The following is a 72,089-nucleotide window of genomic DNA, read 5'->3' on the forward strand; positions in this document are numbered from 1 at the left end:
TACAATTGGTCTAACTACTAAAGCATATAAAGTACAAATAAATAGTAAGGATTCATAGCCATTTCACAGAATAGTTCATAAGCCTAACCATGTTCATTTGTTTGTATACATGTCATGCTTCATTTCCAAATTCCATACATACTTCACATCCATTGTGTAATGACCCAAATTTTAAGGTCATTGGAAAAGTGAGTTTTTGGGGCTTCGATTCTGAAAATTAGATTCGTAAATATTTATTAAAAATATTTACGAAGTTAAGTGAGAGGTTAATTAGATTTTAATTAAGTAAATTTAGCTTAATTAGGGTTAATTAAGTATATGGACTAAATTGAATAAAGTGTGAAGGTGTAATTATTAACTATAAAAAAATCAAAGGACTAAATTAGCAAATAAGCCTTATGTGACAAGTGTGTGGTAAGTATAAATACATTTGTATTAGTATAATTGGTACAAATGTATGTAAATAGATGTATTTACTTATTATTTAAGAAATTAATAATTATAATAATATAATAGTTAATAATCTAATAAAAGAAATAATAAAATAATAAAGAAATAAAATAAAGAAAAAGGAAAGAAAGAAGGATGAAATAGAACAGGGAAAGAAAGAAAGAAAAAAGAAAAGAAAAAGAAAGGAAAAATAGGGTTTTAAGATTTCAAGCTTGATTGGTAAGTCAATTTAATCCCTTTTCTTGTAATTTTGGTGTCTATAGAATCTTAGGAAGAAATACTATTTGAGTTATGTTGAAATTTAGAAAGTTATTGAATTTTTAGGTGTTGATTAAGTTGAGGGAATGGAAGAATTATTGGTTTAATTGATACAAATTCAAGTTAGAAGTGGGAGAATGATTGAATTGTAAAGATAGATATAAGTCTTGTTATAGCAGGGATTAAATTGTTTAAATTGTAGAATTGATGTTTTATATTGAATATTAAAAGTTGAAACTTGTTTAAAGTAGGTATAAAATGAAATTTATAAGGTTATTTGAAGAAAAAGAATGGTTATGGTGGTAGGACCTAGTTGGAAATATAGTAAAAGTTACATGGAAATTAAAGAGTGTGTTATTAAATAACATATATTGATAATTTTAAATGTTAAATTTTATGTAGTCAACGCAGCACCGGAAACGTCATCGAAAAAGGGAAAGGAGAAAGTGAACGAGGATATCAAATAAACCCGAGAATTTTGGTTTGTATTTCTATAAACTATGCTTAATAATTTAATAAATGTAATTGTTATTTTTAATTGGTTGGTATGTATGATAAATGATGTGATGGAAATTGTTACTGTTTCTATATCAAAATGAAACAATTTGAATACCCTATTAACAGTGTCGGACTAGTCGGATACAATTGGCATGCCATAGGATTGGAAGTGTTCAGGGATATTCCGACTATGTGTCGATGAGACACTATATGTGTCAACTCATCAGAATCGTTCGGTTTTGTTCAAGAGGTACTTCGTACTGATTATATCATAATTAATATTCTTGTTATTATTATCATTATTGTTACCCTACGGTGTATTCCGATTTCGGCTGATGAAACACTGTATATTATCCCCGGTGTGTGGGTTGGACCCGCGTATCCGTTTAAGTCCGAGTGATGTTAATAGGGGTAAATGAAAGTACTGAAGACTATCTGATGTTGATTAAGTGATTGTGATTGATTTACAAATGTTTAAGTTATCGAAAGACATGAAATATAAATATATATGACTTGCTTCACTACAGGGAAGAGACGTAAAATGAATGTAAGGGATAAACTATTGTACTGAGCACTGAAAGATACTGTTGTTACTGTATGATCTTATTGAATATGATTTTATTAATAAGTGTTATTGTAATTTAAGAATAATTGAATGGTAATTTATAAAGTTCTTTTTGTTAGAATTTATAGTTATGTTTTAAATGCATGTTAAGTATTGGTTTATAGAAATACCACTAAGTGTATACTCAGCGTACGGTTTGTTTTTCCGTACGCAGGATTAGGTACGAAAGATAGTTAAGGACTCAGCATCCAAGCCAATCCCGAACTCAAAGTGGTGAAGTACCTTTCTTTTGGTAAATTGGCATGTACCTAGGCTGATAAGATTTTATTTTGTAAATGATAAGAATGACCATGAAATATGTTGAAACATGGTATGAAATATGCATATTTTGGAAGTTAAACTTACATGAGTTTGACTAGTATGATAATGTAGTATAATTTCAATATGAATTGTGGTCATAATCCTTAAGAGGTATTGAAGTGAATGAATGAATATTTGCTATGTTTGAATAGCATAACGAATGATATTTGATTTAAGAACTATTAGTAAATGTTTTGGCGTGAATTAGAGGTGTTTAGCATGTAAAAATAGCTTAAAAATGGTTAAAAATCATGTTTTCACACGGCCAAGTCACATGGGCATGTACTCACGCCGTGTGGCTCTCTGTTTATGTCACACGGGCTATCCCCATGGTCGTGTGTGCAAGTGAGATCTACCCACGGCCTGGCCCCATAGCCATGGGAACTCCACGGGCTGGCCACACGACCATGATAGGGCCACACGAGCGTGTGCCCCTATCTTCAAGGTAAAATTTCCAAAGTTGTCGGTTTAATCCCGAATTACTTTTAAAGCATGTATTGGGCCCCGTAGACCCATATTAGGGACTTTATAGTGTAATTTGAGAATTTTCAATTTAATATGCAAATTTATGACTCGGTTTTGTATAAATGCTAGTGTATAAGTTCGGTAATGCCTCGTAACCCTATTTCGGTGACGGTTTGGGGTTAGGGGTGTTACATTTAGTGTTATTAGAGCTACTCAGGTTTAGTCAATTCTAGGACTAAATCAAGCTCGGAATTTAGTCTAGAGGTACATGACATTATTATGTTAACTTTGAGTCAGGATTGGATCCTGATTTATATATACTGATAAATTAACTATGTTTTATAGTGAGTAAAAGATGTCTGACGAAGTATCGAGGGTATCGATCAGGAAATGTATAGTAGAGATGAATCACGTGATGTAAATGAATCTGAATCTACAACCCCAAGTGTAAACCCGGTAAGTAACCAACCACCGAATGCTGGAAGGGATAATACAGAAATATTTAGAATGATTGCTGAAGCTCTTCAAAGAGCGGTAGGAAGTATGCCTGCTACTATTTCTATCACTGCTACCCAACGAGCTCCTATTAAGGAACTGCGAAAGTATGGAGCTACAAAATTTCTGGGATCAAAGGGAACTGATTCAACAATAGCTGAAAATTGGTTAGAGACTACCAAGAAAATTTTGAAGCAATTAGAATGCACACCACAGGAAAGTTTAGTATGTGTTGTTTCTCTGTTACAAGAATAGGCTTACATATGGTGGGAATCAGTGACTCGGAATATACCAGAAGAACAGGTAAACTGGGAATTCTTTCAACGGGAATTTTAGAAGAAGTATTTGGGAGAGACATCTATCGAAAACCAAAAATAAGATTTTTTTTATGCTGAAATAGAGAGATATGTCCGTAGTGGATTATGAACGGGAATTTCTGAAACTGAGCAGATATGCAATTGAGTTTGTACTAACTGAAGCTAACAGATGCAAGGATTTCTAAGAGGACTGCAAGATGAATTCCAACTGCAATTGATCCTTCTACAGATTACAAAGTTTGCAGATTTAGTAGAAAGAGCTAAAACGATTGAGCAAGTACTAGGGAAGAATAAAAAGTTTGAAACTATCCGTTCAACTGGAAAACATCCTGGAACTACTAGTTCAAGTCTACAATTCAAACGATCGAGGGAATCTCGTGGTAGTGGAAGATTCAGTTCAAGATCAAAAAGAGGAGACAGAAGTCAAAAAAGATAAACTACTGTATCTACCGGCAGTATCAAAAGCCCAGCTCAGAACGTTGAAATTCCAGAATGTGAATATTGTGGAAACAGACATAGGGAAGAATGTAGAAAGTTAACTGGGGGTTGTTTCCGTTGTGGATCCACTGATCATTTTGTAAAGGACTGTCCAAAAATTGGTAAGGCAGCACCAACGGTATCACAAAGATCTGAATCTATTTCCAGAGGCCGAGGTTCAGGCCGAAGTGGTTCAGTTGCTAGAGGTGGAATTAGAAAGGCTAATGAAAATGCTACACAACAATCTAAAGTAAGAGCTCCGGCCCGAGCATATGTTGTAAGAACTCAAGACGAGGGGGATGCTCATGATGTAGTGACAGGTATATTCTTATTACATTTAGATCATGTTTATGTTTTAATAGATCCAGAATCGTCACATTCCTATGTTAATACAAAACCAGTTGAGACGGGAAATTTAAAACCTGAATTGTCTAAAGCAACAATAGAAGTGTCTAGTCCATTGGGGCAAACTATGTTAGTGAATCAGAGATGTCGAAGATGTCCATTAATGATTCAGGATAACATTTTTTCTGTTGATCTGTTGATTATGCCATTTGGTGATTTTGATATTATACTGGGCATGGACTGGCTATCAGAACATTGAGTAATTTTGGACTGTTATAAAAAGAAATTCACTGTTCAGAATGAAAGTGGTAATCAGATTGAAGTAAATGGTATTCGAACTAGTGGGACTGTTCGTGTTATTTCAGCAATTAAAGCTAGTAAGCTTATTTATCAAGGATGTGCTACTTTCTTAGCATGTTATAAATTCTGATTCATTTGAGAGTCAATGCAGTAAATTCTAAACTGTATGTGAATTTTCTGATGTGTTTCCTGAAGATTTGCCTGGATTACCTCCTGATCGGGAAATTGAATTTGTGATTGAGGTATACCCGGGTACAGATCTAGTGTCTATACCTCAATATTGAATGAAACCTACTAAGTTGAAGGAGCTAAAAGTACAACTGCAAGACTTATTGGACCGGGGGTTTATACGACCTAGTACATCACCGTGGGGAGCTCCAGTGTTATTCGTTAAAAAGAAAGATGGTTCGATGCGATTGTGTATAGATTATCAACAGTTGAATAATGTAACTATCAAGAATAAATACCCGTTTCCTCGCATTGATGATTTATTTAATCAACTAAAAAGAGCTTCTGTATTTCGAAAAATTGATTTGAGGTCGGGATATTATCAGTTGAAGGTAAAGGAGAGTGATGTACCGAAGATAGCATTCCGTACACGGTATGGACATTATGAATTTTTAATGATTCTATTTGGATTAACAAATGCTCTAGCTACTTTTATGGATCTTATGAACCGGATTTTTCAGCCATACTTGGATCAATTCATAGTGGGTTTTTATTGATGATATTCTAGTAGATTCAAAATCTGAAACTAAACATGAACAGCATCTTCGAATTGTTTTGCAAACATTGCGAGAGAAGTAATTATATGGAAAATTGAGTAAGTGCAAGTCTTGGTTAACAGAGGTTGTATTTCTTGGTCATGTAGTATTAGCAAATGGGATTAGAGTAGATCCAAAGAAGATTGAAGCCATACTTCAGTGGAAAGTTCCTAGAAATGTGTCACAGGTACGTAGTTTTCTTGGTTTGTCTGGATATTATCGAAGGTTTGTGAATGGATTTTCAAAAATAGCTTTACCGATGACAAAGTTACTGCAAAAGAATGTCCGTTTGTTTGGAGTGAGCAGTGTCCGAAAAGTTTTAAAATGTTGAAGCAAATGTTGACAAAAGCACCAGTATTGACTTTGTCAGAGTCAGGAAAAGATTTTGTTGTGTACAGTGATGCTTCTTTAAATGGTCTCAGGTGTGTACTGATGCAAAATGAAAAGGTAATTGCTTATGCTTCACGACAATTGAAACCGCATGAACGCAATTATCCGACACATGATTTAGAATTAGCAACGGTGATTTTTGCTCTAAAGATTTAGAGACATTATTTGTATGGAGAGAAATACTATATCTACACTGATCATAAAAGTCTCAAGTATCTTTTATCACAGAAAGAATTGAATTTGAGACAGAGTCGGTGGATAGAACTTCTAAAAGATTATGATTGTGTTATTGACTGTCATCTGGGTAAAGCTAATATGGTAGCGGGCGCATTGAGTAGAAAGGCTGCAACTGAATTGAGAGCAATGTTTGCACAACTCAGTATTGTTGATGACGAAAATCTTTTGGCTGAATTGAGAGTAAAACCAGTAATGTTTGATCAAATTAGAACAGCACAGTTAGAAGATGAAAAGTTAATGAAGAAGAAAGAGATGGTGTAGAATGATATGATAGAAAATTTAGCATTGATAAGCATGATTGTTTGAGATATCAGAATCGACTTTGTATTCCAACTACTTCAGAGTTGAAAGAGTTAATACTTCAAGAAGCACATGACAATTCTTTTGCATTACATCCCGGAGGAATGAAGATGTACCGTGATTTACAGAAACTGTATTAGTGGCCAGGTATGAAAAGAGATATAGTGGAATATCTGGCTAAATTTTTAGCATGTCAGCGAGTTAAAGCTGAACATCAGGTTCCGACTGGATTGCTTCAGCCTATTAATATTCCTAAATGGAAATGGGACTGCATCACGATGGACTTTGTAACCGGGTTACCGATGTCAACTGGTAAGAAAAATGTTATTTGGGTGAGTGTTGATCGGCTCACAAATTCAGCTCATTTTATAGCAGTCAGAACAGATTGGTCACTTCAAAAGTTAGCAGAAACTTATATCCGGGAAAATGTAAGACTACATGGTATTCCTGTATCAATAATCTCTGACCGGGATCCACGGTTTACATCAAGGTTCTAGAAATAGTTGCATGAGTCTCTCGGTACTCGACTTCATTTTAGTACATCTTTTCATCCATAGACTAATGGACAGTCAGAACGAGTTATTCAGATTTTAAAAGACATGTTCCGAGCTATTATCATTGATTTTGAATCAGGTTAGGAACGTTATTTACCGTTAGCTGAATTTGTATATAATAATAGTTATCAATCAAGTATTCAAATGGCACCGTATGAAGCTTTGTATGGTTGGAGATGTCGATCACCAGTGTGTTGGACGGAACTGAATGAAAGAAAAGTGGTTGGTCCAGAGTTAATTCAAGAAACGGAAAACACTGTTAGAAAGATTCGAGAACGATTGAAAGCAAGAAACGGAAAACACTATTAGAAAGATTCGAGAATGATTGAAAGCAGCTTTCGATAGGTAAAAATCGTATGCAGATCTGAAACAACGGGACATTGAGTACTCAGTTGGAGACAAGTATTTCTTAAATCTTCTCCTTGGAAGAAAATTTTGAGATTCGTTCAGAAGGGTAAGTTGAGTCCATGATATATTGGACCGTATGAGGTTATAGAAAGAATTGGACCGGTAGCATACCATTTAGCTCTGCCTCCTGAATTACAGAAGATTCATGAAGTTTTTCATGTTTCTATGTTAAGAAGATACAGATCTGATCCTTCTCATCTGATTTCAACTGAAGATATAAAGATTTGACCTGATTTATCATAAGAAGAACCGGTTAAAATACTGGCTCATGAGTAAAGGAATTACGTAATAAACGAGTTCCCTTAGTAAAAGTGTTGTGGAGAAGTCATAATATTGAAGAAGCAACGTGAGAATCAGAGGATACAATAAGATCACAGTACCCCCATCTCTTTTCAGGCAAATTTCGAGGACGAAATTTATTAAGTGAGGGAGAAATGTAACGACCCAAATTTTAAGGCCATTGGAAAAGTGAGTTTTGGGGTCTTCGATTCTAAAAATTAGATTCGTAAATATTTATTAGAAATATTTACGAAGTTAAGTGAGAGGTTAATTAGATTTTAATTAAGTAAATTTAGCATAATTAGGTTAATTAAGTATATGGACTAAATTAAATAAAGTGTGAAGGTTTAATTATTAACTATAGAAAAGTCAAAGGACTAAATTAGCAAATAAGCCTTATGTGACAAGTGTGTGGTAAGTATAAATACATTTGTATTATTATAATTGGTACAAATGTATGTAAATAAATGTATTTACTTATTATTTAAGAAATTAATAATTATAATAATATAATAGTTAATAATCTAATAAAAGAAATAATAAAATAATAAATAAAGAAAATAAAGAAAAAGGAAAGAAAGAAGGACGAAATAGAACAGGGAAAGAAAGAAAGAAAAAAGAAAAGAAAAAGAAAGGAAAAATAAGGTTTTAAGATTTCAAGCTTGATTGGTAAGTCAATTTAATCCCTTTTCTTGTAATTTTGGTGTTTATGGAATCTTAGGAAGAAATACTATTTGAGTTATGTTGAAATTTAGAAAGTTATTGAATTTTTAGGTGTTGATTAAGTTGAGTGAATGGAAGAATTATTGGTTTAATTGATACAAATTCAAGTTAGAAGTGGGAGAATGATTGAATTGTAAAGATAGATATAAGTTTTGTTATAGCAGGGATTAAATTGTTTAAATTGTAGAATTGATGTTTTATATTGAATATTAAGAGTTGAAACTTGTTTAAAGTAGGTATAAAATGAAATTTATAAGGTTATTTGAAGAAAAAGAATGGTTATGGTGGTAGGACCTAGTTGGAAATATAGTAAAAGTTACATGGAAATTAAAGAGTGTGTTATTAAATAACATATATTGATAATTTTAAATGTTAAATTTTATGTAGTCAACGTAGCACCGGAAACGTCATCGAAAAAGGGAAAGGAGAATGTGAACGAGGATATCAAATAAACCCGAGAATTTCAGTTTGTATTTCTATAAACTATGCTTAATAATTTAATAAATGTAAATGTTATTTTAATTGGTTGGTATGTATGATAAATGATGTGATGGAAATTGTTCTGCTTTCGTATCAAAATGAAACAATTTGAATACCCTATTAACGATGTCGGACTAGTCGGATACAATTGGCATGCCATAGGATTGGAAGTGTTCAGGATATTCGATTGTGTGTCGATGAGACACTATATGTGTCAACCATCAGAATCGTTCGGATTCGTTCAAGAGGTACTTCAGACTGATTATGATTCTTTATCTTTATCATTCATCTTTATCTTTATCTTACATTCATTATCTTTATTCTTTATTAATATAATGTTATCATATCTTTATTCAATTATCATTATTTATCTTTATTAATATTATTTATTATCATTATCGTTACCCTACGGTGTATTCTGATTTCAGCCGATGAAACACTGTATATTATCCCCAGTGTGTGGGTTGGATCCGCGTATCCATTTAAGTCCGAGTGATGTGAAGGCTGTCTGATATCGATTAAGTGACTGTGATTGATTTACAAATGTTTAAGTTATCAAAAGACATGAAATATAAATATATATGAATTGCTTCACTATAGGGAAGAGATGTAAAATGAATGTAAGGGATAAACTATCTGATCTTGAGTAATTGAAGATACTTGTTGTTCTTGCTCGATCTTATTGAATATGATTTTATTAATAAGTGTTATTGTAATTTAAGAATAATTGAATGGTAATTTATAAAGTTCTTTTGTTAGAATTTATAGTTATGTTTTAAATGCATGTTAAGTATTGGTTTATAGAAATACCACTGAGTGTATACTCAGCATACGGTTTGTTTTTCCTTACGCAGGATTAGGTACGAAAGAAAGTTAAGGACTCAGCATCCAAGCCAATCCCGAACTCAAAGTGGTGAAGTACCTTTCTTTTGGTAAACTGGCATGTACTTGGCTGATAAGATTTTATTTTGTAAATGATAAGAATGACCATGAAATATGTTGAAACATGGTATGAAATATGCATATTTTGGAAGTTAAACTTACATGAGTTTGACTAGTATGATAATGTAGTATAATTTCAATATGAATTGTGGTACATAATCCTTAAGAGGTATTGAAGTGAATGAATGAATATTTGTTACGTTTGAATAGCATAATGAATGATATTTGATTTAAGAACTATTAGTAAATGTTTGGGCGTGAATTAGATGTGTTTAGCATGTAAAAATAGCTTTAAAATGGTCAAAAATCATGTTTTCACATGGCCAAGTCACATGGGCGTATGCTCAGGCCGTGTGGCTCTCTGTTTATGTCACACGGGTTGTCCCCACGGTCGTGTGTGCAAGTCAGATTTTCCCACGACCTGGCCCCACGGCCATGGGAACCCCACGGGCTGGCCACACGTCCATGTCCCAGGCCACACGGGCGTGTGCCCCTATCTTCAAGGTAAAATTTCCAAAGTTGCCAGTTTAATCCCGAATTACTTCTAAAGCATGTATTGGGCCCCGTAGACCCATATTAGGGACTTTATAATGTAATTTGAGAAGTTTCAATTTAATATGCAAATTTATGACTCAGTTTTGCATAAATACTAGTGTATAAGTCCGATAATGCCTCGTAACCTTATTCCGGTGACAGTTTGGGGTTAGGGGGTGTTACACATTGTTTCACAGAAACAAAGTCTTTCATATTCAGAAATTTAGTACGATACAAACGTACCTGTATAGATTATACATTTCATATATTTATTCCCATATCTCACACTCTATCATCAGACGGTTCAGAAACAATACAGATGCCCATAAACGAGTAAAATGTCGGCGTCCCAGACGTGGTCTTACATGTAATTCAGTATCGATGCCTCTGTCCCAGACAGGGTCTTACACAAAATCATATATGGTGCCAATGTCCCAGACATGGTCTTATTCCTAAATCTCAAATCGGGGCCTATGTCCCAGACACGGTCTTACACGATATCTTCGATCGATGTCCACATTCCTTTAAATACATACAGAGCTTTTCAGATACTAACATATTATTGGAAATTTACTTGAAATTCATTCATCAGGCTCTCAAGTCCGTCCAATACAGATTTCAGTTTGAATATGCAGAATTTAGTCAATTTAACACATAATTGTAATTTGACTTACCTTGTACGGATTTCGAATGAAAACGAGTCGACTATTCAACTATCTTGGACTTCCCTCGATCTAAGTCCGATTTTCTTTGTTCTTGATCTAATACAATTCAAATTCAACCATTCAATCATTCATTTCATTCAAAATAATCTATGAACACATATTTAGGGTACTTTACATTTTAGCCCTTACATTTTCACACTTTGACAATTTAGTCCATTTTTCACAAAATCACAACTATGTCAAATTCACCAAGACTATAGCTTGGCCTAATATTCTTAGCTTCCATACAAGCCCAATTAACATATTTAATTCACAATTTAGTCCTTCAAAATTTCATTTTCACAAATTAACCCAAATAGCTCTATTCCATCAAAATTCAAGAACACAACATGATAATCTCACATATATCTTTCATAATCCATATAAAAACATCACAAAGCTCATATAATCATCAATGGCACATTTCATAATCTTCAACAGAAACAGAAATTCAGACATGGGTTTTGAAGAACACGAAGCAATGATCACAAAAACATAGAAATTATCAAAAATGAACCAAAGTACATACCTTAATCAACCAACATAAGTGTCAAAACTTAAAGCTATTCAACTTAGGTTTTTCTTTCCTATTTTCGGTGGATGAACACTCAATATAATGGATGAAATATGTTTGTTTTATTCTATTACACATTATAGGCTATATACCAACTTTGCCCTTATTAATTACATGTAAAAATCCACCTCCTAATGTCCATATTTGTCCACCATTAAAAAAAATGGTAAATTTTACATGCAAGGACCTTTATTTTAAAACCCAATGCCAAATAACCCCATTAACAATTAACATGCAACTTCTACATTTTACGCAATTAAGTCCTTTTTGTAAAATCGAGCACAGAAACAAACAAATTAAATCACAGAAACTTCGCAGATAATAATTCACATATCACAGACATAGAAAATAATATTAAAATATTTTTTAGAATCGGTTACATGGTCTCGAAACCACTGTTCCGACTAGGGTCTAAACCGGACTATTATCAGATTTATGTGCAAGTGTGCTAACTTGTGTATTGATGGTGATGTATAGGCTTATGCCAAGCTTATGGTTTGGATTATATTATGTTTATGCTTTATATTATGCAAATGAAATGGTAAGTTATGTTTCATTTTCTACGAGCTGATATGTTTTATAGATTATCTGAAGCTCTATTTGTTTGGAAGCTCGTCAGAGATTTATCACACTATCCAGCATAAATATTGATAGTTTTTGAATGTTTTTGCCAAGGTTATAATGGCATGTATAGGTTGAATTGTAATGCATTTTGTTGGATGTTTAGTTGGTGTTTGGCTTGTATAAATTATGGAAGTTAGCTTGGTTGGTACCATTTGATGCCATGATAGATTGTGTCATTTTGGTTATGGTGTTTGGCTTGTATAAATTATGGAGCCATGATAGATTGTGTCATTTTGGTTATCTTATGATGCATGTTTGAATGACTCCTACGATGTATTTGGAATGGTATGATAATAGTCAAGTTTGTGGCATGATTTGGTAATTTTTGAACTAGAATTTGATGATTGATATGTGGCAAAATTGACATGTTTAGGTAAGTGTTGTTGAATGCAATTTATGTGCCTTTGAATGGCATATTGGTTTGTTGAATTAGGATTTCTTGAAATGACAAATATATATATATATTTAGATAAGGTTTTTGGTGCTTTGAAAGTGTGCATATTTGATCTAAAGGTGCATGCATAGAATGGATTTGGAATGGCTTGATTTTAGGTAAATTTGGGTCCACACGGCTTGAGACACATAGCTTGATGACATGATCGTGTGTCATCTGGTGAATTCTTTAGGTTGCAAATCAGTGAGTTACACAGCCTAACATAAGGCCTAGCACATGGGCGTGTGAGGCAACTCAAAAAGTTACATGGCCTGGCACCCAAGCGTGTGACCCTACTTAGGGAGTTACACAGGTGAGGACATGGGCTGGGACACGACCATGTGTCCCTAGTTCAAATGTTACAAGGCCTGAGACATTGGCGTGTGTCTTAGCTGTGTAAGCCACACAGCCATATGACCCCTGTTTCCAAATTTTTTGACTTTTCCTAGACTTTCCAAATGATTTCAAATTGGTCCTGAACCATTTTTAAGGTATTTTTTAGGGCCTCAAGGGCTTGATTTAGGGATGGTATGTATGTTTATGATTGGTTTAGGATTGGGTTATGATTGGTTTATGTTATTGAATAATGTTAAGTTTAAATGATTCCAATTGTTCGGTAATGCTCCGTAACCTTAATCCGACAACAAATACGAGTTAAGGGTGTTACACATTCATCACAAACCACTTACTTTTCATCAACCATGTAATGCCAATGAGAGAATGTCATTTACCCATGTTTTGAGGTATGAATTCCACTATTGTGAATGACGCTACGTGCTACAGAAGTCGTACACCGAACGCATTAGCTTTTGGTTCCTTATCGATTTGAACTTAGGCTTTTACTTACATCAAAATATGCAAGTCATTGATCAAATTATGAACTCTTTTAAAGAAATAGATTTGAGGGTATGGACTATCTAGAGATATTTTAACATCACCCTCAAGGAATGTAATATCCTCTTCATCATCCAAGGGGAGATGTACATCCTCTTCATCATCCAAGGGGAGATGTACATCCTTTTCTTTTCCTTCAATCCTACTACCCATTAACATCTCTTTAAAGGAAATCTTACGTGTTTCGAGTTCTTTCATCACCTGATCATCATCCTCCACCAAATTAGAGTCTTTGTTTTTTACTTTCTTAGTTGCCCATAATGGCTCCGTTGATAGCGGGGAGCCTAAGCATTCATTGCTAGAGATCCATTTTAAATGATTATTCCCTCTTGAGATAATTTGGTATGTAATGTTAAAACTTATTAATAATAATTAATATTAAAATAATTTCTAAAATTAAATAATTTGCTAGGTTGCCCCTACAATGCTGCATCTCTCTCCAAACTGCTCTTACACCACATTCATATGCGTTGTGAAACGACCACCCTATAATCCGCTTGAAGCACCGATGACCATGGCTTAATGTCAGAAAAGCCATCGTTGCAGCCAATGCCAGTCGTCATCCGCCTTCCATTTTCTTAAGTTTACATAACCCTCCTTATTCGAGCTTTCTCCTACTGAAACTGATTCTGTTGGCCTCCTCTTTCAGTAGGACTAATCTTATAGCTGTTTGCCTTCTTCCTGTACAACTCACGCCTGCTACCATACTTAAGTAATAAAATAATCACACGCACACACACATAAATATTGAAAACAATTTGCTCGTTGAACTTATCAATCAAGCCTTCTTAATCCACTGCAGAGAATCAAACTCGGGACTTGGTATTTTTAAAATAATGAGTTTTAGACCAAAAGTCTAATCCTTAAAATCTCCATTTACTAAACAACTGCTCACAATGGTGACTTGGATCTTACAATGAAGTGATGAGATTCAATTAGACAAAAGAAAAAATAAGAAGGCTCGTTAGTTTATGGGCTACAAAAACTGAATCTGAAAGCAAACTCTCAACTTGGCTGCAGAGTTTCTTGGAGTTGATGAATTACAATTCCATGGTAACATGTAATTTTACAACAAATAGCTGGTGAGCCACCACACATATCTGTGAACTGGAAGGTACCAAATCCAGACATCAAAATCAACATTTAACCTTCTCTTTTCAGTGGGAACTCCCTGAAATGCTTCAGTAATGCATCACAAAAACGATATAAAAGCCCGTCATCTGATAGAGATAAGTATTCCATTCAGCTTAAAAGAATATCAATGGCTAAAAACCCCCATCTGTTATCCACCTGCAGAAGCACATGAACAAGAGACTGTTGCATCAGTTTGAGTGGAAATAGACATCATCAGTTTACAGAGAAAGAAGACAGTGAAACCAAAACTTTTCTCAAAAGGAATGTGTCATCTTTCACCGCATACTTTTTTGAAACGATGGCTTACTATTATGTATTTTAAAGGAACAAAATCTGGAGATCTATGATTCATTTTAGTAAATCAAATGGGTGAGTTATATATATATGTGTGTGTGTGACCATTAGGAGGCTTTCTTTTTGTATAGTCAGGTTGTCACAAATAGAATCCTGGTCATTAGAACTAAGAGCTCAGAACTCTGTCAATATATCACGACTAATGACAATTATACGAGGATTTGACATGAAGGATTACCCCTTCACGTGTCCCCTTAATACAGTTTTTCTTCTTTCCAGATCAATCCTCATGTTCATCTTCAGAATCTGCATAAGATAATAAAATGTCAAAATGGAAATTAAAGATAAAACAGACAAGTTGAAAGAAGCCAGTTAAAAGCACGTTCTGTAAAATGACAATAAGCATGCACAAAGGCGTGAAACTCATTTTTACAGCATTCCTTCGTTTATAAAGTCATTCACATATGAGCAAATAATTCTGCAGTATCTTAGACTAAAGTGAGTTGCAAGTGATTCCGTCCAACCAGTTGTTAAATTTCTGATAAGAGGTTATTCCTCGCACCACCTATTATATTTGTCAATGGGACGTAAGCCAGTCGTATATATATTGAATGCATGTCATAAATTCTTAGTCTGATTGATCAATCACTTTATAGGGTTTATCTGTGGCCTAACAAGTAGTCATTTCCACACGACAAAAAAATAAAAATAAAATTGCTGTCCTTACCTGATCTAACATCTTCACTAAGTTTGCCTCTTGCTTGGATTTGTTTGACAAGCATTCGATACATAAGTACCCACCAATAAATATGAAGAACTAGCAGGCAAAATAGAAGTGTGTTGAACAGATAATAGCAAATTGGCCCATCCACTGGATGCTTTTCCTTGTCCAATGTCAGAAGGACTTCATAACTGCATTAGAAGAGAGATAGGAGATAAATAAAAAGAACAAAATGAGAATCACAATCTAAGTGAATTTTTTATCGTCTGGATTGTATTGAAACCAGGAGGCAAACTTAGCATTTACTTTCTCTTCAAGAGAGAAGCAGTTCCCTACATATTGTAGAAAGAAAATGTCCAAAAAACCCCAGAAGTAACCACTCCCAAAATGACTATAATAAACCAGAGTAATAAATCTTTTACGTACACAGAAGCTAGCAGACAACAAAAGGGATCCATTACTAACCGGATGTCAGGGGGAAGAGGGTTAAACTTTCAATGTGAGAAATGTGGATCTCAATCTCATGATAGGTCTTCTTTCAACAAGATTCAGAGTATTAACTAAGTTCCTATGTTCAGATTAAAATCTAGAGAACTCAAACAAAAATCTTATCTGACGTGTAGGCCTTACAATGGGGATCAAAGCATAACTTTATCTCTAGTTGCTTTCTTCCTCCCTTGATTTCAGTGTTATGCAAACAGGTTTGCGTGAGTTTCTCAAGTTCTTAAGAAGAAACCTAATAAAAGTTGGGTGTATGGCATGAACTTATACAAACCTTGTACTCCAAAGTACCCAGAAAGGGTAGTAAATGAGGCGCAGTAAGATCCAAGATAGAACAAAGATTACAAATGCGAAGCTAGCAAGTGTTTCAGCACCACTATATTTGCTCATCTTCCCTATCTCCAAAAATACATCGCTAGCATCATGAATTGCCAAAACAACAGAGCCAACACGGGCAAATCTGCAAGAAATTGAGTGTAAAAAAAGAAACTGCTATCAATAAAAAAAAAATTAAAAAAAAAAAAAGAAAAAAAAAACCTACAAGCCTTAATATCTCATATTCCAGTAAGAACCTGTCAAAGCCTACCTAAATATGTAAGATAGCACAATGAGGATTACAGTTGCAACATGATGACCCATTGAGACTCCAAAGTCAGAACGCCTTGTTTCCCAGAAAACCAAAGCAAATATAGAGTATGCATAAAATCCAGCAACATACATATAAAGCCCCCTTAATTTCAATCTGGAAAAAAAAATCATAATAATTAGTCTATCGAGTTGATGAAGTTGAAGCCTACATATCTCTAACGTACGTGTGATAAATGTGCAAGGATATGTTCTAAGCCAATGCTGATCAAAGTAAAATGAAAAGTTATATTATCTATTGTCAATGAAGCTTACTTAATTTTTTGATCAGGCCAGACCTGGTCTCCAGGCCCTACCCAAAAGTTTCTTGTATTTCTAAACCAGGGCTCATCGTAAGTCACAGAGAGAGCAAGAATTTCTGCTGAAAGATAATAAACGCATTTCCAAGCTGACTCCTTAAATTTTCTGATCTTCTTCCTTCTCTCATCCGTATCACTTTCCATAATTTGGTGTCCCTTTCCGAAAATCAATCGCCCTCCAACTTTCTGAGACCATGTAAGACATTTTCAAAAAATGGTGACACAAAAAAGGAGGGAGAGAGGAGTGGCCACACTTAGCTAAAACCAGATAGCAACTATATTACATGAAACCAACATGCCAAACATAGACTTGTTTTCCCCCATGATCCAAGACTTCAACTATGCTTATTCTTATCAACTAAGATATTTTATCTGCACATAAAGACCACCTTACTTTAATTAATTTCAAGTCATTTAGCAAGTAAATTGTAACAAACCATCTCCCTATAAAGGTTAAGGTTTCAAAACTTAGCAAAAATACTGTATATCAACACTGATAACACTTGCATGCATAAAAAATAATCTTAAATAAAATTCACTGCACAAGCCAACATGATGAAGTTGCCTATTAATTTTAAACATGTGTTCATGAGTAAAGAAATTAAGTTTTTTTTTTAGTAGAGGAGTTAACAAAATCCACAGTTGTTTGTAACCAATTCATAACTACTCAGCTGAAAATGGTAAAAAAACCCTCAGCTGAAGCTTCACCAATAAGAAGTGGTATGTCTAAACAATTGCATGACATTTATTACTTTAAGCCCTCCAGAAAGCCAGTCACAAGAAAACAAAGAAAGAACTAAATTTTAGTCAACAAATGGAATGGCAGTCAAACAGTTTCATCTCCAAGTGTCAAGAGCCTTATGACAAAAATTCTCATTTCCACTTATTTATAGTTCTTCTGTCTTCTGGAATTAATAAACCCGTCACACATCTTAGTAAACTACGCAGAGCAAGAATCAAGCTAAGATATAGCTGATAAAGAAGCAAAACGATCTAGTTAGCCAAACTCATTTCTATATTAGTCAAGCTACAACAGAAAGACTAAATCCATTAGACTAACATGACCAGCAGTGTTACGTAGAAATAAAGCCCAGAAGTAGCTCCTATTGACAAGCCACCAAATAAGAATTCTCTAGTTGTAGCCCAGCTAAACACGTAGAAAAAGAAAGAAAACTTTGTGCCTCAGAAGATTCGAATCGTTAACAGAAAGCAAGTCTTAGGGAGTAAAAACTACAATTTTGACAACAATAAAAAAGAACAGCATAACTACATTACAACCATCACTTAGTAAGTCCAAACTTCCATATCTCAAGCTAATGTCAGTGAAATAAATGAGTAGTTGTCAAGAACATAATTTTAGCTTGTAAGACAACGCAATGATACTACTAATTAAGACCAAAAGGTTCGACACAGGGCAAGAATCTGAAAGTCATGGATCCGGACACAAATGGGATCTGCCGTAGTCTTCAGTGGAGTTTTGGGAAAAGAGGGAAAGCTATCCCCCATTGTGTAGCCCAAAGACAAACTTAAATAACGACAGCATACAGCCATCCCCAATACCAATGTATTTAGTATTTACCTAGGCAATAAACCTGAAATTACTTTTTTTAAGTACATTTCTACTCTGTACTTTATTCATTTTAAATACCAATAACCAAAAATAGATAAAGACGGTTGAACTAGGATCTAATTCCAAAAGTCAAACTGAATTATTTACACCAAGACTCTATCAATCTTCTTGTACAGCATAACAGTACATGTTAATACCATTCACATGCTGCAAACAAAAAAAAAAAGCATCAACAAGTGGCATGAATCTTATAGTGGTCATCCTAGAACAACAAAAGCAACCCATCAAAACAATTCAGCAAATATAGAAGAAAAAACATCAAACACACCAAAAAGAAACTAAATTTAAGAAACTTTTATCTTCTTTGTTTAAAGTAATAAAAAAATCCCATCAAAACATCATAAAGATGGATAAAAGAGATGAAAACCAAGTACCTCAAAGACGAATCTATCGAGAAAGAAACGAACAGAAGGGAAAAACAGAGCAAAGATAGGAAGTACGACGAAATCTTCATAAGCAGGGTAAGCTTCTTGTTCCCAATCGATTGATTTGATAAACTGAATCAAACCCATTTTCCTTCGCGATCTTTGTTCCTAAATTTTCTCAGGAAACAATCAGAAAAAAGAACAAGACAAAGGGTTGTGAACTGTGAATCACATGCACACAGAGACACAATGTACTCGGCTTCTCTGTTTCTATCTTTTTAATTTGCTTTTATTTGGTCAAAATATGATATCAGTCCCTATAAGTTAGTAAAATTATATTTAAAAAGTTAAAAATTATACGTCATATTTTTTAAATTTAAAAATAATATTGTACTCATTAACTAATAATATTTTTTATCAAAATGTTTAATTTAACATTATTTTTTTTTGTCTACCGCATAACACACCATATGACAAAAGGTAACCTAATAAACATCTCATGTGCACAAATTTTGACTTATGATTTTAATGGTTGTGCTAAGAATTTTAAAATTAATTTTTGAAGTATAAAGATGAAATTTAAAATATTATCAAATTACAGGGACTGGAAGAATCTTTTAACCGTTATTATTATTTTTTTAATGAAACTAAAGAAAAGAATGCTTTCGTAAAAGCCAAAAGCTGAGGGGAAAATTAATGAACCGAAAAGAATAAATTTATTACTTTACATATAAATGGCCCCTGGGTTTGTTAGATTCTCTACATTGCCACTCATATTTTGGTTCACCATATTGCCCTTACGTTGAAATTGCCGATAAGCCTAGTAAACCCCGCTTTTTGGTTCCCTTGCTTTGCACTCAATCGTGATTTAAGTTCAATTAATGGGTAATTATGGAAATTAATTAACAACTTTAGATGTTATACATTTTTGTGTTTTGACACGGATTTTAAACTATGTTAATTCCCACTTTTTTTTTATTAAAAATTAGGAGAATGAATAAAATTACATAAAATCAAATCCAAATTTTTATACTTGCAATATAATCCTGTAACGCCCCTAACCTGTATCTGTCGTTAGAATAAGATTACAGAGCATTACCGTAAAATCGTAACTTAAAAGAATACATTTAGTACCTCAACATAAGCATGACATAATTCATTCAACTACATGCATATTGTCCCTTAATCGAACCTTCAAGACCCTAAAAACAGTTTAGAAATAATTCGGGACTAAATTGAAATTAATAGGAAAGTTCATGAAAAAGTTAGAAAACTTGAACTGCAGGGGTCACACGGCTGAGACACATGCCTGTGTCTCAAGCCGTGTAATAATCGAAATAAGGACACATAGTCGTGTCCCAACCCGTGTCTGTGCCTGTGTAACTTTCGAAAATGGGTCATACAGCCAAGTCATACGTCCGTGTGCCAAGCAGTGTACTAGGCCGTGTAACTACCTGACTTGTATGCCTTAAAACCTATAAGGGACACACGGCCGTGTCGCATGGTCATGTGTCATATAAGGCTGAGTCACACGCCCGTGTCTCAGGCCGTATGGACATGAAATTGGCTAAAATCAAGCCATTTCCATCACCAACCCAAACATGTACCTAAAGGCATTTTGTGCACAACTTCAAAGCCTCAAAACCTTACCAAAACATGTGTAAAATAACCAATTCAATAGACCATAAATCCATCCAACTAATATGCCAACAAGGCACCTCAAATGCATTTAAACAAACCTTACCCAAACATGGAAACATTACCACATTTCATACATACACATCAAGTCCAATACCATTTCAAAACTTACCCTATCTTGACCATATTAAAACTATTCCATTACATACCATATTGGCCATTGAAACAAGCATTTAAACTTAGCCATATAAACACATACTGTAACACCCCGAACCCGAGACCATCGCCGGTGTCGGACACGAGGGGTTAACGAGACAAATCCTCTTAAAGTGCCGACCAATTTGGCCTTTCCAGACAGGCTGGAAAACTGCGTCACTGTCGCCTTAAAAATCGTATCTCGAGTTTCAAAACTCGGAAACTGATTCCGTAAATTTTCCCTGAATTTAGACTCATATATCCATCCATGGATTTATTTCTAGAATTTTTGGTCGGGCCAATTGGTACAGTTTATTAGTTAAAGTCACCCATGTTACAGGGGTCGACTACACTGACCTTCGAGCGTTACAACTTGAATATCTCTCTGTACAGGGCTTTAATACTGGTCCCGTTTGTTTCTAATGAAACTAGACTCAAAATGGAATCTGCACATATAAGGCATGACTTCTAATTCTTTCTGGATAATTTATAGTAAATTTTCAAAGTCGAGACAGGGGACCCAGAAACCGTCCTGGCCCTGTCTCACGAGAACTTTAATATCTCTCGGTATACTGTTTATATGATCGTTTCGTTACTTTCATATGAAAATAGACTCGTCAAGGTTCGTTTACATAACTTATTCACTATTTAATACCAATCCTACAAATTTTGGCGATTTTTCAAATCCGCACCATTGCTGCTGCCAGCATCTATTTTCAAGGTAAACTTTACCTATCTTGTGGTTTCCATGGGCCAACTAAAATTTTGACATACATAGGTCCACATATGATCATATTTAGCTATTCCAATGGCTGATCATGTGACCAACACTCTCAATCCAAACCATAATCACATCATGAAACCAAATATAATTACAAAGCACAAATGGTCAAATTCCATCCTCCACTTTTACGAACCATTTTCGCATGGCCGCATACATATACATCACAAAGAACTTAAAACAATCGAGGTAGTCCTATACATGCCATATCCAAAGTTCAACCAAAAGAGTACCAAAAGGGGTTTGATAGTGTGGATGACTTCACTTCAATGATCCCGAATCCGATCGCTAACGAGCAAAATCTATAAAACAGAGAAACAAAGGAACGGAGTAAGCAATTTATGCTTAGTAAGTTTGAGCCATAATTTACACACAACCAAAGCATAGCATTCAAGTAGCTAAACAATAATTCATATGCACAATTTCTCAATGACATGCTTACTTCACAATCCCAACTCTTATATTCATACACAAATAATGGCTTAGTTAAGGCCGATAACTCGTTTATCATTGGAGCAAATATTCATACGCACTTACTCCTAGTGTGCAAAGCACACACAACACATACCTTGTTGTTGGGAATTTCACAAGTGCATTAACTGAAAATTTTCCAGCAAGCTTATAATTTTCAAATCACATACCTTTGAGTTTAACCGGATATAGCTACTCGTTCAAACGCCTTGGGACATAGCCCGGTTATGGTAACCCGCACAAATGCCTTGGGACTTAACCGGATATCACAACTCGCACAATTGCCTTGGGCTTAGCCCGGATATCATAGCTCGCACCATTGCCTTGGGCTTAGCCCGATATCTGGTCGCACATTCATACACATCTTTGTTTCAATTTCATAACAAACTTTTATGCACAATTTACTTAATCAAGAATATCATTTCGCTCAATGGCCACATACAAGGGCATAATTTCGATTGCTTATTACTTCGTTCAATCGAATCAAAATCTAAGTTTCGATACTCGAAAACTTACCTTGGAGATTATCGGCGCTTCCAACGGCTATTCAATCACCTTTTCTTTTCCTTTATTGCAGCTAGTTCCCTTTGCTCTTGAGCTTAATGTTAACAAATAAATTGATTTAATCGTTTTGAATATCAAAGGGAATCCAAGGTACTTAGCCCTTATAAGGCCGCATACACTTACATCCACATACTTAAGCTCAATAATTATAACATAGCATCAAGCACTCATATGGCCGATTATACTTAGTCATACTTGCACAAATCAACAATAAATTTGAGATTTTCACACCATATAAGTACTAGGCCGAATATACATGCAAGTTTCACAAACATTCTTCAACCATTTCTTCTTTAAACAAACATATTTATCATTTACTTCATAACCAAATCATCATGTGCAAACATATATACACATATAGGTGCAAGGCGAATTTCAAGGTGTTCATAACCATCCAAAACACAAATTTTAACTAACATGCAAGAAACATAACCCATGCTCATGAGCATGCCATGGCCGAATACCTCACACACCATACTCCTTTTAAATTTTTGGTCACGGTTAAACAAAGGACTCAATGCCCTACTCAAGAATACTAAAAAGAAATTTCAAGAGTAGTCAATCCATCATTACATGCATCATTAGCAAGCTTCACATTTAGCATGCAATGGCTTCAACACAATATCAACCTTGGCCAAATACCATTTCTATGGCATAACAAGGATTTGAACCATGGCTAGCATGAACATCAAGTTAGAAACTAAAACATGCATGAATCTCATGACACAACCTCATACATACCTTAATCTTGATGCAAGTATAGCCAAATCTCCTTCTAGATCTCTTCTAAACCAAAAATGGAGCAAAAATCCTCCCTTTTCCTTAGTATTTTCGGCCAAAGAAGTGAAAAATGGATGAACAAAATTTTTTCTTTCTTTCTCTACAACTCACGGCAAGGGGGCATCCATGCTCATCTTTTTTTTTGTTCATTTCTTTAATGCTAATTCTTATTTTATTTCTTCATACATAACTCACTAACCAAACATGTTGGAAGCATGTTTCCTTGCCCATCAACACCTACCTTGGCCAGCCACTATGCTTCTTTTGGGGAAATTTGACATGCAAATCCCTTATTTTTGCATGCATGATCAACTAGTCATCCCACATCTTCCCATCATACTTTCAAAGTTTACTACTAGGCCCTTTCTAGTGAAATTCACATTTATAACACTAAATCAAATCATCAAAAATGTCACACACAATTTAACACATATCATAGGCATCAAAATAAATTTTAAATTATTTTTATGCCTCGGTTTTGTGGTCCCGAAACCACATCCCGACTAGAGTCAATTTTGGGCTGTCACACATACCATCAAGGCATCAAAAGCACCAAAAGTACATTAAACAAAATGACATATACATGCCAAACTATCAACCAACATTCAACTAACATCAAACATAAGTCCACTTATACATGCCATTATAACCTTAGTCAAAACATCAAAAACTACTTATATAATCGTTGTAACACCCCATACCCGTATCCTACGTCGAGACAGAGTACAAGGCGTTACCTAACTTAAACTTATGCTTACTACCAATTCCGAGTCTCCAAGACTTGGACAAATTTAAAACTTTCTCAAGCTTATCAACACTTCTTTAATATGGGCCTACGAGACCCAAAACACCCATCGAAAATCATTCGAAAACACCTCGGGTTCTTTAATCAACTTTAGAAAAATGACACTTGACACAGGGGCATACGCTCGTGTGGAAGGGGCAACACGCCCGTGTGATCAATTTGACATGGTCGTGCAATTGGCCCGTGTAACTCACACAACCTAGGCAATACAGGGACACGCTCGTGTCTGACACCCGTATGGAATTAATTCCAAATGCACACCTATAGGGGTTTTCACACGGCTTGGCACACGCCCGTGTCCTTCACACGGCCATGACACACCCGTGTCCTAGCCTATGTGCAAAAACCTAGACATTCTGTTTCTGACATCAGCATTTCTTAAGGGTCACACGGCCAAGGCACACATCCGTGTGCTAGACCATGCCATTCATACGGCTGAGACACATGGTCGTGTCTCTTCCCGTGTGTTTACTATCATGCATACTGACTTAAAAGTTTTACGTACAGGGGACACACGGCTGAACAACACGCCCATGGTGCTGACACACGGCCTAGACACACACCCGTGTGAACAAAATCAAGCTATTTACCAAGCCTCTTTGCCACCTTTACTTACACAACCTACACAAAAGCAACCAAAACCAGTACAAGACTATTTCATGCAATAAAATCAGCCACAATAGACAACATTTCATTTGTGCATTCTACTCATCCATGAACATAACACCATTTGCATATATCAAAATGAATATTAGCCATCATTCAAGGCTTAATACAAAATAAGGAATTTATCCCAAGCCAACACATTTGGCCAAATTAATAACAATACAAAACACAAGTCTAGTTCCCTATACATATCATATTCAAAAATATAAATCAAACTATATCGAATGCTTCGATTGATAGTGTGATCGATATATCTAACTTCTGTTGATCCTTGAGCTAGATAGGCGGCACTATAAGAAAAAGGAAAGGAGAGGGAGTAAGCATATAGCTTAGTAAGTTGCATATAAATAATTATACAACAATACTTTGCCAATCATCAACAAGTATCATAATACACAAGTGGGCATAAGCAAAACTTACTCATCAATATTCAATGCACATCATATAGCATATAATGTGACTCACATTTTATACATACCAAATAGGTACCTATATCACTCACAACACGGTTATACTTTCCTCATTAACTAGAAGTCAGAACTTTCATCGTTGAACCATTCAGAATGCTATCGGATATTCTATAGCATCAAACGTGGGATAAGGTGTCGATGCCGTGTCCCAGACACGGTCTTACACTGGTTCATATCTCAAGTCGAAGCCATGTCCCAGACATGGTCTTACACTGACTATCATCTCGTAGCTGACGCATGTCCCAGACATGTTTTACACTGGCTTACGTCTAGAGGCCGATGCATGTCCCAAACATGTCTTACACTAGCATTCGTCTCGATGCCGATGCCATATCCTAGAAATGGTCTTACACTGGCTCTCATAATGTGGCCGTTGCATGTCCCAGACATGTCTTACACTAGCTCACAATAGCCCATATGTCATGGCATGAATATCTGATTTATTTCCTAAGTTCAAACGGGAACTCTACTATCTCTATTCTCATCACATTTTGGCATTTCCACAAGTCAAGCAATTTATGCTATAATAATTTCGATACATTTCAAACACCTATATTATCAATGTAGTTGTATTATTTACATATAACTTACCTCGGATTACAAAATGTGGCGACTAGTCGATATAGTCGATTTGCTTGGCTTTCCCTCGGTCTAAGTTCGGATTCGGTATTTCTTGATCTATAATAGCAAAATACACTTATTTAATCACTCAATAAAATTAGGCAATTGAAAATTCACTTCTTTGGTGAAATGACATTTTGCTCTTAGACCTTGACAAAATGACCATTTTACCCCTACACTCGAAAATTAATTTTTATCGAATTTCTTCGCATCTTAAGCCTAGTCGAACCCTTTTTACTCTTATAGCAACTCCAAATTCCCACTATATTACACATTTATCATCTACTTTACAACTTATGCAACTAGTTCTTTTTAGGTATCTTCATGAAAATCCTTTCACAAAAGTTGTTTATCACACCACTAATCTTTATATTCTTCCATAAAATTTTAGAAAACACCCTAGATGCTCTCATGGCAAAACCCTAGACTTTCAACCATTTTGCAAAATAGTACCCTCATTTGAAAGCTCATGCTTCAAGGGTCCAAAAATGTAAAAATCTTCAACAAAGGGTATGAAAATCACTTACTTCTAGAGATGATAAGTTGCTACAAATTTCAAGCTTCAAAACCCTCATATGGCTAGTAAAAATCGGTGAAGAAGAAAAATAAAGAGAATGTGGCCTTTGTTTTATTTTAAATATTAAAACTAGTCAAAATTGGTGACCAAAACTCACCTAATTTTGACTTTCTCATCAATTTGTCTCCTATGGCCGGCCAAGCTATCTCTATAGGGTCTAATTGTCTTTTAAAGACCCTAAATTTAGGTTCTCTAGCTATTTGACACTTTTATCTATCAATTTAGGACTTTTTCATTTTATGTGATTTAGTCCTTTTTCGTAATTGGGCTCACAAACGTCAATATTAACTCACCAAATTTTTCGTACACTAATATAAACATGCAATGACTCCAAAATAATGATAAAATACTTTAGTCGAATCTGGATTTGTGGCCTCGAGACCACTATTCTGACTAGGCCCTAAATCGGGTTGTTACAATCGTTGGATAGTGTGATAGATCTTCGACGAGCTTCCAAACTGATTGAGCTTCCAAACTGATCGAAATTTTGATTATCTATAAAACATAGGAAAGAAAACTATGTAAGCATATAATGCTTAGTAAGTTCGTAAAACATGAACATAACTTACCATTTCAATGCATAACCTTAAAACTAAACATGGTACAATTCAACTATAAGCTTGGCACAAGCCTAAGCATCATCAACAACACATGTTAGTGCATCAACTCATAATTCACTTGAATTAACATAAGGTAAGTCATTATACATGAACAACATCATTTGAAATCATCAATTTCATGAACATAGGTATACTTTCATTGAACATTTCCTTTTCAATCATTTTCATAGATTCATGACATACGTCATTTGAACACTTACCGTTCCTTTTCTTTTCGTACCCGTTGAACCATTTAGAATAACATTGGATATACGGGAAACTCACTAAACATATAACCTTTCATTTACATCAATGGTCACATGAGTTATGAAATGGGTCTGCTCATACAAGCTGTAGGTCAGAATATAAGCTACACGATGCAGGACCTCGGCCATCGATAGGACACTCAAGACTAGCACCCGAAACATGGTACCCTAATAATATGTCATTTGTGTCCTACGTATTTTTAAGGTTCAAATGAAGTTCGATAATCATTGTAACATCGTTGGATTTCCATCATTTAATTACATGATAAATAACACATGAATATATAGATAAATATAACATTAAAACATCATTTAATCATACAAACTTACCTCGATGACAAAGACGTAGAAACGAGATCAACTAATCTGAGGCATTAGCTTTTCCTCGATCTAGATTAGTTCAAGGTTTATCTTGATCTAAATAAGAAAATTTAGTCCATTTAATACTTATACTATTCAATTTAGTCCAAAATTCATATTTTTCAAAATTACACTTTTGCCCCTAATATTTTAACTTCTTTACAATTTAGTCCTTAAGCTCGTAAATTGAAATTTAAGCAATTTCATCCACATTTCATGTTAGCCGAATGCACTAGGGACCTATATCAACCATACAAATTAGCATTTCAAAATTTTATCATGGAATTTTACTACTTTTATAAATAAGCCCCTAAATGACAATTTCATCAAAAAGTTTATTTAACAATAAGGACCCATAATCTTTCATTAAACTTCAAGAATCATGCAAACATATTGAAGTAAAAACCCTAAATATTTAATAGTTTTTCAAATTAGTCCCTAGACTAGCTAGATTAAGTACAACAACCCCGAAAACATAAAAATCATTAAAAACGAGACAAAATAACACTTACATGCAATAAGGGAGCTAGCTGAATGTTCAAGGTGCAACAATGGAGGTTTTTCTCTCTAAATTTGGTGGAAGCATTCAACTAAGAAGATGATACTTTCATTTTAGGTTATTTTACTATACTTATTTATTAAATTACTGAATTAACCTTTAATTTAAACTAATTAAAACATCAATTTAATGCCCATAATTGTACATTAATAATAATAATGGTCTAATTACCATATAAATCCCCTTACTTTAAAATTTCATAGCTAATTGATACCTTTAACTTATAGAACTCCACTTTTGCACCTTTTTTGATTTAGTCTTTTTTATTTAATTAAGCATGCAAACATAAAAATTTCTTAACAAAATTTCTATACGACCTTTCTAATATCCCACAAACATTAAAATAATAATAAAATAAATATTTTCTCATTGAATTTGTGATCCTGAAACCATTGTTTCAATTTCATTAAAAACGGGCCATTACAAATACAATTACTGTTGTGTTACAAATACAAATACAATTATGATTTATGGTGTATAGGTAACTTATATCTAATTTGTAGCGATTTTTTTATGAGATTTAATTAGTACTTAAACTTGAAAATGATTATGAGTTTTTTTAGGTAGCTGATTTATGTGATTTAATTTAAACTTGAAAATGATTATGAGTTTTTTTAGGTAGCTGATTTATGTGATTAACTTTTGTACTGACATCCACTGAAGAATATAACTTAGTAACATGTTCCTTCAAAAGAAATTTAAAAATATTTTTTAGGGTAAATTACACCAACAATCACTCAACTTTGATGCAGCTGACAAAACAGTCATTCTGGTTTCAATTCAACCACTTAACTTTCAAAAAATGAAAAATTGGTCACTAATGTTATCGAAAAGTGACAAATCAGTCACCTAGTAACATTTTATGTTACAGACCTAATGGGACAAGTGACGTGGCCAATTAACTAGCTAACATGGCCAGTTAACTAGCCACATTGGATATGTCCACGGTTGAAACCCATCCAATTTAAGAAGAAATTGAAAAAAAAAACCTTAATAACAGAAGAAGAAGAAGAGAAGAGACTGTAAAATCCACAAACAAACCAGCAGCACCAATGGCAAGTGCTCCAGCCACCACCACTTGCACTGCCATTAAACTGGGTTAGGGTTTTTTTCCCATATTCTTCTTCTTCTTCTTCTTCCCTTAGTTGCTGCTGTTGTGGATAAATTTCAACCTCACTCAACACTTCATCCCCTCGACACACAACCGATTTGTACATACTCATCCTTAAATTCAAATCCTCTAAAAATTTCTTTGTCAAATTTATCAACAACAAAAAGTTTTTACAAAATTGTTTTTCAATCTATTTGATTCTCTTTAAATTTGACCACAATTTTTTGTCGATTGCAAGTTCAATTGAAGGACTGAAGGAGAAATTTAAGGTTTCTCCTCATTTTTTTGGACCAGATTTGTTAACATAGATCCGTGCTCTTTTTGGGGAGTATTTGATCCCCCCCAAAAAATGAAAAAAACCCTTTAATTACATATTTCTTTCTTTTTCGTTTGATTGCTTTGTTAATTTTTTATTTGGTATTTCAAAACTTCCCCCAAAAAATTGGCTTTCTTATGGGTTGCTTTTTCCAGTGACCTAGAAACACGAAATGATTAGTAAAGGGAAAGGGATGGTAGGGAAGAAGGAGACGGTCGAATTCTGTTTTGGCAAAGCAAACACACGGGTTGCATTTTTTTCTTTATTTTGTTACTGTTCTTCTTCTACTATTGCAAATTAATAGGGGATGGTGTAAAAGCAAAGAAAACACACGGGTTGCATTTTTTTCTTTATTTTTTTTACTGTTCTTCTTCTACTATTGTAAATTAATGAGGGATGGTGTAAAAGCCGTCGTTTCCACGTGGGACGCCAACATGTCAAGTTAACGGGCCACCTCAGATTTCTGTTACGTCTGTAACGGTAGTGATTGATTTGTCATTTTTTGAAAGTTAAGTGACCGAATTGAAACCAGAGTGACTGTTTTGTCAGCTACATCAAAGTTGAGTGACTGTTGATATAATTTACCCTTATTTAAATAATAATATTAAAAAATTAATATTTTTAGCAAACCTTTTAAATATTTTTAGAATTCCATGCTTTAATCTCCAAGAATGTAACAATTTGTTATTAGATAAAAGATAAACATATGAATCAACTATATTGTCCGTGACAAAATTCCATCTCAACGTCTTAAATGAAATAAAAATGTCTAAAATAAAATCAATGGTGAGTGATGAGAGAGAATGCAACATTGTCAATTTAATTTTAATTCCAAAATTGGTAATTTATAATTTTAGAAAATAAATTATGAATTTTAAGTTTTTTTCTTATATTTATGATATTTTATAATTTTAGAATTTTTAGAATTATTATTAAGATATTTTTAAAAATATTAAAATGATATTTTAATTATAGTTAAAAAGTCAAATTAGACCATTTTACGAATAAAAGCCCATTTCTTACTTTATTTACTGAAATAGGCCAGTTTTTTCATTATTTACCGGAATGGGCCGCAAACACTAAAAAGCGTCCACGTAGGAGTGTTTTAAGAGGAAATTCTAGAAAAATGCGTCTCTGAGGGAGTGAATTTTTCATGTCAGCAAAAAACGTGCTAACATAGATGCACTTTGCTGACATGGCAAAACGCTCCCTCATGCAAGTGTTTTAGACCGTGTTTTTCTAGGGTTAAGGTTATTTGCTTGTTTAGTGCCTAGAGTTTATGGGTTTAGGGTTAGTGTTTTGTTAAAATAGTTTAGGCTTTAGGAATTTTAAAAAATAAATCAGGCTTTAGAATTTTTTTAATTAATTGAATTAGGTTTTATTTGAAGTAAATTAATTAAATTAGGGTTTAAGGTTTTTAAGAAAATTAAATTTTTTAAAATAATTTTGTGTTTAGCTTTTAGGGTTTTTGTAAAAGAGTTTAGGGTTGAGTCTTGAAAAAATTTTATTGACAAGAAGAATTTTTTTTCTACAGTAGTTCTTGAAAAATTAATTTGAGAAGACGGTTCTAAAAAGATAATGTCAAAAACACTTCAAGTAGGATGCACTGTCAGCAAAATTACTGAAAAAAGCTCCCACGTGGACGCTTTTTTTCTACAGTAGTTCCTGAAAAAATAAATTTGAGAAGACGATTTTGTAAAAATAGTGTACAAAACGCTTTAAGCAGGATGCACTGTCAGCAAAAGTACTGAAAAAAGCTCCCACGTGGACGCTCTTTTTCTACAGTAGTTCTTGAAAAAATAATTTTAAGAAGACGGTTCTGAAAAAATAAAGTCAAAAACGCTTCAAGCAGGATTCACTGTCTACAAAATTGCTGAAAAAAGTTCCACATGGACGTTCTTTTTCTACAGTAGTTTCTAAAAAAATAATTTTAAAAAGACAGCTCTAAAAAAATAATGTCAAAAACGCTTCAAGCAGGATAGGCTGTCAGCAAAATTACTGAAAAAAGTTCCCACGTAGACACTCTTTTTCTATAGTAGTTTTTGCTTAGCCTTAGGCTGTAACATCCTAAACTTGGCTTAAACATTATGGCCGAATTCGGTGATGTCATATGGAATGGAATTCAAAAACTAGTTTGTCGAGTTAAAAACCGCTCCAGTTAATTAGCCTTTATTTTAATGTCAAAGTAAAAACGCATGTTTTTCAAAATGTCTAAATTCATATCTTTTTAGCAGAACTTTGAAAACACTTATTTTAGAAAAACCTATTTGATCATAGGGAAGACCGTGTTTTATCATGCCTTGTAGTAGTAAATCGTAAAACAATTTGAGAATTTGAAAATTTAAAGCCAGACAATCCAAAGTCCACAAATCACATCAAAACCCCAATTAAGTAATAAAATCTAAAAATTTACGAAAAAACAGTCTAAAATTTACGTGTGGCCACTGTCGAGTCCTTCGCTGTGCTAATCCCTAAGTTCTGGGGACTACCTCTACATATTAAAAAGAGAGGGTGAGTTTTCGCAAACTCAGTGTGTAATCCCCACAGAAAACAAGCATACAAAAACACATTAGAATACAATCGTTTACAGTCTAGGCCCGAGCCCATTACAAAATCAATTTGGCCTTAGCCCATTCAGATACAATCTTAGAATTATATTAAGGCCTTGGCTCATATCAGACACAGAATGCAAATACAATAAATCAGAATCCTATCCATCAGCCTCTACACACCATCTTCGTCTAGCCCTACAAACCATGTGGGGATTAAATCAACCCACCTATCTCTACACACCATGCTATACCGAAATGCGACACATAATAAAAAATTTACAGCTAAGCTGCTAGATAATAGGCTTAAGAGCCTTTCAGATACTTCCTCCAAACATCATCAACCCACCCCGATGCAATGCAACATATCATAAATGACATGCAAATATGCTAATAACGGAACATACATATAGTTCAGTACAGATATCAGGCTTAATCAAACACAATACAATCATCACATAATTAGGGGGTCTAAGTAAAGCTTACCGACCCTATAGTAGGTCCACAGTTGACTTGGATGACCCGTGCAACCTTACAGGATATTTCAGAAAAATGGGTTCACACGCCCATGTGGTCTACCCGTGTGGCCCATATGACCCAAATTGGCCTTGGCCATATGGATCACACGGCCTGGCCCAGAATTCCACACGCACGTGTGGACTACTTGTATGGGCCCACATACCCGTGTGGCCCACACGGCCTAATTGGTCAAGCCCGTGTGTCCCACACGGCCTCATCTGTATATCACACGGCCCTGTGCGCTGCACGCACAATCTAACTCGTCGATCACACGGCCGTGTCCCCTCACACGGCCTACCACACGGGCGACTACACGCCCGTGTGGCTTTGACAGTTTGCTTTTTCAGCTTTCGTCAAATCTTGTTTTCTGTGTTTTCAGGTATACACCTGATGTCGATTTACTGTGAAAATAACTCGAGCCTTCAAGAACTTATATTTGACCAATATAACACTTAATTAATCATTTGGTTTGTTATTTAAACAAAAAACCCCTAAACGAAAAACCGAGAGACTAATCCAACTATGATTCGAAAAACTCACCACGACGGAAATGATAACAGCCGTCACCACCCACTGAAATATCCGTTTACAACCTTTGAACAACACCTAAACGAGAGTAACACGAACCCTCATGTTAATCGCTTAATCAAAATATGACAGAACTAAGAGGAAGCACTATTTACCAAACCAATACGATAAAGCGCTGCACCAAAAAGGGAGGTTTTTCACTTAGCAAGGTAAACGAAAAAGAAAAGAGGAAGGGAGAGGTGAAAATTCGGTAGCAAAAAGAGTGAACAAACATCAGAACGATGGAAGAAATTTTGGGAAAGAGAGAACAGAAACTTTGGACGAACAGAAATTACCAAAAAGATTTTGATAGAATCCCAAAATTCCTTAATTATCTCACCACTACTCCTACTAACCTCTACTACTCAAAAACCCAATTTTACACAACTCTAGCCGAAATTTGGAGCAAAAACATCATCAATGCTTGCGCAAAGATTCGAACACAGGGCCACCAGCATATTAACACTCCACTTAACCACCAGACCAATAGGCCCATTCTGTCAATTATTTACCCTTTTTTATTTAAAAGCCTAACAACCAAAGGTTGGGCTACATTCCTAAAATACCAAAATTTCCCAAGTCATGGCTTGAACTTGGAACCTCTCACACACACTCATAACACTTAACCACTGAAGCAGATACAGATATTTGTGTCATACATACGCAAAAACAAAAATTTAAATTTTTGGGGCATCACAACTCTACCTCTTAAAAGAAAATTTCGGCCTCGAAATTTACCTGATCAGAACAGATAAGGATACTGCTGACGCATCGCATTCTCAGGCTCTCATGTAACCTCCTCAGTGCTATGATTCTGCCACAGCACCTTCACCAAAGGAATGGATTTCCTCCTAAAGACCTTTACATGTCGATCCAGAATCTGACCCGACTCCTCCTCGAAGCTCAGATCTGGTCTAACCTCAATTTCCTCAACAAGGACGATGTACGTGGGATCAGAGCAGTAGTGCCTCAACATTGAGATATGGAACACATCGTGAATGCGGTCTAACTCTAGAGATAGCTCCAACTGATAAGCAATCGGTTCCACTTGTTTCAGAACCCGATACGGCTCAATAAACGTAGGGCTCAACTTACCCTTACGACTGAACCTCAAAACCTTCTTCCATGACGAGACCTTCAGAAACACGAAGTCCCCCATAGAATACTCGATCTTACGTCTCTTCAGATCAACGTAAGACTTCTGCTTATCAGAAGCTGCCTTCAGTCGATTCCTAATCAGTCAAACTTTATCTTCAGTCTTGGAGACCATAAAGGAGTACGACACTTATGACCATACAGTGTCTCATAAGGTGCCATCTGGATGTTAAACTGGAGGCTATTATTATAGGCGAACTCTGCCAACGGCAAGTACTCCTCCCAACTGCCTCAGAAATCAATTACAAAGCTCCTTAACATATCTTCCAGTATCTGAATCACCCTCTCAGATTGGTCATCTGTCTGAGGATGGAAAACAGTACTGAAATCCAACCTTGAACCCAGAGCCTTATGTAGCTTTTTCCAAAACCAAGACATGAAGTGAGGATCCCTATCAGAAATGATCAAGACAGGTACCCTATGCAATCTCACTATCTCCGATATGTAGAGCTTAGCCAATTTCTGAAGAGAAAAGTCTGCCCTAACCGAGATGAAGTGAGTAGACTTGGTCAATCTGTAACACCCCGTACCCGAGACCGTTGCCGGAGTCGAACACAAGGTGTAAACGGGTTTAATTTATTACTTAAACAGCTCATGCAATTCATTTTAAAATTTTTCTAGACAAGCTGGCTAACTGCATCATAGTTTCTTTAAAAATCATATCTCGAGTTCTAAAACTCGAAATCCAATTCTGTAAATTTTTCCTGAAACTAGACTCATATATCTATCTACTAAATTTTTCCAGAATTTTTGGTCGGTCCAATTAGTACAGTTTATTAGTTAAAGTCTCCCCTGTTTTAGGGTTCGACTACTCTGACCTCTGTGAATTACGAACAAGATATCTTCCTGTACAGAGATTCAATGACTATGTCGTTTGTCTCTAATAAAATTAGACTCAATAAGGAATCTGTACAAATAAAGCATGACTTCTAATTATCTTTGTAAAATTTATGGTGAATTTCCAAAGTCAGAATAGGGGATCCAGAAATCGTTCTAGCCCTATTTCACAAAATTTTAAATATCTCATACAATATAGCTCATATATCTGTTTTACTTCTTCCATGTGAAAATAGACTCATCAAGCTTCGATTCCATAATTTATTCATTATTTAATTCCATTTCTACTATTTTTAGTGATTTTTCAAATTCACACCACTACTTCTGTTTGAATCTATTTTATGGTAAAATTTACCTATTTCATGGTTTCCATGGATTAGCTAGTAATTTGACATACATAACACCAAATATGATCAGCCATGGCATGCGGCATAATAATCAAATAGACTTAGACTATTACTCCATCCAAACCGAATTATCAAGGCCAAATCTACTGAACCTTATAACTAAGCACCCATAAGGCTAAATTCAAACTTAGCATTTAAGCCATATTCCCATGGCTAAAAGTTTACATATTGAGGTTCAAACAAAACATAATAGCCTATACATGCCGAAATGTTCTCTTAGGCCAACTAAGAAGAGGGTACCAAAAAGTTGTAAGCTGGTGTGATGACTTTGACGATGGTCCCGAGCACGCAAAATGGGTCAAAGAAACCCAAATAAGTAACAAACAAACACACCAAATGAGTATATAACTCAGTAAGCCATAAGCCTTACATACCGTACAATTATAAGAGATCATAAGAGAAAGCAAATAATGCAAAATCAGTTACTCCAACTATACCGAACTATGCTATCATTTCTTAGAATTTCGGTTCAATCTCATGCCAAGTCCTACAATCAAATCAAACACCAAAGCAACCCAATTGATTTAGACCCGATTCCTCAGAGCATGGAATTATGATGCACTAGATAAATTTGTACCTACTCAGTACATGTCTCAAGTTCGATACTTTAGTTACTAGTTCTACCACTTCGTTCTTTCATGCACATTTTATATTATCAATTGAATTTGCACACATAGTGCTCGTCACACTCGCACACATAGTGCCATAGTACACCGCACACTCAGTGCATTGGATTTTCTCTCATGCTTCAACATCCAAATTGGCACACATAGTGCCACTTAATTCCGCACACATAGTGCCATATGTTAACTCATTTTGATAAGGCAATTTAGTTAATTCAAATAGCACATATGGTCACATTAATAATTAGAAAATTCACTCCAAAAGAATACTCATCAAAAGGAATTCTTTTATGATTCACTAGTATTTTTTTTTTACATACAAACTAATCAACCTTACAAAAATGCTTAAGGACTTACTTTGTGTTGAGTAAAACGGTTCCAACTCGGCTACTCGATGTTCTTTGCTTTGCCCTTGCTTGATTCCCCTCCTTTAACTTCTTGAGCTTAATCAAATAAGTTAAACTAGTTAACCGTCTTGCTAAATATTTATATCAAAATATTAATGATTTCATATCATAAGAAACACATGGTAAATTTTTACCTTTCTACCTTATGCTTTTGAGCCATTCAGCTAATAACCATATAATATCACCTTACTATCAATAGTCCAATTACACATACACATATACATATTTGTATATTAGGCAACCACCCTTACTAACTACCCATTTTAGTCGATTTTATACAATCAAAGGTAATATCACAAATGGGCATACTTATATAGCCGAATGTACTAAAATTAGATCTAACATCACCTATACACTTGATTAAATGGCCGAATACCTATACTATCAATTATAGTATCATTTTTATTCTTTCAAACACATAGTTTCCTCTCATGAAACGTGACCGAATTTTTTTCTTCTAATCTAGCATAGCTTCACATTACTTTCACTAATGAGATTTTTTTATTTCGTAATTCTTTTATTTCACGTATTAAAATACGAACCGGTTCTTCTTCGTAACTCAAATTAGATTGAATCTCGATCTCAGATGGAGTAATTACGTGCGATGGATCGAACCTATATTGTCGAAGCATCGAGACATGAAAGACGTTGTGAATCTTTTTAAGCTCAGGGGGTAAAATTAATCAGTATGCGACTGGCCCAATTCGTTCAGATATTTCATACGGCCCGATGAACCTCGGACTCAATTTGCCCTTACGGCCAAATCTCAGCACCTTTTTCCAGGGTGAGACTTTAAGAAACACTTTATCTCCAACCTGATATTCAATGTCTTTTCTTTTTAAATTTGCATACGACTTCTGACGATCGGAAGCGGCTTTCAAACTTTCACGAATTACTTGAACTTTCTGCTCAGCATCCCTAATCAAATCAACCCCGAATATTTTACTTTCACTAAGTTCGGTCCAAAACAACGGTGTACGGCATTTACGACTACACAAAGCCTCGTAAAATGCCATCTTAATGCTTGATTGAAAACTATTGTTGTAAGCTAATTCAATCAAAGGTAAATACCATTCCCATGAGCCAGTAAACTTAAGGATGCAGCATCTCAACATATCCTCGAGTATCTGAATTACCCGTTCGGATTGAACATCGGTCTGGGGATGAAAAGTGGTACTAAAATGCAACCTGGTACCCAATGCTTCTTACAGTTTTAACCAAAATCGCGATGTAAATCTCGGATCTCTATCCGACACAATAGAAATAGGTACTCCATGTAACCTTACAATCTGAGAAACATACATTTCAGCTAGCTTGTCAAGGGAATAATCCATACGTACAGGAATAAAATGAGCCGATTTTGTCAGTCTATCAACAACCACCCAGATCGCATCCTTTTTACTTGACGACAATGGCAACCCAGATACAAAATCCATCGTGACTCGATCCCATTTCCATTCGGGTATCATAATCGGCTGAAGTAACCCTGAAGGCACTTGATGTTCTGCTTTCACTTGTTGACATATCAAACACTTCGAAACAAAGTCAGAAATGTCTCGTTTCATACCAGGCCACCAAAACTGACGTTTCAGATCGTTGTACATTTTCGTACTACCCGGGTGGATTGACATGCGGCTACTATGAGCCTCACTTAAAATCAAAGAAATAAGTTCTAAATTTCTTGGAACACACAGTCGACTTCTGAACCACAAACAATCGTCATCATCAATTTTAAACTCTGATTCCACATTCGAAACACATTCAACTCGTCTAGCAACCAATTCATCGTCAACTTTCTGGGATTCACGTAATTGATGAATCAATAATGGTTTGGCCTTTAATTCTGCTACCAACACATTATCGGGTGAAACGGACAGGTGTACATTCATTGCTCGCCAAATAAACAGTAATTTGCGACTTAAGGCATCGGCAACCACGTTAGCCTTTCCCGGGTGATAGTCGATGACAAGCTCATAATCTTTCAACAACTCGAGCCAACGTCTTTGCCGCAGATTCAAATCTCTTTGAGTCATCAAGTATTTGAGGCTTTTATGATCTGAATATATATGACATCTCTCTCCAAACAAGTAGTGTCGCCAAATTTTCAAGGCGAACACAATGGCAACTAACTCGAGATCATGGGTTGGATAGTTTTTCTCATGTGGTCTCAATTGTCTCGACGCGTAAGCTACTACTTGGCCTTCTTGCATCAACACACAACCCAGCCCAATCAAAGATGCATCACTGTAAATGACAAACTCTTTACCGGATTCAGGCTGTACAGGCTCGGGTATCGTCAGCAACTAGTCACACTATCACTATCTACTGCTTGTTACTGTTATGTTTTGAGTTATTTTATGGCATGTAAAGAATAGACCAGTGGCTGAAGAATATTTTGGTTAATGTATATAAGCAATGCGAAAATGGCATCTTTTGAATGTGTACTTATAGAAGTTTTAATTTTATCCCTGGTTGTATTTAGCATTTATCTAAATGATGATCTTTATTTCAAGAAAAAATTCAAAGTTTTCTTTGTTCGATATGAGTTTCAAGTCCGTAATGCCCTTTACCTATTCCAATGACGGATACGGGATAGGGTGTTACATTTTATTGGTATCAGAGCTACGGTTTAGTCGATTCTAGGACTAACGTAGCACGCGTGAGTCTATTTATACATGCCCTAAAGTGATTAAATGATAGTGTGATGATTTTTGACTATTAAAATGTGTTTGTGGTATTGTAATGAATCTTGATCCTGATCGAGCTGTAGCAAGCTTCTGACTATGAGAATTTGCGATATAATTTCACTTGGATATGCTTAAATTATTAAGTTGATCAGGTACGTATCATGTACTCGTATTTGAATTTTGATTTGGATTGAATTATAAGGGTATAAGTGATGCAATTTTGAAAGAGTGTTACGACTATAAATGTGATCATTGTATGTGGCTATGGAACTGAAATTTGAATGGTTGATAAGCATGTAGTGCTTGTATTCGAGTAATGTAAATGATATACTAATGTGTTATGTTATATATATATATGTGTGTGCATTAGAATTGAGAGTTATATCCGGGCTAAGTCCCGAAAAGCATTAAATCTTTGGTGTTATATCCTGCTAAGTCCCGAAGAGCATTCGTCTTTGGTGTTATATCCGCTAAGTCCCGAAGAGCATTCGTCTTGGTGTTATATCCTGCTAAGTGTCAAGAGCATTCGTCTTTGGTGTTACATCCGGCTAAGTCCTCGAAGGGCATTCGTCTTTGGTGATGTGTAATCGGGCCTTCATGCCTAGCGTGCTTTGTCTTTGGTGATATGTATTCGAGCCTTCGTTCCTAACTGAGCTTCGTCTTGGTGATGTGTATTTGGGTCTTCGTGCCTAGCAGGCTTAATGCCGTTGATTCGAGCAAAGTTTAAGTGTTCATTACTATATGAATTCAAAGTCAAATGAAAGGACATGTTTAAAGTGTACTTATATGATGTTTTATAGACTTGGTTAAGTTATTTCAATGTGTAATAACGAATGAATATAGGCACTATGTGTGCGAATGAATTGAGGCACTGTGTGTGCGAATTCTTTAACCGAGCACTATGTGTGTGAGATCGGTTAGTGGGCACTGTGTGCGCGGATTTCGTTTCATGTAAAATCTCATCTTGGACAACGGCATTGATTTGTGATAGTGTGTAAGACCGTGTTTAGTACACTGGCATCACTTGTGTTAAGCTTTATGCCTATTCGACTGTATACGGGTAACTTTAAATATGATTGGATGTATTGAATGAACTAAATGTTCAGGTACGCGGAAGTTGATCTTCTTTTGGAAATAAGTTAAGTTGAATATTTAGATATGATAATGTTATAAAGGATATTCATTAGGATATTTAAGAACATGTATACTTTCGGCCATGTTACGGCTTATATATACATATATATATGAATGAAAATGTGGGTTATGAATATCTGAGTTGATGTTATGTATTTGTTTTAAAACAAGAGGACGTTATCCTAACGTAGTCGCTAGTAAGATTTTCAGGGACGAAAATCCCTAAAGAGGGGGAGAGTTGTGACATCCCTAATTTGACCCTAGTCGAGATGTGGTTTTGGGACCACAAAATCGAGTTATAAAATTTATTAAATATTAAAATTCATATCTACTATGTGTGATAGTGCATGTGTGAAATTTTGATGCTTAAATTCTGTTAATTGAATGTGAATTTTAGTCAAAGGGCTTATGTGAGAAAAAAAAAGTGATGAATTAATTTGAAGACTAATTAGTGCATGATTCTCAAAATGGGGACTTGCATGTCAAATACCCCATTTTGAGAAGTAGTGGCTGGCCATAATGATTAGGGTGCATAGAAAATGAATTTAAGTAAGTATATTAATAGTATATGGCCTTAATTTAAAAAAAAAAAAGATAGAGAAAGGGCTCAATCCAGGTCAGGCAATAAAAGGGAAAGCTGGTTCTAAGGACGATGGATTGACCCCTGAACAACGCCGTGAAAGAGATGCAAAGGCCTTACAAGAAAAGGCCGCAAAGAAGGCAGCGCAGGCGGCAGCTGGAGGTAACCTTGCCGGCGGTGATGGTGGAAGTAAAAACAAGAAATAATAAAATAAAGACGGTGAGATGATTTACCTTGGGGATTAAAGATAGTGTTAATTTGTTGATCGGGGAATTTGATCTTTGGTTTCCAGTCTTCGTTTCGTGTTTTTTTTTTAAGTTCAACAAACCCTCGGCTTGCTTATATCTTGGGCATTGATGTTGACTGTTAATAGAATTGATTTCCTATATGGCATTATGGAATTTTGTGTTTCTATGATTATCTCAGTAGTTATCAATTCCAGAGATAAAACCCGTATCAATTTTGATCATCTTCTTTGGTTTGATTTTTTCCTTCTATTGCATTTCGGTTTGTACATATTTATGGTTATGTCTTTGAAGGTAGGTTTATCGTTACGCTTGTTTGTGTAAATAGCTTACTTATGGTGAAACTATGGTTAAACCATTTGTAATTTCCAGAGGATTATGATTCATTAACTGTTTTCGGTGATAGTGAACTAATTAGATATAGGTGTGGAGAGTAGAACTAATATGTTTGTTGCAATTTCTTTTCTCCTTTAGACAGATTCATCCGTGATATAATTTCTAATAGTTGTAAATCAAATTCTGTTAGAATCTAGTTATCTATGGCTGGCTTCAATTTCCGTGCTAGACTGCATAAGTTGAAATATATTCCATGTTTTTTTTATTTAAGATTTGATATAACCATAACGACAATTTTTTTTTCTTGTTATGATTACGGTGGCTTGGTTGGTATATTAAGCATCATAGTATTCCAGAGTCAGCTGAGTTTGAGCATTTGTGTTGCCGCTATTCATTTGTGGCCGGCATTGTAGTTTTATTGTCTCAATTTTAGTTTTAAAATGATTTCTTGCAAAAAAAAATGAGGATTGATAACCATAGTAGCTGGTGTTTTCTCACGAATATACTGCTCCTATTTATTATCATAGGGTCCTGCTTTAATTTATGTTTCTATATATTTGCTATTTAGAGCTGTATTCATTCTGTCATTGCAATTTTTGTGGTTTTATGTGTTATAAGCTTGAGCTGCTATCAGGAAACAATGATGTTGGATGTGTTTGGTCTGAGTCTTCTTGTGTTTGTTTCACGGTTGTACTTCATCCAAGCCCCTCCATCTAGGGGCCGGGATCATATACTTGCTTTGTTGCAGACCTTCTGGTACTTAATTTATAAGGATGAGATAGAAGTTTCAGCAAGTATCACCTGTGGCCTTCATTTTGGCATGACAAATCTATCCAGAAGCACACGTTAGGATAACAGCTCAAGAGCATCAAGGACAAAAGTCGAAAAAAGGGAAGGCAAAACTAAGCGAATAGCCGTAGAATTATAGTCGTCGACAACTCTTAAGGTAAGTTTCTAGCATATAAGTTTAGTTATAATGAAGAATGATATGGAACTATGAATTGGTGTAATTACCTATAGTAAAATGATAAGGAATAAGTTACTTCTATGAGCCTTAGCCGATTGGTTATTAGAAAAGTGATATTTAAATTATGGTTTGTATGTGATAATAAGAAGTACTTATATATGATGATATGTTTTAAACTTAAATGGTAAGTTCATAAGTGTTCGGACTTGGAAATTTAAGAGCAAATTGTAATAATTTGCTTAGGACAGCAGCAGTAACGTGGTTTTAGAAAATCACCATAAATTGTTGGTGTGGAATTATAGGCTGAATAAAATATGTAATCAAAGCTTAATTAGTCTAGTTTCTTGTAAAAGGGACCGTGTGAGCAAAGAAATTTCTTATAAAGAGATATTTAAAGTTGTGTGAGACAGTGTCGGAATGACTCCGAAATCCCCTGTTCTGTTTTTAGAAAATCACTATAATTTGTACAAAAATGGTTATAAGATAAAATTTATATGCTTAGACTCCTTAATGAGTATAGTTTCAAATGAAATCAAATAGAACACATTTTGAATTCTGTACAATGAGAAATTTGATTCGTAGTGAAAAGTGGTCAGATTAGTCAAACAGTGAAACAGGGGAAAACTTTAAGAAAAATCTGGTATTGATTGGCCAAACCAAAAATTCTGAAAATTTTTTGGATAGAGGATATACGAGTCTATGTTTATGGAAAATTAACAGCACATAATTTGGAATTTCGTAGCCCCAGTTACAAATAATTTAACGACTGTTGCTTAGGAAAAAAAATAGCTTGTAGAGAATTTGTGGTTATGTTGTAAACATGGATAAAACTTGTTTTAGCTGCTCATAAGCTATTGATTAAACCCATACGTGAATTCTAAATTGTGATATTGTAAAATGATATATGAGTGTTAGATGGATCTTTGATATTAAAATTTGTGAAATTGTAAGTTTATAAGTATTCGAATATGAAATGATAGTATGGCATGAAATTGAATTATTCATTGGAAAATGATAGATGTAGATTCAGCCAAGACAAAGTGTATACGTAAAAGTATATGTGGTATGTGAAGTATATTTGGATAATTGTGATGTGAATACATGAAAATTTATATTTTGATTTAGGATTCTATGAGATGAATGTGAACATGCATATGTGTGATAAGGCCGAATGGCCAATGTGATGAATGTGAACATGCAAATATGTGATAAGGCCGAATGGCCAATGTGATGAATGTGAACATGCATATGTGTGATAAGGCCGAATGGCCAATGTGATGAATGTGATCATGCAAAAATGTGATAAGGCCGAATGGCCAATGTGATGAATGTGAACATGCATATGTATGATAAGGCCGAATGGCCAATGTGATGAATGTGAACATGCAAATATGTGATAAGGCCGAATGGCCAATGTGATGAATGTGAACATGCATATATGTGATAAGGTAGAATGGCCAATGTGATGAACGTGGAAGTGTATATATGTGGCGAAGCCGAATGGCTAATGCGAAATGTGTATGAGATGGATATGAGGTAAATGAATTACAAATATGATAGTCGATGTGAATGTTGTAACATGTGAATAAATATGCATGAAACTCTATGATGTAAACCTGGGATTAAAGACCAGATGACCATATGTGGTGACTATGTCTGGGTTAAGACCCGCTAACTTTGTGTGGAGATTTCATCTGAGCTAAAGGTCTCGCCGATAATCCGAGTAGAGGTTAAAGCTATAAGACTTCGCAATAAGAATTGCTTATAAATATATTCAATGCGAAAGGTTAAACAGGTATGTACTCCAAGTTTATATGTGAGCTTGATTTGAACTAAATCATAAGGTAGTTATGTGATGCATACGTGAGCAATCTATGAGACTATTCCTATGATTATATGACATCGGATCAGTGTGAGGGGTTATGTGAAATTATACAATATATCTATGTCACATGAGCTCACTTTTATGTCAAAGTTATCTGCCTATTATATATGATGAGATGTGCATATTCGGTAAAGGGATGGTATGCCCGAAGGAAGAGTGAAATAAAAATATGAACAACTATGTTATAATTTGATTGTTATCTGCTGACCTTGCTTAAAACTTACTAAGCATTGTAATGCTTACTCTGCTTACTTTGTTTCCTCTATTTTATAGATCTCATTCGGAAGCTACTGTGCTGGGGATCGTCAAGAACTAGTCACACTATCACTATCCACTGCTTGTTACTGTTATGTTTTGAGTTATTTTATGGCATGTAAATAATAGACCAGTGGCCGAAGAATATTTTGGTTAATGTATATAAGCCATGCGAAAATGGCATCTTTTAAATGTGTACTTATAGAAGTTTTAATTTTATCCCTGGTTGTATTTAGCATTTATCTAAATGAATTGTGACATCCCAAAATTGGCCCTAGTCGGGAAGTGGTTTCGGGACCGCTAAACCGAGTCACCGACATGCTCGAACGTAATATTTATTGTCTAGAATATGGGAAAATGCATGTGTGAATTTTGAATTCTTTGATTTAGTTAATTTGATTGTGAATTGAAAGAAAAAGGACTCATGTGAAAGGATTTAAAAATATGTAGCTAATTTTAAGAGGTTAATAAAGGAATGAAGCAAAATAAATGGAGTTGCATGTCAAATACTCCATTTATTTTGGATGAGTGGTGACCATGTCTAGATGATGGGCAAGGGGACATGTTTCCAACATGTTTAGTTAGTGCATTATGTAGAAAGAATTAAGAAATGAAAAAAAAAAGAAAAAAATGAGCATGGATGCCCCCATGGTGCCGTAGCTAGAGAGAAAGAAAGAAAAAAAAAAGTTGTCATTCATCCTTTCTTTGAGCAAAGACTAAGAAAGAAAAACAAAAAATTGTTCATCTTTTCCCTCCTTCCTTTGGCCGAAATTCCTAAGAGGAAGAAGAGATTTTTGCTTCATTTTCTTTGTTTAGAAGAGATCTAGAAAGAGATTTGGCAAAACTTGCATCAAGATTAAGGTATGTTGAGGTTGTGTCATGAGATTCATGCTTGTTTGGTTGCTAACTTGATGTGCATGTTAGCCATGGTTCAAATCCTTGCTATGCCATGAAAAATGGTATTTGGCCAAGGTTGATATTGTGTTAAAGCCATTGCATGCTAAATGTGAAGCTTGTTGATGATGCATGTAATGATGGATTGACTACTCTTGAAATTTCTTTTTAGTATTCTTGAGTAGGACATTGAATTCTTTGTTTAACCATGACCGAAGTTGAAAGAGTATGGTTGTGATGTATTCGCCATGGTGCATTCATGAGCATGATTTATGCTTGTTACTTGATTGGTAAAATTTGTGTTTGGATGGGTATGAACCCCTTGAGATTCGACCTTGCACCTATATGTGTATACATGTTTGCACATGATGTATTGGCATGACATATATACTATTTCAAGGTATATATTTGCTTGTGATGATGTTTTGTTATGAAGTACATGAGAGATGTGTATTGAGCTACAATATGTAATGTGTTAGTTAGTAAAATGCATGCTGTTTTGTGTGGTATTAAGTGCATAATTGGCCTCAACATGGACATGCATATTCGCCACATGAGGGCAAATTGGTGTGCATGCATTCGGTTAGAGGCAAGCATATTGATGCCTATTCTTGGCTTAGAAAATTCGCTAAGAGGAATATTAACTAATGTGTTGAGTTCGATTCGTGATTTCGTACATATGCGACTTTGATGCCTAATGAGCATATATATTGGCTAGGTATCTTGAATTCCTCTTCGATGCTCAAATGATAAAACCAATTTATTTGTTAAATTAAGCTCAAGAGCAAAGGGAGCTAAATCCGATAAGGGAAGGAAAAGTCGTCGAATAGCCGTCAAATCGTTCGACCACGTCCGAGGTAAGTTTTGAGTATCGAACTTAGATTTTGATTCGATTGAATGAAGTAATAAGCAATCGAATTTGTGCCTTTGTATGTGGCCATTGAGACGAAATGATATTTTTGCTAAGTGAATTGTGCATAAAAGTTGTGTTATGAAATTGAAACAAAGATGTGTATGAATGTTCGAGTGATATCCGGGCTAAGCCCGAAGGCAATTGTGCAAATTGTGATATCGGGCTAAGCTCAAGGCAATTGTGCGAGTTATGATATCCGGGCTAAGCCCAAGGCAATTGTGCAAATTGTGATATCCGGTTAAGTCCCAAGGCCTTTGTGCGGTTACCATAACCGGGCTATGTCCCGACGGCGTTTGAATGAGTAGCTATATCCGGATAAACTCCGAAGGTATGTGATTCGAGAACTTTGAACTTGCTGGAAAATTTTCAGTTAATGCACTTGTGAAATTCCCAACAACAAGGTATGTTTTGTGTGCTTCAGCACACTATGAGTAAGTGCGTATGAATATTCGCTCTAATGATAAATGAGCTATCGGCATTAACTAGGCCGTTATTTGTGTATGAATATAAGAGTTGGGATTGTGAAGTAAGCATGTCTTTGAGAAATTGTGCATATGAATTATTGTTTAGCTACTTGAATGCTATGCTTTAGTTGTGTGTATATTATGACTCAAACTTACTAAGCATAAATTGCTTACTCCGTTTCTTTGTTTCTCTGTTTATAGATTTTGCTCGTTAGCGATCGGATTCGGGATCATAGAAGTTGAAGTCAACCACACTATCAAAGCCCTTTTCGGTACTCCTTTAGTTGAGTTTTGGATATGGCATGTATAGGACTACCCTCGGTTGTTTTAAGTACCTTGTGATGTATATGTGTGCGGCCATGCGAAAATGGTTCAGAAGGTGGAGTATGGAATTTGACCATATGTGGTTTGTAATTATATTTGGTTTCATGATGTGATTATGGTTTGGAATGAGAGAGTTGGTCACATGATCAGCCATTGGAATGGCTAAATATGATCATATGTTGGACATAAGTATGACTAGACTATAGCTGGTCCATGGGAACTACATTATAGGTAAAGCCTACCTTAAAAACAGATGCTGCCAGCTGCAGTGACGTGGATGTGGAAAATCACCAAAATTTTTATGAATGGTTTTAAATAGTGAATAAATTATGTGATCGAACCTTGACGAGTCTATTTTCATATGAAAGTAACGAAACAATCATATGAACAGTATACCGAGAGATATTAAAGTTCTCGTGAGACAGGGCCAGAACGGTTTCTGGGTCCCCTGTCACGACTTTGAAAATTTACCATAAATTATCCAGAATGAATTAGAAGTCATGCCTTATATTTTTAGATTCCTTTTTGAGTCTAGTTTCATTAGAAACAAACGGCATCAGTATTGAAACCTTGTACAGAGAGATATTCAAGTTGTAACGCGCGAAGGTCAGTGTAGTCGACCCCTGCAACATGGGTGACTTTAACTAATAAACTGTACCAATTGGCCTGACCAAAAATTCTAGAAATAAATCTATGGATGGATATATGAGTCTAAATTTAGGGAAAATTTACGGAATCAGTTTCTGAGTTGTGAAACTCGAGATATGCTTTTTAAGGCGACAGCGACGCAGTTTTCCAACTTGCCTGGAAATGTCAAATTGGTCGGTGCCATAAGAGGTTTTGGCTTGTTAACCCCTCGTGTCCGACACCGGCAACGGTCTCGGGATCGGGGTGTTACATGAATTATCTTTATTTCAAGAAAAAAATTCAAAATTTTTACTGTTCTGATATGAGTTTCAAGTCTGGTAATGCCCCTTTACCTATTCCGGCGACGGATACGGGATAGGGGTGTTACATTTTATATTATCAATCGAATTTGCACACATAGTGCTCGTCACACTCGCACACATAGTGCCATAGTACACCGCACACTCAGTGCATTGGATTTTCTCTCATGCTTCAACATCCAAATCGGCACACATAGTGCCACTTAATTCCGCACACATAGTGCCATATGTTAACTCATTTTGATAAGGCAATTTACTTAATTCAAATAGCACATATGGTCACATTAATAATTAGAAAATTCACTCCAAAAGAATACTCATCAAAAGGAATTCTTTTATGATTCACTATTATTTTTTTTTTACATACAAACTAATCAACCTTACAAAAATGCTTAAGGACTTACTTTGTGTTGGGTAAAACGGTTCCAACTCGGCTACTCGATGTTCTTTGCTTTGCCCTTGCTTGATTCCCCTCCTTTAACTTCTTGAGCTTAATCGAATAAGTTAAACTAGTTTAACCGTCTCGCTAAATATTTATATCAAAATATTAATGATGTCATATCATAAGAAACATATGGTAAATTTTTACCTTTCTACCTTATGCTTTTGAGCCATTCGGCTAATAACCATATAATATCACTTTACTATCAATAGTCCAATTACACATACACATATACATATTTGTATATTAGGCAACCACCCTTACTAACTACCCATTTTAGTAGATTTTATACAATCAAAGGTAATATCACAAATGGGCATACTTATATAGCCGAATGTGCTAAAATTAGATCTAACATCACCTATACACTTGATTAAATGGCCGAATACCTATACTATCAATTATAGTATCATTTTTATTCTTTCAAACACATAGTTTCCTCTCATGAACACTTGACCGAATTTTTTTCTTCTAATCTAGCATAGCTTCACATCTATTTGTAACATCATATAAATCCACATATAACTACATTTCTACCTAAATTTTCTTTCACCTTCCTACTATTTCCCTTCACAACATCAAAAGCACCATACTCTTAGCATTTACCTCTCCCTAACCGTATGCCATTTAATTACCTATTTAGGTAGAAAATTAACATATGAGACATGATAAGACATTGGCTACTAGCTAGATTTTCACAAAAATTTAACAAAACTAACATGAATCCTACCTTAATCCTCCCTTATGATGGCCGAATGTCTTAGAACATTTCTCCCCTCCTTCCCTAGTTCACGGCACTTCCAGAAAAGAAAGAAGATGAAGACTTTCTCTTGCTTTCTTATTTTATTCCCCTTTCTTTTTTTTTTGATCTATTTTAATCATTTACTAATAAAAGCATCATTAAAAATTCAACTTAATGGAAGAACCATCCTTGCTTGGCCGGCCACTACTTGAGGTTTGGGTAATTTGACATGCAAACCCAAGTTTTCTCACCTTGTTGTTATTTGATCCTTACAATCTACCTATCACATTTTCTAAGTTTCTCAACTAAGTCCTTTCGAGAAAGTTCACATTCCTAAGAATGAATTAAAACATTAATAATAATAATTTTTTTTTATACACACACTATTACACATCAAATATATGCAATTAAAATTAAAGTGAAATTTTTTTTTGACTCGGTTTTTGTGGTCCCGAAACCACATTCCGACTAGGGTCAAATTAGGTCTGTCACACAATCGATCCACGATGACCTAAACAGAATCCTCCTTAATAGGTGTTAGAGGTAACCCACTAATAAAATCCATCGTTACTTGCTCCCATTTCCATAACGGTATCTTAACCGGCTACAGGAACCCTGAAGGCAACTGATGCTTAGCCTTAACCTGCTGACAAGTCAAATAGCGAGCAACGAAATCAGTAACTTCACGCTTCAACCCTGGCCACCAGTATAATTCTCGGAGGTCTCGTACATCATATTCCCGCTGAGGTGCATAGCATAGGGACTACTATATGCTTCCCTCATAATCAACCGTCTTAAATCCTCATCATTCGGCACACAAATCTGACCGCAAAAACAAAGTACACCATCATTATTTATCCCAAAATCAATGGTGTCACCATTCTCAATCTGACAAAAACGTAACTTGAAAGACTTATCCCCTATCTGTTTACCTCTGATCTGCTCGATCCATGTCGGTTTCACCTGAAGTTCAGCCAACTAACTTCCATCGTCGAATAGGCTTAGTCGAGTGAACATCACTCTTAGATCAGTTATAGCCTTATGGCTCAACGCATCGGCCACCACATTGGCCTTGCCAAGATGGTACTCAATGGTACAATCATAATCTTTAAGCAGCTCAACCCATTTACGCTGCCTAAGATTCAACTCCTTCTGAGTGAGGAGATACTTGAGGCTCTTATGATCAGTGTAGATAATACACTTCTCACTATACAGATAGTGCCTCCAAATTTTTAAAACGAAAACTATGGCAACCAATTCTAAATTATGTGTCAAATAGTTCGCTTCATGAGTTTTGAGATGACGAGATGCATATGTAACCACCTTACCATTCTGCATCAACACACAACCCAAACTGACATATGATGCATCACTACAAACCACAAAGTCCTTACTGTGCTCAAGCTGAATCAAAACAGGAACCTGAGTCAGAACAGTCTTGAACTTCTCGAAGCTCTCTTGCTATGCATCAGTCCATACAAAAGGAACTCCCTTATGCAAAACCTTAGTCAACAGAGCTGCGATCAAGGAGAACCCTTATACAAAGCACCGATAGTACCCCGCCAACCCTAAAAAGCTATGGATCTCAGACACGTTCTTTGGCCGTTTCTAATCCAACATTGCCTCAACCTTACAAGGATCAACTTGTATCCCCTCAGCCGAGACCATATGTCCCAAAAATGTTACTTCTCGGAGCCAGAACTCACATTTGCTGAACTTCACATACAGCTGTTTCTTACGAAGAATCTGTAGTACCACTCTCAAATGCTCATCGTGCTCGTCCTCAAACCTTGAATACACCAAGATATCATCGATGAACACCACCATAAACCAATCTAAGTAGCGCTGGAATACTCGGTTTATCAAGTCCATAAATGACCCTGGTGTATTAGTCAAACCAAAGGGCATAACTAAGAACTCGTAATGACCATAACGAGTCCTAAATGTCATCTTATACACATCAACCTCCTTAACCCTCAATTGATGATAACTTGAACGTAGATCAATCTTGGAAAATACAAAAGCCCCTCTAAACTGGTCGAATAGATCATCAATTCTCGGAAGTGGGTACTTATTCTTGATCGTTAGCTTGTTCAACTACCGATAATCGATACATATCCGCATGGATCCGTCATTTTTCTTTATAAACAATATCGGTGCTCCCTATAGAAACACATTCGGACGGATGAACCCACAATCCAACAACTTATGAATCTAAGCCTTAAGCTCCGTAAGCTCTTTCGGTGCCATTCAGTAGAGGGCGATAGACACCAGAGCTGTACCTGAAATAAGTTTGATCCCAAATTCCACCTCTTGGTTTGGAGGCAATCCCGGTAGCTCCTCAGGAAAGAAATCTAAAAATTTCCTTACAGTTCTGATGTCCTTTACAGAAGAATCCCCAGAATCAGAAACACTTACATAGGCCAAATATGTCTCGTATCCTTTTCGAACCAACTTTTCTGCCACCAACATCGAAATCACGTTAGCCAGAAAATTTCGGTTTTCCCCAATCACAACTACCTCAGCGTCTTCCTTGATTCTTAAAACGACCCTCTTGGTCACACAATTCATACTTACTCCGTATTTAACCAACTAGTCCATCCTCAAAATTAAATCGAACTCCCCAAATGGAAGCTCCATTAGATCAGCCAGAAATACTGCCCCTTGAACCTCTAATAGGACATCTTTATACAGTCTACTAATCCGAACAGATTGCCCTAAAGAACTCAATACAGTTACCTCACTATCAGTACTCTCAACTAGAGTCCCCAAAGTTTCAGACATAGTACTTGCTACGTATGAGTGTGTAGAGCCTATATCTATCAGTGCAAGGTACATTATAAATTAAAAATGTACCCGTAATGACGTTTGGAGTATCTATGTCCTCATGTCAATGGGCAGCATAAACAAGAGCAGGCTGCCTTGCCTCAGTATGTCTAGCACCTCTGTCCGGTACTCTCTGCCTACGGTCTATGCTGTTACCACCCCTGGCCTGACCACGACCCCTAGATGGCTGTTGAACTACCTTCGGCGGCTGCGTAGTACTAACACCTGGAGCTTACATCTGATCTGCCTTCAGCAGACACTCATGAACGTGGTACTCAATAGACTCACATCTCAAACATGCCCCAGTGGTCCTCTAACATTTATCCGGATAGTGTCTACTACAATGCCCACAAGGCACGTTCCAAACAGGTGCAACAAGGGCCCCAACTCTAACTGGCCTATTAGATCTAGCCTTTTTCCTAGGCTTCAGCGTAGAACTCAAGGGCTAGAACTCAAGGGCTCTGAATCCCTCTTATTCTCGCCTCTCTCTTTATCTCAATTTTGGCACTCAGCGTGCTTCACATCCTCGGCGATCTTCGCCTTTTCCAACAGTGTTGTAAAGTCACACTCCCTCTGGGGAGCTATCAAAACTCTTAAATTGTCCCTAAGTCCATCCTCGAAGTGGACACAACACTCATATTCAGTCGTCACCATACCTCTCGCATAGCGGCTCAATATCAGAAACTCGGCCTCAGACTCGGCCACTGTACGATCCCCTTGTGTGAAACTCAGAAACTCACGTCTCCTAGCATCGATGTAGCTTGCCCCTACATATTTTCCTTGGAAAGCAAACTTATAGAAATCCCATGTTAGTTGTTCGAGCTGATTGCCCTTTTTAACGGTCAGCCACCATTGGTATGCTTCACCGCGAAGCAAGGAAATAACCCCTTTCAGTTTTTGCTCGAGTGTAAAATCTGAATCATCCATAATTCTTTCCATGGCCTCCATCTAATACTCGGCCATGTTAGGGGCGACTCCAGTGACGCCCCTGAATAACTCAGCCCCGTTGGACAGGAGTCATTCTGTAACCAACCCCGGCCCCCTGATCTAATATTAGGCCCAACGACCATCTCCAATATCCTGAGCATAGCTCGGGATAGTGTGTCGTCCCCAGCCATGTGGTCTTGAGACCCAGTCTTAATCGCAGGTGAAATTGGCGTCTCACTAGTATCTAAGTTAGGCAAGTTGCCAAAAGATGATGACCTAGCCCGTAACCCTCTATGGCCCCTATCATGGCCTCTAGTACCCCGTCCGTGGATACCTCGTGTGCTCATACCTAATCAAATTATCTATATTAAGAGTTTTATAAATCAGTTACAATTCAATAATTATTAGCAGATGTTTTATGTAAGTAGTTTCAGTAGTTCAGAGTGATTTTCATAATTCGCAGTCTCAGTATACACTAACTAAAGTGTTTATCAGTTTAAACTATCAGTAGTTTCTAATCAGTTTTATCAGAGTATAGAAAATTTACAGGATCAGCACCGAAGACTCGGTGTACCACATACTCAGTAAAAAATATTTCAAACCATTTTAAAATTATTTCTTTAAAACCAAGTGTTTTTTAAACCCAAATCCACAGTCGAGTTTTAGAACATGGCTCAAATACCACTAAATGTAATACCCTAAATCTGGCCTAAACGTTATGACCAAATCCGGTGATGTCATGTGGAATGGAATTCGAAAACTAGTTTGTCGAGTTAAAAATCGTTCCAGTTAATTAGCCTTTATTTTAACGTCGAAGTAAAAACGTATATTTTTCGAAATTTTTAAATTCATATCTTTTTAGCAGAGGCTTTGAAAACACTTATTTTAGAAAAACTCGTTTGATTATAGGAAAAACCGTGTTTTATCATGCCTTGCAGTAATAAATCATAAAATAATTTAAGAAACCAAAAATTTAAAGCCAGACAGTCCAAAGTCCACAAATTACATCAAAACCCCAATTAAGTAATAAAATCTAAAAATTTGCGCAAAAAATAGTCTAAAATTTACGTGTGGCCACCGTTGAGTCCTTCGCTATGCTGATCTCTGAAGTCTGGGGACTACTTGTACAGATTAAACAGAGAGGGTGAGTTTTCGCAAACTCAGTGTATAATCCCCACAAAAAATATGTATATAGAAACACATCAGAATACAATCATTTACAGTTCGGGCCAGAGCCCATAGCCCATTCAGATACAATCTCAGAATTATATTAGGGCCTTGGCCCATATCAGACACAGAATGCAGATACAGTAAATCAAAATCCTACCCACCAGTCTCTACACGCCATATTCGTCCAGCCCTACACACTATGTGGGGATTAAATCAACCCACCCAACCCTACACATCATGCTGTACCGAAATGCGACACATAATCAGAAATTTGCAACTGAGTTGCTAGATAACAAGCTTAAGAGCCTTTTAGATACTTCCTCCAAACATCATCAACCCACCCTGATACAATGCAACATACCATAAATTACATGCAAATATGCTAATAACGGAACATACATACAGTTTAGTACAGATACCAGCCTTAGTCAGACACCATACAATCAGATCACATAATTTGGGGTCTAAGTAAAGCTTACCGACCCTACAGTAGGTCCACAGTCGACTTGGGCGACCCGTACAACCTTATAGGATATTTCAAAAAAATGGGTTCACACACCCATATGGTCTACCTGTGTGGGCCCACACACCGGTGTAGCCCACATGGCCCAAACTGGCATTGGCCGTGTTGGTCACATGGCCTGGCCCAGAATTTTACACGTCTGTGCGGACTACCCGTGTGGGCCCACACGCCCGTGTGGCCCACACCGCCCAATTAAAAGAGCCCGTGTGTAACATACGGCTGTGTCGCGTGCGCACAGTTTGACTCGTTGATCACACGGTCGTGTCCTCTCACATGGCCTACCACACGGGTGACCACATACCCTTGTGGTGTAGATAGTTTACTTTTTCAGCTTTTGCTAAATCCCGTTTTTTGTGTTTTTGAGTACACACCTGGTGCCAATTTGCTGTGAAAAATAACTCGAGCCTTCAAGAACCTATATTTGACCAATATAACACTTAATTAATCATTTGGTTCGTTATTTAAACAAAAAAACCCCATAAATGAAAAACCCAAGAGACTAATCCAACAACGATTCGAAAAACTCACCACGATGGAAACGATAACAGCCGTTATCACCCACTGAAATATCCGTTTACAACCTTTGAATAGCACTTAAATGAGAGTAACACAAACCCTCATGTTAATCGCATAATCAAAATACAACAAAACTAAGAGGAAGTACTACTTGCCAAACCAATATGATAAAACACTACACCAAAAAGGAAGGTTTTTCACTTAACAAGGTAAACCAAAAAGAAAAGAGAGAGGGAGAGGGAGAGGTGAAAATTTGGCAACAAAAAAGGAGAACAAACGTTAGAACGATGGAAGAAATTTTGGGAAAGAGAGAACAGAAATTTTGGATGAAGCGAAATTAGCAAAAAGATTTTAATAGAATCCCAAAATTCCTTAATTATCTCACCATTACTCCTACTAACCTCCACTACTCAAAAACCCAATTTTACACAACTCTAGTCGAAATTTGGAGAAAAAACATCATTCATGCTTGTGCAGGGATTCGAACACAAGACCACCAGTATATTAACACTCCATTTAACCACCAGACCAGTATGCCCATTCTGTCAATTATTTACCGTCTTTTATTTAAAAGCCTAACAACCAAAGGTTGGGCTACATTCCTAAAATACCAAAATTTCCCAAGTCATAGCTTGAACTTGAACCTCACACACACACCCAGAACACTTAACCACTAAAGCAGATATATATATTTGTGTCACACATATGCAAAAACAAAAAATTAAATTTTTAGGGCGTCTTATAAATGAGCCAAATTTCATTATTATGTTGCATAAGTTACAACAAGAAAAATTAGAGAGGCTAAGCAGAATAGAAATTGAAGATGATTGAACATATTAGTGCTGTTATTTACTATGATGGTGAGGTCTGTGACACTGAGAATGACATTGTTTTTTTATCGGAGAATACAACACAGCTAGTTTTTAACCGGAACATAGATTTGATAGAACTTCGTAAAAGAATTAGGCGCAAAATCTTTGGAACGACGCCAATGAGAGTTTTGTCTATTTATTATTGATTTTAGGCTTTGGTTGATCCCGTGACATATGAATCATTTGATATAAAAGGTGGTCGTAGCTTGGAGGTGATGGTGTAGACTCATCTCGCTAGTGGATCACCCTATTTTGAGTTATATGTACAATTTTTATCTCCAAATAAAGCATTTGTGATTTCGACATCTACTGCTGTTCGAGAGGAATACATGACCTCTACTCGACACTCCGTTAGTGGAAGGCAGAACATAGAAGTGTCTGTGTTTGGTGGCAGTATGGAATACATAACTCTTGTATGACACTTGGTTAATGGATGAGACATACACTTCAATGAGTCGATCTTCGATGTTAAAAGTATGTACTGGGGAATGACATCAACTTCTAATAGTTGGAAATACACATCTGATTGGGGACGTTACGAAACGTCTGCAAGCAAGGATGATGTACTCTCTATAACTTTCACGGATGAGGGGACCTCGTACATTGTAAATGATGGTGGGTTCGATGATGAGTCTGATATGGATCCATCTTGAGAGCCTGGCACCGATAGTGCAGAAGTTGTATTATTTTTTGAACTGGAGCCTATTCTAACTGAACCTGAAGACGGTGAAGGGGGTTCAGATGAAGAAGAAGAAGATCTGTGATTCACGATGTACTTACCTTTAGCCTACATGCATAATGTCAATCTATCAGCAGATGATGCGTTGGAGTTTCCAGATCTACCATATAGAAGGCGTGACTGTACAAGTTCGTCGATGGATTTGAGTGAATTAGAAATTGGTAAGGAGTTTTTTAGTAAGGATAGTTTTTTTGGTGTATTGAAGCAATATAGCATCATGAATGGGGTTAGCTACCATGTGGTTAAATCCAAATTTGAGAAGTTCAAGGCCAAGTGTGCAGTGCAAGACAGTATATATTCATGGAAAATCATGGCTTCGGTTTGGAAAAAGACAAGCTTGTGGGCAATAAAAAAGTACAAAAGTCCATATACCTGTGTTTTCGGTATAGTATCACTGGGTGTTTAGGGTTTTTGAATAATACTGTTTTTACTTAATATTGTATTATTTAATGTACTTCATTGACAAGTATTTCACAAGATCATCCTAAGATGGGTTCAGATATGATTGCTAGTTTAATACTACCAATGGTGAAGGCGGATCCCAAGACTTCTGTGTCGAGCTTAATTACCAATATTCGTAGCCAATTGAGGTACACACTCTCTTACCGCAAGGCCAAGATAGCTAAGCAGAAGGCATTGAAAAATATGCATAGTGGGTGGGACGCTTCATATAGTGAGGTGTGGCAGTAGTGTCAGGTACTGAAGAGGTACGTCCTAGGTTGCGTAACAGACCTTGAAATAGGCCATGCGTATTACAACAACCACTTGCTCCGTGGATTCCAAGTGTTCAAACGTCTATTCTAGAGCTTTAAGCAATGGCGGGACGCATTTGTGTACTACAAGCCATTGGTACAAATTGATGGTACCTTTATGTATGGTTGATATACCTATCGACTATTGTTAGCTATGGCATAGGATGGCGGTGGGAGAATCCTTCCAATTGTGTAATAACACCGAGGGAGTTAGGTGACGACTGAGATTTCTTTCTTTCTAAGTTGAGGAGATATGTTTGCCCCTAACCTGATATCTACATTATATCAGATCAGGGCACTGGAATACTAGAAGCAATTAAGCGACAAGGAAACCTATGGGATCGCATACACCATCGGTATTGTCTAAGACAGTTACGTCCAACTACTACAGGCAATATCAATCTACCACTGAACGACGACAAGTGACCAACATGAATATTTAATCTCAACTAATATAATTCTGTTGTAATATTCAATTTATTCTGAATAGAAAAGTGGTACGTAATTTTCTTTATCAACTTATATTGACAGGGTACGAGATCAATAATGACAAGTTTCATGAGATGTTAGCAATTTCGCGGTCAGTTAATGATCAAGGCCCAGACTACTTTTGTAACATACCTTTCGATCAGTAGACACAAGCATAAGACTGCGGCCTACAATATGGTCATATGACCTCAAACCTGGTTGAATGCATAAATTTTGTTCTAAAAGGAACACATCATTTACCGATAACCTCAGTTGTCCGAGAGACATATTTTTGTTTGGCGGCACTATTTCCAAAGCGAGTAGTGAGTTATAAAGTCCAAATGTATGGAGGCCATAAATGATGTCGGAAGGTATTACAAAAAATTAATAAGGTAAAGACGCGGGCCAACACTATGCACACAGTGTGTCACTATCGTAACAACCTATAGTTTCGTGTGACGGAGTTCGACAGGCCAAACCAAGGTATTACTGGCAAGCAATATTGTGTATACCTGAGAAATATGACTTGCGATTGTGGGACATTTGATGCACTTCGTTATCCATGCACTCATGCAATTGCAGCTTGCTAGAATCTCCGTTTGGATCCCAAGAGCTATGTCGACGAAGTGTACAAAATAGAATACATGTACAACGTGTGGAGACATGTATTCCCACTGATCCTAAATGGACGTAAGTGGCCATCTGTATCACTTACTCCGTTTAAGTTGTTACTAGATAAAAAATTACGTTGCAAACTAAAAGGTCGACTTTGTTCAAGTAGAATACATGATCATATTGATATTCAGGAAAGAACGAACCAACAAAAGTTGTACGGATGGTGCAGGAACCTAGGTCATACAATTCGAACATGTCCAAATCGAAATAGTTGATAATTGCTTAAATGAAAATATGTTGTATTATTTTTATTGTCTTATTCAAAAGAACTTCTATTTTATTAAATAGGATAAAATATAAAAATAATTTACTATTAAAATATTCAAAACAACTTTTATTTTATTAAATGAAACAATATAAAAACAATTTGTACAAATATATTAAAAAAAATGCATGTGACGGTCAGAATCAGTGCCATATGGGGTAGTTGATAGTTATGTGCTGGATTCCTTCTTGGTTCAGCTTCTAGCAGAGGTTGTAGTTGTTCTGGTTACGGGTGTTGGAGGATGACCCATATTGATAGAATAAAGAATGCAGAGTTGTTTGCATTACCTACGTCGGAGGTGTTTGAATCCTATAAGGCGGTGGAGATTAGAAATGAGATGAGTTCTCCCATGATACCTTGTGGGATCCCTTCTGCGGCGATAACATATATATCGTTGGTTGAGTCAAAGTCATCAGGAAAGGAGATGCACAGGGCTATGCATTCCAACTTGGTATAAGATTGGGAAAAAGAAAAATATAAGGGTTAGGATACATATAAGGGCTAGGATACGCACCTAGCATAATCTGAAGGGGCTGTGGTACGGGTGTTATCGTTTGAGGTGTTGGGCTCGGTGATTGTGTAGGCGCTGTTGATGGGCCCGTCCCGTCATCCCTTTTTGTTATATTTAAAGGGTCCCATTGTTTCCTTTCGACATGGATTTGACGACACCTCTGTTCTTCAGAGAACAAATATGGCTTGCCATAGATATGGCATGTAATCCGGTGCGCATGCTAACTTTAGAACGATGATCAATTCACGAGTAGGTATATAATCATACAAATTTTCCCAAATTTCTATATATTCTGAGAATAATATCAGTCAATGTGTAATCAATTACCATAAGTTGATTTTGTGCTCATCATTGAGCACCTCAGGTGTCACGGGAATCAGTTGTTGGAATCTAAATTGCCGCAACACTCTATCCGTCTAGTGTATCTCAACAGTAGCATAGTTGACTAATGAGACCTTAACATGCCAAATGTTTGGATTTTGAAATAATTTGTTTGGAATTACTGCTCGAATTACCGGATCATCGTATGGTGTCAATTGAAACTATATGAATGTGATAAAAATATTAGTTATATACATAATACTATATGAATGTGATAAAAATAGTAGTATAGGCAACCTTCGATTTTGGCTTTATTTGGCTTCATCGCCCTGCACATCTCCCGGTACATTATTGCCAACACGGAAGACCCCTAACTAAGTTAGCATCTGCTCTAAAATCAATGAGTTTCAGCAGCCACTTCAGATGTATGAGGTTTCGTGATAAGTCTGGCATCAAATAACCTCCAATGATCTCAAGGATGTATGCCCGAGCATATCGTATCCTTTCTATTTCAGTCAAATCATTCCCCAGCTTCGGGAATGCGTCTCGTAACCAGCCCATCTCGACTCGACCTCTGTAAATATTATCTGAAATCACACCTAAAATATCGTAGCATATGGCTCCCTAATCAGCAGATTGAGCGGACCCAGTGAGTACAGACCCATCTATCGGCAATCCCAATTGTAACTATACGTTTTCCAAAGTGATGGTACACTCTCCGCATGGAAGATGAAATGCGTGCGTCTCTGGTCTCCATCTCTCTATGAACACACTGATGAGTTTCGGGTCCAACTTGCACCCAGGCCTATATTGGCCACATGCCAAAAACCTGCTTCCCTCAAGTAAATTTCTATCAACGATGGAGGACCAAACATATTACGAATATTATATTGTAACACCTGATCTACATATTGTAACACCGATTTCTGAGACTATTATAAAAAACTATAAAGTAAAAATTAATTAAAATTACATAAATAAAAAATATTAAATAACATTCAAAAATTGAAATTAACTCTTACCATTTTCATTTGTTTAACAGATATATGTTTATGATTGATACGAATTAATTCCCCAACCATTGCTAACACGATCAAATATCTTTGAAATTATAAAAAAAATAATACTAATTTAGAAAAAAAATTAAAGGAAATAATTAATGAAAGAGAGCTTTGAGAAATTTAGGGAGAAATTTGAGAGCATTTTTGAGAATTTTGGAAGAAATGTTTGTGTGAAAAAAATAAGAGGGGGAGTTTATAGTTTTTTTTTTTTACTATTGGACCCCCCAATGGTCAAAATTTTAAATGACCGTTGGGGGTTAAAAACACGGGCTAAAACACGTCCCTAAGAGAGTTTTTTACCATGTCAGCAAAGCGTATCCACGTCAGTGCATTTTTTGTTGACATGGGAAAATCACTTCCTTAAGGACGCGTTTTGTTAGAATTTCCCCTTAAAACGCTTCTACGTTGAGTGTTTTCAGCCCATTTCGGTAAATAATGAAAAAACTGGTCCATTTCAGTAAATAAAATAGGAAATGGACTTTTATTAATAAAATAGTCGTCAAATTAGTTATTAATCATTTGAGTTAATGTGTTATATCATCATTTTGTTAAAGTTATTGGACGAGTGACCAAAATGTAACAATCTAATAACAATAATAATTATTATATAACTTTTAAAAGTTGAATCACTTTATTTATAGTAAAAATTTAATTTCTTTTCAGAATTTAATAAAAGATAACTTAAATGTTACGAATAAAATAAATCTTTGGGATAAAGTAAAGGATTAAATGCAAGATTCTTCACCCACATTAATGGGCAGAATTTGCAAGTAAGAAGAATTTAATAAGAATGGGATTTTTTTCAACAGTCAAAATTACAGCTTTTGAATTCAATAACATTCAACTCAAATATAAAAAAAGAAAACTTTTTATCCATTTATTACTACAAGTTAGCATTATATTTTCATCATTTACCCAGATTTTTAAAAAAGAAAATTGTAGTCAAAACTGACCAATTGCTGTTGCTGCAGTAAGTACTAAAACATGGGCAGAGCAGAGAAATGTAGAGGTCACCCACCCCTTGGCCCTTGTCCCTATGAAAGGCTTTAATTATCCCAGGTCTCAGATTTTGTAGCTTCTTGTAAAAGCAGTATATATACACAACGGGTTCGCTTGATGTGCTACTGAAACAGTTTAAAGTAAATGCACCTTTTTAAACAAATTTTTTTATACTCGATAATTGGTCTTAATCTGGAGTCAAATCGGGTAACACGTTTCACATTATTCGGGCTCAAAAGTTTATTTAAGAAACGTAGATTCTTTTACCATTCGATTCAATTAATGTTAAGGTTTAATGTGTACTTTCATTTTTGGAGTAAACTATTTTTTTCACTTTGATTCTAATGTTTTTTTCCCTAATTTTATCAAATGTTGTTAGATAACATTAAAAATTAATGATTGAAATATCCAATTAATTATATGTTGCTACATGTCATATGATGAAGTTGGCATTAACATCCGAAAAATCTTTAAAAATTATAAAAAAATTACAATAAGTTATAAAATAGTGAAAATATTATTAGAAATATAAAAAATATAGAAAAGTATAAAATTACAAAATAATATAAAAATACAATAAATTTACTAAAATTAAATATTTTAATATTTTTAAAATTTTATAAATAACATTTTCTAGAACTTGAACGTGGGTTGAAGCCGACAATAAATGAAAAAAATTACTCCAAGCATTAAATAGAGAGTCGAGTTAAATAAATATGTTGTAAGTAACAATAGCAAAGTACTTAAAATTGATGTAGTTTAAAATTTTGTTCAGCATTATTCAATTTTTTAAAATATAATTTTAATAAAAATTGATTGTATTAGAATATACAATTTGATATCAAATTTTAATATTTTAAATGTGATTAGAAAATTTATCATTTATTCCAAGATATAACAATTTTTACTATTTTTAAAATTTTTAAATAAAATTTTACAATCTTTTACAATTTCTAATAAATTTTACAATATTTTCAATTTCTAATATATTTTAAAATTTGTAAACAATTATATATATTTTTATTTTTAAAATTTGTTATATTTATCAAAGATTTTTAGATTTTTTGAATGATGATGTCATCATGGCATCATTGTATACCACATGGTAACTTATGATTGGTTGGTTTTTTTAAAGTTCAAAGGACTAAATCAAAAACATTTGATAACATTAAGGATTGAGGTGGGCCAAAAAATTTCAAAGACAAAAGTGAAAAAGTGATATAATTCAGGGACTAAAATGTGGATTAAACCTAAACTGCATCACTTTCATGCCTTGATTTTTTTTTCTAAATTATATGAGCCCAAAGATTGGTTTTCATTGACAATTTACATGGGTAATGTTGAGTTTCTGAACCTATAACTTTCGGATTATTTCGGGTCGATTTTGAATTCAACCAAGTATAGATATTTACACTTTTTTTTATCCATTTACTGTATATTTATGCCTTCTTAAGGCTTAATTCCCCCCATACTTTTAAAGCTTTCTCTATATTTGCAGATGGCCTAAGAAGTAGAGTAGGGGCCCTCTTAGCCTCTTAACATTGTAAGATAAGGATCAAACGCTAGCCTTATAGAGGATTCAGCCAAAATGTTGGAACACGACTGCATGAGCCATTTTTGGTCAAAGCTTGTGGCTTTCTAGACTATGATACAATCCCGTTGGGTTGAGATCTGCCATTATATTTGCCACATAATCAACCTCAAGGTCCTAATTTGAGAAGATAAACTTTGGGTCTTTTATTTCTAAAGCTCATTTCCATGAAATACAGGGAATTGGTTTAGAAGGTTAAACTAGTTCGATTGGAATTACGCGTGCACACTACGGTTAAAAAATCGAATTGATTGATTATTAATCAATCACCCATCAAAATTAATTTGATTGGAGTTGATTAAATTTTTATTAAAGTTTATTTATTGATTAGGTAATTAATCGAATAAGTTAATTCAGTTAAAAAGCAAGTAATAAAATTAAAATTAAAACAATTAACAAAGTACTAAAGTCTAAAAGAAAAAAAAACATTGCAATTGTTATTTGCTGTTTTGTTTCTTTTAAACTTCTTTAGACTAAAAAAGGAAAAAGAACGTTCCTATTGTACTTTTTTTATCATGTTTAAATCTTCTTTGAACCAAAGGAAAAAATGTAGAAATTTTGGTTAATTTAATTAATTAATCAGATTAACCAAAATTAAATTGGTTCGATTAATGACTTTCAAAAAGAATTTAATTTGGTTAATGACTAAAATGTTAGATTAAAATCTTCAATTATGAACATATATATAATGTATAATGCTATTATAAAGTGTGATATAAAATTAAGTGGCCAACTATATTACAAGTATAATAGGTATTAAAGTGTTATGGAAATAATGTGTAGATACCATAAGTTGTATTTATAATTTAATAAGGGCCAAATTATAAATACTAAAACTAATTTTATAATCAGATATTTAAAGAGGTAATGGTCCCCAAGAAATACAGTAATCTCATATATATTTTCCATCCACATCAGAAAGTTATACTTAGATAAAAACTATTTTCTTGGAAGTTGTACTCTTTCGCATATAATCTTGTTATTGATTTGTTTTTGATGATCAAACATGACATATCCTGGTTTATTAAGTTTTGTATCAAGATCTTGTTTTATGGTTCTAACAAGTAGCATTCGAGTCTCGTCATGTTGAATCATTGAGAATAAATATTTTTAAATTAATCTATTCTTGAGAATTTATAAATTTAGTATTTCCATTTTTGAATTTATATTAAAAGTTTTAGGGTTTGAAATATTGATTAAATATACGTTGAATCTTTGATGAGGATTAATTTTTTAAGTTTTTTTTTTATGAAATTGGTTTTAAGGAAATTGATGTGTAAATCTTACGAATAAATTTTGTTTAATATGTATATCTTGTGAGATTGGGTTCAATGTATATTTTCATTGATGGTTTAACTATTGATGGTTTGCTGTCTTGCATGTATTCCATTAGAACTAGGGATTGCCTTCATTAATGTGTATATTTCCATTATTCTTGTTTGGGTTCAATGTGTATCTCGAGGTTCAATTTTGTTTAGTGTGGCAAATCCTGCGTTTCAATTTTTTTTGTTGTTGCAAATCTTGGGTATTTGCAAATCGTGTAATTCAATTTCTTTTTAAAATCCTATACGACATTTAGTTTAATAAAAAAAAAATTGATAGTATAGAAATTGATTGATATATATTCACATGTTTTGATTGATTCATATATATATTTCATATATACGCATTGCTTATTTCATATATATATTTATTATTATATATACATATATAATAAATGCATGTTTTGATTGGTTCAATGTATGAATTGTGTTTCTATATTAAACTTTGTCGATTGAGTGTATGATTTATGAATTTTGATAGTTCAGATATGATGCATGTTGTTTTGAAAAGTTATATAAATACATATATACATATATATATATATATATGCGATTATTTTTAATTTGATTGAAAGATGAGATTAAGAGAAATATTTTGAAATAAATAAATTCAAATTTTTGCTTTGGGTTTTAATTAAGGATGGCTAATACTTTAAATAGACTAGTTGAAAGAAAATGACACCAAAGTGACCTCTTTTACGTATATTAGTTTATTTAAAATATCAAGATGATTATATGTTTTTGTGATTCATGCGCTTATTAATTGACCCAAAGGTAAGTTAATATTTTCCAGAATTTCAATGACATCTATGGTGATAAATGTGTGTTAATTATAAGGTATTTTATGTGAGTAGTAAGTTAGTCCAAAGATTGATTAATTGTTTGACATAATTTATTGTCATTGTTTGATTACTACAAAAAGAGTATCGCTTACTGTTAATATTACTGTCGAAATGCTTGATATTAATGCTATGTTTGGTATCTTGAGATGGGATTAGCCATTAACTTGAATTTCTTGTTTACTTATGAATATTGATGTGAGCTTATTTTTATTTGTTTTTGTTCTATATTCAGTTAGTTCATCTCCTGCTGCCACAATATCTACTAATATAAATTCTATGCCTATGCTTAATGAGAGTAATTTTAAGGAATGAAAAATACACTTACCTATAGTGCTTGATTGTATGGACATAGACCTTATACTAAGGGAAGAACAGCCTGCACCTCTTATTGCGAAAAACACCCCTAATTTTAAGAGGAATTTTGAGAGGTGGGATCGTTCAAATCGCATGAGTCTAATGATCATAAAACACAACAATCTAGAAGCCTTAAGGGTACAGAATCTGAAGAGATTACTTAAGTGTTTCTGGCGCTACTACTCACATAAGTGTTTCTATGCAGGATTGCTGAGTTGCTGAAAGCCAAGTGATGGTGAAAGACACATCTTTGCGGGCGATGAAAAATCAGTAGAAGTGGAAGCAACTGGGCATTTTAGGTTGTTATTAGGAATTGATTTTTATTTGGATTTAAAAGACACTTCTATTGTACCATCGTTTAGATGGAATTTAGTTTCTGTTTCTTCGTTTGACAAATTTGGACATTATTGTTCATTCGAAAACAATCAATTTAGTTTGTCTTTAAATTCAAATATTGTTGGAGTTGTTTATTTAAATACTTATGACAACCTTTATTTGCTAAAAATAGTTGCATCTTTGAAACCTTGCATGTGGAATCATGTGGTATTAAACACAAATTAAATAAGGAAAATTCAGCATCATTATGGCATAAGTGCTTAGGTCACATCTCAAAAGGTAGAGTTGAATGCCTTGTGTCTAATGGTATTTTAGAGTCCCTTGACTTCACAGACTTTGATGTCTGTGTTGATTGCATTAAGAGAAAACAGACAAAAACCAAGAGTTTGGGTGCCAACAAATCTTCAGGCTTTTTATAATTAATTCATACTGATATTTGTGGGTCATTCCCTATGGCATCCTGGAATTGTAACAGCCCGGTTTAGACCCTATTCGGAATAGTGGTTTCGGGACCACCAATCAGAGTAAAAAAATATTTTAATATTATTTGTGATGTCTACAATATGTTAATTTATATGTGTAAAAATTTTGTGTGAAAATTTTATCGTTTGTGTGCTCGATTTAATTAAAAGGACTTAATCGCGTAAAATGTAAAAGTGGCTAGCTAATTGTTAAAGTGCTACATTGCTATTTTTTTATGTGGAGTCCTTAAGATGAAATTTCACCCTTGGAACCATGCATGGACGATATTGGACTTGATATATGTAGTTTGGTTATTAAATTAAAAAGGTTAATATGGTAAAAATGCAAATTAATAATGATATAATAAAACAAAAATTTTTAAAAAAAAGCCATGCATTTTATGTTCATCTTAGCCTAAAGTTGAAAGAAAAAGAAAAGAAAAGAGAGTTCTTATGTTCGGCCTTGTCCAAATCCAATTAAGGTATGTATTTAGCTCAGTTTTTGATAATTTTTACGTTTTTGAGATCGTTGCTTCGTGTTTTAGCTAGCCCATGCTTGAATTTGTGAATTTGATGATGTATTCATGAATGGCCATTTTTATAGCTTGATGAATTTTGTGTTTGATGATGAAAAATAAATATATGTTGTTAGATTGTTAAATTTAATTAAGTGATTTTTAGTAAAAATGCCTATTTAGGATTAAATTGCTAATTTTGTAAATTGAAGGGTTAAAATGTGAAATAAATGAAATAAATGGGCTGCTAGGGACCTTAGTGAAATTCGGTCAAGCATGGGTGTGGTCAAATTTTGAATATTTTGTGTTTTGTGAAATAGGGACTAAATTGTGAAAAATATGAAATGTCAGGGAAAAAGTGTAATTTACTCATTTATGTGTTTTTGGATTAATTTGAATGAATGTGAGATTAAATAATTCAAATTTGTATTAATTTAGATCAAGAAAAGATGAAATCGGAATTGGATCGGGGAAAATCTAAAGTTGTTGAATAGTTGTCCCGGTTCATCCGTCTTTGTCCGAGGTAAGTTCATAAGTAAATAAATGTAGTTAAATTTGATTGTATATATATTTTATTTGTGCCTAATTAAATTATTACTTGTATATATATGTTCAAGCCAAATTTGTATAAATATGGGAGAAGTATTTACAAGCCTGAATAGATCGAGTTTTGACGTTCGAAAGCCCTGTACGAACCTTGGGAATAGTTAGGATAGATATGTCATGACATACGATTCCGATATGCAATTTCATGTAAGACCAGGTCTGGGACGTTGGCGTCGTATATGAGTTCGTGTAAGACCCTGTCTAGGACAGTGGCATTGATATGTGATTACATGTAAGACCACGTTTGGGACATTGGCGTTGTACGAGCTTTTCAACTATCTAAGTATCCTTATTAATTCCGAATGGTTCAACGGGCAATATCGAGTTAAGATCGAATGCGAAAATCGAGCTAAACAGTCAGGTATGTACTAAGTTAAATGATTGAGTAGTAAGGTAAATATATACTTTATAAGAATATATGAAATGTGCATTATGAAAGCGGGAGTTAAATATGCTTATGAATATATATGTATTCGGCCAAGTGGAAAAATAATGCTAAAGTATATGTATTGATATATGAAGTTGCAAGCTTGATAATTGTATATGTGCTTATGGTTAGTATGATTCAATTTAATTAAATTGAATTATGAATGTCATTGAAATGATTTATTTCCTTATGACTTACTGAGCTATTCAAGCTTACTGTGTGTATGTATGTTCTTTGTTTTTTTTTTAGATTTTGGAAGCTAGTTATGAGCTCGGGGATCGTCAGGGAAATCCGTCACACTATCAATCACTTTTGTGGTATTTTATAAGTTTGAACTTGAACTTATGGCATGTATAGGCTAGTTAATATGTTTGCTTTTGAAGTATGTATATATTTAAGCCATACGAAAATGGATTGATTTCTATGCTTGAATTCGGTTATGTTTGGTCATGGTTTAAGCTCATTTTGGTTAAAATGCTACATGCCATGCATGAATGGTATTTGTGATATGCTTGGTATAAATATGTTTTGGCATGAAATAATTGTATATGGCTTATGATTAGTTCTTTTTTAAAAAAAAAAAAACTTGACACATATTTGTTTGTGGTTGATGAATGTGTTTGGATTATTGATTGTTTATGTACTTATGTATTCAGTTAGGTGATAAAATATAAGTGATGGTTATGAGCTAGCTGTGATTCAGCATTTATACTCATGAAATATGATGAATGGTTGTTATTAAGAATGTTCGAATATATATATTGAAAGATGAATGGTTTTGTGTATGCATTACTGAGCATGAGAAGTAACATATGAATTAGGCATACTTATCATTGTTAAGTGTGCTTAAAAAGGGTTCATTTATAATATGGTCTTATGCACATAAAATATGTAATAAGAGAAGATGTACAATAGGTATAGTTTTAAAGTCACTTTATGTGTAATATATAGGGATAAGTGTATATATCTTATATATCGTGTATGTGAAATAAAATGCTAGTAAACTAGGTATATTATGAATCTATCAATTGTGACCGAAAATGGTGGCTGGTATAATAGTTAAATGGATGTAAATTATTGTTTAAATTGTTGGTTGTTTTAGTTCATAGTAAATGGATATGACTTGTGCTTAAAGCTTGATTGGTGTTTTGGTTATATGTTTGTATTTTAAATATGGTAATTTTTGGCATGTCAATTGGCGCTTGGTTTTGTGACTTAAATAAATGTGTAAAGTATGTTTGTTCATAAAGACCATTATCAACGCCTCGTATGATAATAGATATAAAGATTGGTATGTGATTTGTTTGGTTTAATGAGTGCATGTATAAAAAAAAATATGAAATAAAATGTTTGGTATTTATTTAGTATTCGAATACCATTATAACAATAAGCACATAATTTATGTATGTATTTTTAAAGCATATTTATATGACTTTGAGGTATGTATTAAATTCGTGTTACGATTTATAATGTAGGTTTAATTTTTAATTGGCCATATGCTTTATTTATGCTAATATGACTTATGTGTAAATTTGAACGTTCTGAAGCTGTGTCTTGTCTGGCGACGGATACGGGTTAGAAGGTGTTACATTTGATTGGTATCAGATCTACGATTTAGTCGATTCTAGGAGTAACGTAGAGCGCTTGAGTCTAGCTATACATTCCATATTTATAAACTACGATAGTGTGATGATTCTTGACAATTAAAATGTGTTTTTGTATAGTAAATGGATCCCAATCGAGCTATAGCTGATGAGGTGAAAAGTAATGTGCTCGCTCCTGCTCAAGGGGCAGCGCCGGCTGATTCTAAGCCGATTTCGAGTAGTCGTGAGGGAGAGGCTAAACAAGCCTTCTATCATATGATGAACGGTTGGCTCACATAGTATATTCGTACAAATCCAGTTGTTCAACAACCCCCACCCCGCCTAATCCTCCTCAGATACCTATAATACCTCAAGTTATTGATCCGATGAGATTAAATAAGCTCTCGGTTGATAAAATCAAAAAACACGGGGCTGAAAAATTGAGAGCCACTGTTGATGACGATGCTGAGCGAGCTGAATTCTGGATCGATAATACTATTCGTGTGTTTGATGACCTATACTATACCCCTGACGAGTGTATAAATTGTGTTGTATCCTTACTTTGAGATTCTGCGTATCATTGGTGGAATACATTGATACCGGTAGTTCCGAAAGAAAAGGTGACCTGAGAGTTCTTTCAGACTGAATTCCGTAAGAAATACTTCAGCTAGAGATTCATTGAAAAAAAGCGCAAAGAATTCCTCGAGTTGAAATAGGGTCATATGACCGTAACAAAATATTAACGGGAATTTGTAAGTCTCAGCAGATATGCTAGGGAATGTGTTTCTATTGAAGCTAAATGTATAAAAGATTTGAAGTCAGGTTGAATGAAGACATTGAGCTGTTAATCGGGATACTTGAAATAAAAGAGTTTGCCGTACTTGTAACATCCCAAAATAGGGCCTAGTCAGGATATTGGTTTCGGGACCACAAATCTGACATCAAAATATTTATTTTATGATTATTATGAGGCCTAGAATATGAATATATGCATGTGTTAAAGTTTCATGAAGAAATTCTAAGTATAAGATTTCCAATTGGAAATTAAGGACTAAATTGAATAAATTGAAAAACTTGGATTGTAAAAGCAATTTGTATGAAATTGCTTTATATTATGAATTAGAAGGTCTTGGAGAGCAATTTTCCCAAATTCTAAATTTTTAAACAAAAATGGGCATGCATGGAAAATTTTGAAAGGTTATTAAGGAAGGGCATTTTGGTCATTTGGTAATAAACGAAATAAAAAGGGAAAAAGGAAGCAAAATTCATTCATCTTCTTCTCCATAGCTGCTGAAATTTGCATGCTCTCCATAGCTAGGGTTTCAAGCTTTCCAAACACAATAATAAGTGCTCCCAAGCCCCGTTTTTAATGTTCTTTGTATTTTTGAAATCCCGGTAGCTTGCTCTCTCCATTTCTACCCAAATTTCATGCTATGGTTCATGTTTAAAAATTTACCCATGCATGAGTTTCTTATATTTTGATGGATTATGAAGGAATGTGAAAGATGAATGTGTATTAAACATCTTTTCCTAGTTGGTTTTCATGAGAAACCCTTATAGGGACTATTTTGCAAAAGATGTAAATGTGTGGTAGAAATGAGAAAAACATGGAAAATGTGGGCTACCATAAGAAGGAAAAGTGTTCGACTAGGCTTGGGTAAGATAAAAATTGCATGTGTTTCATTATACGAGCCTAGGGACTAGATCGAAAAAAATGTGAAAGGTTAGGGGCAAAACGGCCATTTAGACCGAAGATAGATATTAAACTTGAAATGTATAGTGTGGGGTATTAATTAGTTAATTTTTCTGT

General features: G+C 34.9%; 2 protein-coding genes across 2 annotated transcripts; both read right to left on the reverse strand.

The window, feature by feature from the left end:
* Positions 1-14,195: 14,195 nt before the first annotated feature.
* On the reverse strand, positions 14,196-19,254 carry LOC108487171 (ceramide synthase 1 LOH3-like). The gene is made up of 7 exons (XM_017791477.2): positions 18,969-19,254; positions 16,921-17,150; positions 16,607-16,762; positions 16,295-16,480; positions 15,526-15,710; positions 15,037-15,104; positions 14,196-14,660 (listed from the first exon to the last, which is right to left on the reverse strand). Exons 1-6 carry the CDS (start codon positions 19,104-19,106, stop codon positions 15,079-15,081), a joined length of 921 nt encoding a protein of 306 aa, XP_017646966.1. The 5' UTR covers positions 19,107-19,254; the 3' UTR covers positions 14,196-14,660; positions 15,037-15,078.
* Positions 19,255-34,160: 14,906 nt separating this feature from the next.
* Positions 34,161-34,906, reverse strand: LOC128286814 (uncharacterized). The gene is made up of 3 exons (XM_053024537.1): positions 34,863-34,906; positions 34,704-34,754; positions 34,161-34,605 (listed from the first exon to the last, which is right to left on the reverse strand). The coding sequence occupies exons 1-3, from the start codon at positions 34,904-34,906 to the stop codon at positions 34,161-34,163; spliced, it is 540 nt and encodes a 179-aa protein (XP_052880497.1).
* Positions 34,907-72,089: the final 37,183 nt, after the last annotated feature.

The sequence above is a fragment of the Gossypium arboreum genome, chromosome 13 (assembly GCF_025698485.1).
Source record: "Gossypium arboreum isolate Shixiya-1 chromosome 13, ASM2569848v2, whole genome shotgun sequence".
NCBI classification, from domain to species: Eukaryota; Viridiplantae; Streptophyta; class Magnoliopsida; order Malvales; family Malvaceae; genus Gossypium; species Gossypium arboreum.

Coding starts and splice junctions, on each gene's coding strand:
- LOC108487171 (XM_017791477.2), bottom strand. CDS start 19,106: ATGGGTTTGATTCAGTTTATCAAATCAATCGATTGGGAACAAGAAGCT. Junction 17,151..18,968: donor TCGATAGATTCGTCTTTGAG/GTACTTGGTTTT, acceptor ACATGGTCTCAG/AAAGTTGGAGGGCGATTGAT. Junction 15,105..15,525: donor TAGTGAAGATGTTAGATCAG/GTAAGGACAGCA, acceptor TATCTTATGCAG/ATTCTGAAGATGAACATGAG.
- LOC128286814 (XM_053024537.1), bottom strand. CDS start 34,906: ATGTCTTGGTTTTGGAAAAAGCTACATAAGGCTCTGGGTTCAAG. Junction 34,755..34,862: donor CATAAGGCTCTGGGTTCAAG/GTTGGATTTCAG, acceptor TTTCTGAGGCAG/TTGGGAGGAGTACTTGCCGT. Junction 34,606..34,703: donor GCCTATAATAATAGCCTCCA/GTTTAACATCCA, acceptor TTGACTGATTAG/GAATCGACTGAAGGCAGCTT.